A 64,192-nucleotide genomic window follows, 5' to 3' on the forward strand; every position below is an offset into this window, starting at 1 on the left:
CATTTGGTGTTATAAGGTAGTTTAATTCTAATATTAATATGTCTTCTGTACACCAATATACACTACGAGAATTAAACAAACATATCGATAGTCTCAAGTATCAATTACAAGAAAATACACGACTGCTGAATAGGTTAGCAATGAAAGATATCAGTTAAAATGATATATGAGATAAAAGATAATTCATGGTCACTTAAGAATTAGGTGGTTAACAAAGCAAGATATTAATAAACAGGATCTGTAACATAGCAGTTAGATGTTTAAAAATGATATATTACTAGCAAAAGCTGGATTAAGCACCAAGGAGAAGAAATCATATAGTCAATAAGTATCACACAGTTATGGTTAATAAACAGAGACATCATATAGTCAGTCAGTAACTAGATGGTTAACAAACAAAAAAGTCATAAAGTCACTTACTAAGTAAATGGCTAACAAACAGAGAAACCATACAGTAACTCAGTAAGAGATGGCTAATAAACAAAGAAAGCATACATTCACTTAGTCAGTAGAGAGTTGATAAACAATATTCACACAATCAGTAAAGAAATGGCAAATAAATAAAGAAATCATGCAGTCACTCACTGAGTAGATGGTTAACGCATAAAGAAATTAGCATAGTGAATAGCTAGACGGTCAAATGACAGGTATAAATAATGATATCAAGAAGAGATGTGTAAGAAAGAAGATGACTTTCAATCATTGAGCATCTAGACCAGGGGTTCCAAATCAGGGGTGTTGATACCCTCTGCGGGTGCGAAATGAGAATCCAGGGAGTTTGCAGAAGAGGTCTGTACAAGGTCCATTTTCCCTCAAATGTCGCAAATAGGAAATTCCTAATGCAAACTTTTTTAGGAGAGGATTGTGAGGTACACAAAAGGTTGAGAACCATTGATCTAAGTAATTACTACTTAAATATATTAAAAAGACTGAAGTGCAGCCTAGAATAAAACACACGCTCACTGAAACGGTAGACAGTTACCATATATAGATACTAAAAAGAATAAAATATAAACTCACCAGGAAAGTGGACAGTTACAATATAAAGATATTAAGTAGAGTGTAATACAAGTTAAAAGAGAATACTTTGTAACTCAGTAGTCACATGGTTAATAAAAGTATCAAAAAACTGAAATATTTACCAACTTTTGAAAGATACTATCTATATGAAGCAGAGAATGTTGAACGTTGACAAACTAAGGAAGAGACTAAATAAAATAACTGAATATATCATATATGCAGTACTTATTATTAATATTCTTAATACATTTTGGGTTTTAAAATCATTATTAGTGGAATCACAAAACAATTTTCTGTTCGTTATCAGAAATAACACTGTCGACGTTACTAAAAACACAAATATATCTTCTGTTTTCTAACTTTTACCACTCAGTGTCGTACTAAGTACATACCGCTGCAAAGTAAGCATTGCATGAATCATAGCTGTATGCTCATTTCCAAACACTTCAGCAATAGCAGTAGGAATGCACACAGGTTCAACAGGAAATGTAGCATTTAGTCCACAAATCCATATTATAAACATCACTTTTCCACCGTAAGATGTCATTACAAGCGTAAAAAACAGTATTGGCTTTAATCCCATTATTATCGCACTGGCTGACTACGTATATATAAAAACAGTTTTATGAAATCTAAAGTAAGTGCAACTTAAATTAAATGTATACAAACTAAAAAGCTATAGACTAAACAAAATTGCTAACACATACAGAGATGCCAACTATTTCAAATTACTGAGTGTAATGATTGTAGACAGAGCCCTTTATCATTTGCGGCTACTAGGCCTGACCAATTTCTTAAAGCTTTTTATTATTACATTATTATTATAACTATTATTATTTATTACTGTTATAGATTACCCATTTATGACTGTGTTTTACGTGTTTAGTAAATAAATTTTAAAAAATATTTTGAAATTCTTTTTCATATTCTGAATTCCTACTCATAAATGTCGTTATCTGCATCGTTTTTGTCTTCGCCTCAGCATTTTTAGGTGAGATGCCGATTTTGTATGTCTGGAACAATCGTTTATCCCGCCATGCGCCACAGAAAAATAGATGTGACAAACTGTACAAAACGCATGACTGTCACTGACTTTCAATGCAATGACCGGATATTTTGCACTATACTCTTTCGTAAATTTTGATTCACAGTTTTATTCCTTTTAGATTTGTTAAAAACAAGACAATTTTGTGAACGAGGCATCTTTTTTTCCATCTTGTGAACGATAGCATTGGTGTTTCTATGCCGCTGAGAAAACGAGAAATACCCATCTACACGAGCGCTGATTGGCTGACAAGCACTGATGACGTAACTATGGATTCCTCCACGTACCCAGTATGGAGAAGACGTCGGAGGTACAAATATTTTCTATTATTTGAAGCCCAAACATGATTATCGCAAGTAGTCATTTGGATTATGTCTGTTATTTATTATCAAAATTTAGTTGTATCTCACTAGAAATTTTCTTTTCACTCCTTTCAAGCCCTGGGGGAACAATTTATTGTATAGGCCTATATAATATATAATAATTTTGGAGTTGCAACAAGTCCTAATATTTGTCTGTATGAGCGTATAGTCGTAATGTATACACCAAAATCGTAATGATTACGCTCAAACCGTGATGGTTGACATTTCTGTACATACAAAGATTTCCAAAATATTACGTAATTGAAGATGTCAAAGATGTACAATATTACAATTTAGAATCATTTAGAGAAAGGCCATAATATTAGATTGTACTGTTATCTTTAGACACTTACTATTTATCATTTAAATGGGATATTTCTGAGACTTTTTATTTAAGTACCCGTCTTGCAGTATATCCATGTATTTATTCTCCAGTATTGAAGAAAGAAAGGAGTCATCAGAGAGCACGATCCACAGCTCAGTCCCTTCTATCAATATCTCTGTCATCCCAAAATAGATTATATTTATTTATGTCTCCCAGGTTAATGAGGTTATACAGTAACTGCTGTAAGGTCATCCAGGTCTGCTTGGCCAAAGCCTTCTCCTCGTGATAGGTAAAGGGAGTATAATGTGCTGACACAAGACACATTGGTAGTAGTGACCTCCAAAGATGTTGCAAGTGGTATATTCACTAAGGAAGAATGCTGGTCAGTTTGTAATGATATTTACCAATGAACACGTTCAAAATAACTTATCCTTTCTATATAATAAATATTGTCAAGTGGTGACAGTATCAAAAGGTGACAAGAAAGTCTCATGTAAGGAGACACACACAGAGAATATTATGAATAATTGAACGCTTTGATTCTGTCTACATTCTAAGGATACACACACAGAGAATATTATGAATAATTGAACGCTTTGATGCTGTCTAAATTCAAATGATAACTTGAACAGATCAATTGCACCAGTGTGGTTATTTTTGTTTTGTTACTAAGGTTAAGTTGTGAGTATCAGTGCAATGCAGCTGTGCTAAGATTTTGTGAAAACGAAACCCAAACAAAGACATCAAGCAAAATGCTTATTTGACCCATAAAATACATACAATACTAGTGGTTCCGGGCCCGGCACGGCCAAGCGTGCTAAGACGGGCTACTCGTAATCTAAGGGTCACGGGTTCGCATCCCTGTCGCGCCAAACATGCTCGCCCATTCAGTTGGGGGTTTTATAATGTAACGGTCAATCCCACTATTCGTTGGTAAAAGAGTAGTCCAAGAGTTGGCGGTGGGTGGTGATGACTAGCTACCTTCCCTCTGGTCTTACACTGCTAAATTAGGGACGGCTAGCACAGATAGCCCTCGAGTAGCTTTGTGCGAAATTCAAAAACAAACAAACAAGGAAAGTGCAATGAACACGTAGAATTTTCCCTGTCAAGTCCACACTTACCATCAAAAGAAGTAAACAACAAAATTGCTCAATAAACTAGCATTGTAAAACCTAAAATTAAAAACAAAAGCAAATGCTTAATTAAAATTATACCAGAAATACGTGGACAGATCTCCCTTACCTCAAGTATCTCTGACGGAGGTACCTGGTACAGAAATAGTCCAATGAGTAAAATACCTCGTTGTACAGCTCCTATTAACAGAAACAAGGTAGGGACACGATCCAAGATTCTAGAATCTGAAAAATATTTAAAAACAGTATGTTAACTAACCATTTTGTTAACTTACTGTTGATAGCAAGTAACACTCTTTACCAATACCTGTTATTTTATTTATTTTTATCCATTGTGTTTCATTAACTATGGAAATATTTAGAAATGTATTCATTACACTGCACAACAATTTTTTTGAAACGTTTTGCTTCCTGAAAAGTTTTTGCTGATTGTGACAGGTACCTGGTGGGTAAGCACAAATATAATTTTGGTTTTGCTTCACTTCGTAGGAACTCTGAGAAATAAATAGTTAACTGTTTACCGGCAATAAAGTTTTTAATTGCGTTTATGTTTCTAATATGCTATTAAGTTCAACATAATTAAAAGTGTTTTGCTCCTGATTTTTGTTTCTATTCAATGTCCGGTGCATCACGTTGCAGTGTCCAACAGTAGTCAGCAAGCACTGGCGGATTCCAGTTGCCCTGATATCGTTTTTCCATTGTAGCAAAGTCCTGGTGAAACTGACAATTTCGATGAAACGGTACGTGTTGGGCAAATTTGGATGTGATTTTTGTGATCAGCAGCCAAACATCTATAAGGAACATCTAACAGTGTTCAAGAAGCAAAAACTTTGTTGTGCAGTGTTATTGGCTGTATTAATATATCTTTTAATGGTTTTATTAATGTCTCCATAGTTCGATTTATTAATTTATCATTGTGGTACTCATTACTCTATCCATTACTGAATTATTTACTGTATCCATTACTGAATTCTTTATTGTATCCATTGTTGATTTTATTAATATATCCATAGTTTGATTTATTATTGTATCAATGGTTGAATTCATTACGGTATCCATGTTGGATTTATTAATGAATCTTTAGTTTCATTTATTATTCTATCCATAATTTGATTTATTATTGTATCCATTGTCGAATTCATTACTGCATCCAAAATGCTATTGTAATACTGATGTCGAATATTGCTATTATAATAGTGATATCTAGTAATACCATTTGATCAGAGGATTTTAAAACTATAAACTCTTCTTTCTTTCTTTTTTTCTCAATTCAAAAATAAGGCAAATAACCTTTATGTAGTTTCGTGCGAAACAAACAAACGAACCGCTAAACAAATTTACAATTACAGGAAAACTCATTAGATAAGTGATGTATAAGGACCAGTAACAACATTATTGTGGCTAATATTAATATTAAAGTTTCTTAACTTATATATTCATCATACACAGTCTCAAACGGTAATATTTTGTATCATCAGAGTTTTACCAGTACTCAAGGATACAATGTTTGGAATTCTTGATTATAAGAAACCCACTTGAAATAAAAATGAATCTCAGAACGGCTAGTATGGGTATTAACACTTTTATTGATAAGGAGCGACAACGTTTCGACCTTCCTAGGTCATATTCAGGATTTTGTTAACTTGAAGATGACCTAGGAAGGTCTAGACGTTGCTCTCTACTTATCAACAAAAGTTTTAATACACACACCAACCGTTCTGAAATACAGTGTTTGGAATTATGAAACTTTATATCAACTATTGTGGTTAAAGATTTCAAGCTAATTAACGAGCACTTATAGGTCAACAGATAATGCTATTCCTGCTACAAGGTCCTTCTTGATTAAATAACAAACTTACCCATCACCATCAGGTTGAAGGTTATCAGGGTTAATAAAAAAATGTATGTAGTTATTCGTTAGAACTGGAGTGTAGGCTAACACTGAAGACCCTATTCCTACCATGAGGCCCTTATTATGAGGGAACCACTGTAATCGAAAAAACGATTGATTATTAATATTTAAATTTCTTTTACCAACGTTAATATCGATATCTAACACAATATAAATGTTAGAAAGTAAAGTAATTACTTAGAAATTCCTATATACCTTCTTACAAATCAGATGTTTTGTTTTTCTGGTATAAAAAATTCAATAGTTTGACTTTTTCAGATCTTACTTTCTAACTTCTTTCTCCTTCTACATCATTACGTACGTTATAATAAGTAAATTTTGGGATCTCACTTAGTCTTCACATGTTCTCTCTCTTACGACAAAGTATCTGGGCAATATTTCTAGTGTAGTTTCCAAAGAACACTGTTCTCTCTGCATAATGTATCTAGTGTACGTGAACGATGGTTTCCGAACCCCTCTTTCAACAATCCTACTGGTAAGTTGATTGGTATTCTTCGTATGAAATAATTATGATAGCAGTTTTGTCACACATACTAATAAGAATTGATGAACACCTGAATATTATATAAATTATAATGCATTTCTCAACTGTTCTATCGTACCAGTGTGGCCATTTTCACCTCAGCGATTAAGAAGATAAAGATGGGAACTCTTGGGATGGGAACTATCAGTCATTTCATGTTTTCCTTCTTAGGTTAAACAATATCCATAACAAACTCGAAATAAAAACAAATTCAATACTCTCTGTCCAAAACCATCACAGAATTGTACAAATAACGTACTACACCGTAGAAAGATGATCAAGCTGAGAACAGTACAACAATGTGAAGGATTTGGGACACTATGGTAACAGATATATTAAAGACATTTAATACTGAAAGTTGGTTGTATAGAAATTAATGGCCAAAATCGTGTGCTGTAGTGATACAGGTACACAACACAGGCATAGCTCAACCTCCAGCTCAACCACTTAACTTCCTAAAATGCTCTTGTAGTCTCTCTTCACAAACAACACTCAATGCCTAAGTTATTCTCGTGTCTTTAATTCACAAACACCATTCAATACCTAGGATGTTATCTTATTCTCTCTTCATAGAAACCACTCAGTACTAAAAATATACTCGTGTTTTCTTTTCACAGACTTTTTCATATTTTTCTCCAATAGGAGTTGACTTGTTATCTATGTCACCTGTAAAGACAAATATATCCATGATATCCCCAGTAGAGGATTCTTTGTCAGCGATGTTTCTTACACAGACTGGTTTGTCAGTAATATCACCAGTAAAAAATGTTTCGGTTATAATGTCCCTAGTAGCGACTGAATTGTGTGTGATGTTCCCGTAGAGAACAATTTGCCTGTGATATGCCCAGTAACGAAAGAAATGTTTTTGATGTTTCCAGTAGATACTGAGTTGACTTGGATAGTACTGGTAAAAATAGATTATTCTGTAGCATCAGCAAGTGTACTTTCTAAGATAATGACTTTGTCAAGAATCTAGAAAAATTACATTCAAAAGTTGAAAGTGAAAAATGAACCGACATTTTCTGAAGATCAGTTGTACAGGCAGAGGTTACCTTACCACGTGTAGAAGTCCACATCAAGGAAGATGTCTAGACAACAAACTGGAAAGATCCAGTCTAGATACACAGTTGAGGAGAGAGCGATGCATGTACATAAACAGATATTTTAGTACACATGTTTATTCTTAAGTGCAGGCGCTCCTCAGTGGCACAGCAGTATGTCTCAGGACTTACAATGCTAGAAACCGTGTTTCAATACCCGTGATGGGCGGAGCACAGATAGCCTTATGTTGCTTTGTGGTTAACTTAAAAAAACAAATAATTTTTAAGAGTAGGCAAGGCACAGAGGGGTGATAAAGAATCTCCCCTGCAACTTGCGAGATGCATATTCTAGAATTCTGTCACCGAACAACATCGTCCTTTAGCTATGGGGGCGTTGCAGTGTGACGGTCAATCCAACTTTTCTTTCATGAATGAGTAACTAAAGAACTACTTTCTGTTTAGCCTGTAACTTTGAAATGAGGAACGACTTGTGCAAATGGCTTTTGAGTATTTCTGAACGAAATTCATCAAACAAACCTTAAACGTGGTCTTACACATGTTTTTTGTGACGAGGATTCGAACCTGCAACACTCGGATTATGAGTCCAACACCCTAACCACCTGAGCCTACTGGCTCGATAAGATATGTAACGTAAAAACAAATGTGCACAGGCGGTATAGCTTATAAGTGAGCAATCTTGTAACACTTACGTCTATACACATATCTCCTCTATGATACAAAACGTACATTAATTTAACGTGAAAAAGAAATATCGTTATAATTCAAACATTGGAACTCAAGAACGTTTGTTTGAAAGACAAGTGCTCTAATAATAACACAAGGTTCAGTATGAAGCTGCATGCGTTGTAAGACTTAAAATCATTAGATATACACCTATATAAGGTTCTGTTTGATTAGAATTATGGAAACGAAGGAAACCTGAAGCAGTAACAACAATTATCTTCGCTTATAAAACGATTAAGCTTACACAGTTGTAGGAACAATATTCTTTTATATGAAGAAGCTTTTTGATTATATGCGAGCCCAGATGTCGGTTACATATTTCGTGGTAAACATTGTTTACTGTCATAAAGATTAGCATACACTGTATCAGATGTTATGGTACAAGTTTTACAGCATTTGTTGCATCAGAGGTCAGTGTACAGGTTTTATGGTATCTGCTGCATTAGTTGTAAAAATGTAGGTTTTTACAGTATTTACTGCATCAGAGGTTAAGAGAGAGTTTGTACAGTATTTAATACCACACAGGTTAATGAGCAATTTCTGTGGCCTTTTACTGCAACACTTCTGATTCATTCTTTTATAAAATTTTTTTTTACCTGATTGACTAGAACATTTCAAAGCATAGCAAAGTTTATTTTTAAGAGTAAAGGTCATCCTTTAAATACTTGTCCACTGGTAATAATTGTATACAAAAACCAAATTATTGATCTATAAGTCGTGAGATCGACTTATTCTGAAGTATTTTGTGAAGAGCCACAAAACTGGTTGAGGCACCGAAGTATTTTTTTTTCTTGCAAGAGTATTGTTTGTCATAAAGATTCTACTTTTAAATATTTTCGGTGCGATTGTTCTGTTTGTTGGTCTCTGTTGAATTTCGTGCGAGGCTGTTTGTATTGGACTTCTTGAGTTTTAAAGGCAGCTAGCTACCCAACAACACCATTCCCAACTCTTGTGTTACTTTTGCCACACCGAATATAACCGGAACTATTATAACACATACGAAGGACATAAGATCCACAACCCGGGAATATGTCTAATGTCACATTGCTAAACGCCTTATTGTGAAGGGGGGAAGGGATGTATAAAAAGTGGAACCTTTAACAACAAATTTGTCAAAGAAAAAAATTGCTCAAAATACATTTTAGAATCAATTTTGAAGCTCAAACTGTAGCACGAAAAAAATATCCAGATATTTGTTACACCGCTAAGTTAAATCTAATTTTCTTTGTTAAAAGTGCAAGTTAAATCCAAATTCACTGCTTTCTTTGTTACAAGTACAAATATTGTATTGTTTTTTTTTTATAATTTCGCGCAAATCTACACAAGGGCTATCTCCGCTTGCCGTCCGTAATTTGGCAGTGTAAGATTAGAAGGAAAGCAACTGGTCATTACCAGCCACCGCCAACTCTTGGGCTACTCTTTTACCAAAGGATAGTGAGATTGATCGTGACATTATAACTCCTTACGACTGAAAGGGCGAACATTATTTTAACAAAATAAATAATCGGTATAAAAATAAAACAAATGTGTCATTCTTAGCCTAAAAAATGTGATTTGTAAATGACACTTATTATAAACCGAGGTAATAAAGACACGGGGAAAAAAGAAACAAAAAATACAATGTGGAAAAGTGAATCGGATAAAAGGACAAAGAAAATTATACAAACAGTTAAAAAAGTCAAAAAGAATTTTGGAAAGCAGTATCAATAGCTGCTAAGGTTAAGCCAGTTGTTAAAGCCATGTAAATCAACTGAGTTAATTAATACAGTTTCCGAATCTGTCATTTTGTGTCATTCCTGAAATATAGAACTTTTAAACTCTTTGTTTAATTTTCTTTGTCTTTTTACCGATCGACTTTTTTTCCACTGTTTTTCTTTTCTTTGTTTTTGTTTCCGTTGTCTTTACTACCACCACTGACAAATTATAAGGTGTCTGTTGCTCTTACTTTCACCAAAACCATGGTTTTACAGTTTGACATGCAAATTTATAGTTGACGTAAGAGCAATGCGTTTTCGGAATTCTGTTTTTAAATTTAAAGTAGTTACTTAGATGAACAGTAAACTTGAAAATAAATCTAAGTTGAATTTTTAGATAAACCTTAATATTCAACAGTTCTAACCAGTTGATACAATTCTATAAAATGTTTGTCTGTATATTATAAAATAGAATAAATTATCTCTTTAGTTTTACTGCATTTACTAATTTTAGAGGTAATCAATCTCTAAATACTTGATACCATCAATCAGTTGTGAAGAAAAACTGTTTATTATTTCTTTGTAGTGAAACACAAAGCTACAAAATGGGCTACTGAAACCCGGTTTGTAGCGTTATAAGCCCGCAAATATAAAGCTGTGTCACTGAGAGCTACTTCTTTGTGAAACCCAGAAACTGTTGGTTCATGGTAATAGTTACTTTTGAACCTTTTCCTAAATAATCTGTTATGGTGTCTAAAAATAGTGAGGAAATTGCTAAGTTTACTATTAATATGTTGACACTCTAAATCAGCGTTTTCCAAATTTTTCCAACAAGGGAAAGGTTTATTTTTGTAATTTTTCATAAGGCCCAGCCACCTCATATACCTAATTAGATAACCTGCTAAGACAAAGCTAAGTTTTAACATCAAGCTGGAAGCAATAGTTCTATCAATACATCATCTATTATAAAATATACTACGTAAAAAAATTATGCTTCATTGTTATTTAATCTTTACAATAACTGTATATTTATTAATGCTATTTAAAGAATAAACTTATCTAATGACAAGGATAATACTGTTTTTCATCACAGAGCAGCTCCAAATCAGGAAGAAAAGGAATCAGTTTGATCCTTAAATCTGGCTACATCTAATCTGATCCTGTAGTTGTTCTTTTTTAAATAAGAACAACGTTGAGAAGACTGATTCGCATTTATAAGTCGTAACAAAGACATACGAAATCTCACTGTTTTTAATGATAAATTTAAATAATCAGTACGACAGCTGAGCCAAAAGTTAATTAACGAGATTTGACAAAAACAGTCTTTCAATGCAGTTTCTGATTTACTGATTTGTAATCCCTCCTTACTTTCTGTGTCAACAGTAAAAGTGTTTCTGATCCACATTTTACTGGTGTCAGCTGAAGGAAAATATCATTTCAAGCATGAATTTCGACCCAAGAGATGCTCTTTGATTGATGAGAAAATCTCATCTGAAACACTACCTTCTATATCTTGGTTTTGTAATTCTGTTAAAATAGAGAAAGACTTATAATTTCTCTTCTTAACTCGATTTACCAACAAGTTATTTTTATAGCAGTTTCTATCTTTTCCTGGACATTAAGAATATTTATGTTAGCACCTTGTAAATTTAGATTTAATGCATTTAAGAAGCCAAAAATGTCTTATATATAGGTCACTTATTTAACCAATGCAAATTATGAAACCTGTCTCTAAATTTAAATATTGCACGATGGGGGATGTTGCTCCAAAAGAAAATAACTTCGTTCTTCATTTCGATAAGTCTTTTAAAGACACTTTCTCTGATAACCAGCTAACTTCGTAGTGTAATAAGAGATGCTCGAGTTCACTTTCTAATTATTTGCACAAAACAGTAAAGATTCTAGAATTTAGCGAACGAGATTTTATATAGTTTATAAATTTAACATTTTTTTATATAGTTGAATTCACAGATAACGCCTCTCTGTCAATGCTACAATGCACCCATTCACAGGCTGGTGTCACTGCTCGGATCCTTTTGAAAACTCCTGTCGAGGAACTTACCACTAAACGAGCACCATCGGTACTCAATCTAACACATTTTTTTCAATGAATACCACAATGAATTATAAAATTATTGATTACATTAAAAATTTTGTCAACCATTGTTCATGTTGTAAGTGGTTTACAAAACAATACATTTTCCTGAATTGTATCCTTGTAATCATATCTTATAAAATACGTTAAATTTCCATTATCTACTACATCCGTGCTTTCATTCACTTGTAATGAAAAACTGACTCCAGTAAACTCGACATATGAGAGTTTTTCAATATTTTTTTACCACAACCACAATGCTACATTTCACTGTATTTTTAGATAAGGACAGTAAATTCAACTGATTTTCTTATTTTTTATAAACATGAGATGCAATTATTTTTCCTGCAAGAGGTAGTATCTGCTTTTTTTTTCACCAATATTATGCAGATGACCTGTCTCAGCTATTAGTTTTGAAATTTCATATGAAGCTATAACAAAGTCTTCATTAGGAGATCTCGAGGAAAAGTGTGTGAAATTATTTTTTTAGCAAAAAGTTATTTCACTTTTCTTATCTGTAAAAAAAAATATATTAACTGACTCGAGTATTCTGGACGTCTGGTATCCAAATGGCGTTTCAATTCAGATGATTTCATGTTCTCATTTGATAATGTTGAACAACAGAGAACACATAGTGGCAAGTCATTATTGCTACCACCGCATATAAAACCATACTTCAAATATTCATCACAATGCAGTCAAGTCCAAAAGCTCTTTGCTTTCTTTTCTTGCTACCAAGCTGTACATCACTTAAATGTTTATAACTAGGCCTATTATTTTCACAAACTTCAGTTTCACTACAACTATACTGCATTTGCACATCACTTGAAGTTTTCGTAAGACAAACATGTTTCTTCAGCCATCTATCCACATTGGAGAAGGGTTTTCTTAAAAATGAATAATTACAAAAAATTTAGTTTGTACAAACTAAGTCACAAACAATTCGTTCTCTTCTCAGAAGAAAGTGACGGCTCTAGCACGGACTACTATCAACTTCTCTGCTGCCACCTGGCGCTACCAGACGTAAGACTCAGGTCTCGCATGCCTGTCAATTTCCATTAATAGAGTAAGCAAATTTAACACATTTCGAATAAAATTCCTAAAACGTTCGTGTCGTAGAACTGGTTAAATTAAATGAATAAATGGTCCTTTTATAGAAAGAAAATTCCTTCTTTGGTGTTACCTGCAGACAGGGAAAGATTGGCTTGGACTCAACAACGGAACGTGTCTAGCTAACATGTGGTTTAAATTTACGGCAGTTCACAAGAATCTCAAAGTTATCAACACCGTAAAACGTAATCTTAGTTTCTCTAAATTGCACTACGTGAGAGCACCTTAATTTCTGAGGGACTGAAGATATAAAAGCAGCCGTCAACTTGTTAATTCTATAGATTTGTAGCCTTAAGTACAAATTTCACTTTTCATTCCTGTTATATGACACAATGTTCTAAGAAAAGAAAAAAGCCCTGTCTCATCTCTATTAAACACCTGTTGAAGATCCTGTCCTTTTTTCTTAATAAATTCAAGGAACCACGACTGGAACAGTGAAGTTACATCACTATCGGCTGACCCAGCTTCACCTTGCACGTTGAAGCGTTGCTTATATTTGACAAGCCAGCCTTTACTGGCCTGAATCTCTCTAGCATCTGCAGCACTACCTCCCGCACTGGAGACTACACATTTATACAAACTTCCCGATTTCTCAGGTATAGTTATGCTATCAACAACAGAGCTTGTTCACTGATCTACACATTCAATAATTTCTACATTTTCTACCATGAATGGATTCCTCCTAAACACTTGAGAAACCTTAGCACTTATAGAAGCAACTGCTCTGAAACTTGAACGGATTTTCTCTTCAATCTTTCTAATCGTACGTGTGGAAGACTCATTCACTTCACATTCCCATCTTTTGTATGTTACACTCACCTTGCTTTGTAACTTATCAAGGATCTCAATTTTCTCAATTAATATCATAACTTTGCGGCTTTTCTTTACCCTGTTAAAACTTAAAGATACTTTACTTTTTTGATTCCACACTGCTATCTAAAGATAATTGTGAAAGACAGCAAAAAATGGCAAAAAAAATAAACTGATTACATGGCACATAACTTAGCCTTATCACTTAGACATGTGGTGGAGAGACTGGAAATATAACAATCTACTTTTGTGTATTGGGCATAATCGAATTTTCTTTGTTCGGCTGATAATTGTTTGCATTTATTTTTGCGTCTGTAATGGATTCCGTGTTGGTTGAACTCGCGTTGTTGGAGGGTCTGCTGTGCTACAGTTTACCCTAATAACGACATCTCACGGTATAAAAATGATATTTAATCTATATTTGTGGTCTATTTGCTGCGTTTCCTGTTGAGTTTGAATGCATTCCTACTGCTATTGCTGAAGTGTTTGGAAAGAAACACATAGCTATGATTTATGGAATGATCAACTTTGTAGCGGTAAGTAACCAATACTATATGTGTACCTTCAACTCATTGAGAAGCTACAGGTTTTGTATGTATTTTTTGGTGACGTCGAAAATATTTATTCAAGCAACGAGCACTATAACGTCTTTTGATTCCAACAATTGTTTAGTACCAAGCAATGCAATAATAATATTGAAATGAAATTCGTTCCACTCGGATATATCATTTAGTTTCTATATATGGTTATTTTCTCTACTTAATCTACATATTATCTCTTAAAATTACAGTTTATCATCTGACTGATTAGTAATCATATATTTTCGTTCAGCTGATACATCATTCTACTGTTTTCTTTATTTGTTAACCATTAAATGTTAAATGACCGCACTTTTTTTTTGGTTGATAAGTGAGTTTACTGGCACTTTTATTTGTTATCCATCTAACTATTAATTTACTGTGTGTGCGTTCATGCAGGGTACTTCTGTTATTATCTGACCTATAGTGTTTCCAGTAATTATTCTGTACTTTGGATAATTTGAAACATTTTTTTAATTAAAAGTATTTCATTCATTGATAAATTATGTGAATTTGTTTGAAATAAAGTACGAATAAATTGGATTCATTTTTACTATACTTAAAAATGCTTTCAATTATTTTATATCGCTACTTCTGTACTAATAAATATACTGAAACGTCAGGTTTCAAATATATAATAATGTAATAACATTAAAAAAGTAAAATTAAATTAAACCAACTATAGTTACATTTCAATTGAGTATCACGTTTCATTTTTTCAAGCCTATTATCAAAACGTTATCATGATTATAAAAGCTAAGTGTTGACCGACCGCTTGTCAGTTGGTGAATTGTCAGCAGTCTTGAATTTTCAACTAGAAGAAAAGCAGCTAATTTTTAACGAATATTGGAATTTTACTGTTCCTCTTACGGCAGATCCACTTTCCTAGAGTATAAAAGCATTTTTGTGACAATGGGACGCGAGCCATGAATCCTCGAGGTACGCTAATACCAGGACGTGCTCTCTCAGTGAACAAGGAAATAATAAAATTTGGGATCGAACTTTCGGTCTTGTATTAATAAACAAAAAAAGCACTTTAAGAAAGCGCGAGAACCCTCTGTTAGCCTTGAATTTTGGTCTACTGTGAATTCTAAATGTGCAGTGAAATTTTGAAAAGTATCTAACGTACGTAAAATGTAGTAATTTTCATTTATAAGTTGTTGTTTGATTTTTTATTCACTCTGTAAAATTAGTTACTTCTATAACATAAGTCTAAGGATTTAAAACCCTAAAATCAGGCGTTCTATTCCCCTCGATGGATTCAGCAGATAGCTCCCTGTTGCTTTACTGTAAGAAAGCAAACACACAAAGTCTTTGAATTAAACAGACATGTAAAATAAAAATAATGAAATATAAAATATATCCAAAAACAGACGCTTAATCGAATTTCATTTTGATAATTATACAAGTCATAAGTACGTTACATAAAATAAAATGCGCATTTGTGAAATATAATAGGAAGAGAATTTTGTTGAAAGTAAATAGAATACTTGATTATTTGAATAATATAATAATAATAATAATAATAAATAAATTTATTAAGCAATAAATTAGACACAAAAAATCAAATATCAATATAAAACCATCAACAAAGAGTTAACTCGTCCTGTGATGGTTAAACACATAATAAAGTAAAATCAAAACTTACAAAATCAATATAAAGTTCCCAGAATATTATCATCAGTATTTAAGATCCATTGTTTTAAGTATTTCTTTTGATTAACACGATTAATAGAAGATCTTATACTATAAGGAATAAAATTATGAATACGAGGTGCCAAATAAAGATATTGATGAAGTGTAACTGTTTTACGTGGTGTGGGTACATTAATTGGAAAAAAAGATTGAAGTCGTGTAAAATATGAAGTGACTTTAAAAGGCCTATTAAAAGAAACATGCAATGTAGATAAAGCTAAAAAATATAAATAAAGTTTATCATATGAAAGAGGGAGTTAAATTTACTGAAATCGGTATCAAGCCTATGAGTAAAAATAAGAGAGAAAACACTTTTTGCAACTTGTGAATAGGAATTAAAAAAGTCTTATATGTGCCACCCCAAATTGAAATACAATATTGTAAGAAAGATTGAAAGAGAGCATAATATACACTTAACAAAATATGATAAGGAGCACAATGACTAAGTTCAAAAATTAGCATAGAACTATATTTTAATTTATTAACTAAAGAATTAATATGAAATTGCCAATTTAATTTTCGATCTAAAATAATTCCTAAATATTTAACAGAGGAAACTTGAGTCAATTTGGGACATTTACAATTAGGGTAAGTATAACAATCACTAGAATGATAAAAAATAGAAGGAAAAGCTGGAATGACACCATAAAGGTTAAACTGAAGAAGAAAAGATTTAGATATATTTAAGGATAAGCCATTACAGAAAAGCCAATTTTAATTTTATTAAGATCACTAGAAATAATGGCTTCATTAATTAGATTTGGCTTACTATAAACAACAGCAATATCATCGGCATAGGCTTGGATATCTCCAAAAAACTGTTGGTAAAGAATATCATTTATATAAATGAGAAATAATAAAGGGCCCAGAACAGAACCTTGTGGTACTCCAACATTAATTGTAAGCCAATCACTATAATTATTATGGATACAAACCGATTGCTTTCTATTGTGAAAGTAAGAAAACCAATCAAAAACAATGCCTCTAAAACCATAATAAGATAATTTATTTAACAATATTTTATGATTAACAGAATCAAAAGCTTTGGCTAAGTCAAGAAAAACAGCAATTGGATGAAGATCAGAATCCAAAGCTTCTGTAATACTTCCCACAAGTTTAGAAACAGCAACCTCCGTTCCAAGCCCAGGCCGAAAGCCAAATTGAGAAGGAGACAAAACTGAATGTCTATCAAGAAATGATAAAATTCTAATCTTCATAGATTTTTCAAATAGTTTAGAGAAATGTATTAATAAGGAAATAGGTCTATAATTCGTAAAATCAGAAATATTACCAGATTTATAAATAGGAATGACCAATGATAACTTTAAAGCATTAGGAAACTTCCCTTGAGTAAAAGATAAATTAATTAAAAAAGTCAAAATTGGTGCAAAAGATTAGCATTAGCTTTCAAAATCTTAACCGAAACACCATCTACACCATTAGAAGCTGAATTTGATAAGGAGAAAATATTATTCATAGTTTCAGATACAGTAACAGGATATAGGTAACAAGAAGAAGAAGGAGCAGGAGGCATGCCCTGAGAACAAAATTTAGGATTGGAGCAAGTAGATTTAGCAACATTAACAAAAAAATAATTCAAATCAGATAAATCAGTAGTACCAAAATTACAGAATTTCTTTTTTTTTAACATCAATAATAGAGTTAACAATATTCCAATTCTGTTTAATAGTTTTAGCATTCTTAAACAGGTTATGATAATAAGTCCATTTAGTCTTACGGGTCAAACTAACAACATAATTCCTTAAACACTTAAATCTAATCTTTAGATAAATATCATCAGGAAATTGATGTACTTTCTTTTTTAACTTATCTCTTTTAATCATTAACAAAACCAATTCACTGGTAATCCATGGCTTAATTTTTTCTAAACTTTCGTGACACAGAAACAGTAGTAGTACAACTTTGAATACAATCAGTTAACACTTCAGCAAAATTATCATAAGCAACATTAACATCAGAACAATTCATAACACAGGACCAATCTGAAAAATTCAAACAAGAACTCAATTCATTAAACTTAATCTTTTGAACATTTGAGACATGTTCTAGATCTGATAAAATGTCTATACATAAAACAATTGGAAAATGATCGGTCAAAAAACTCTCAACAATATAAGAATAACAATTTTTAACAGTATTTCTACTAATTAAAAAATGATCAATACAAGGATTAGTAACATTGGTTATCCGTGTAGGAGAAGAAATAATAATACGAAGATTGTTCTCAGACAAAAACTTAAAATATGCATTCTTATAACAAACATCATCAAATGCCAAAACATCTATATTAAAATCACCAACAAGTATATTAATATCATATTTGTATAAATTCAATTCTAATGAAAGCTCATCAATAAATTTCAATACAGGCAATCTAGGAGATCGATAAACAACAAAGAGATTAAATTTCTTATTTTGAATCATACAAAATAAAATTAAAGCATCAGACTTAATGTACTGTACTTCTTTATCATAGTCAGTATCTCAAATTTAACAAAAACTGCCACTCCACTAGCCTTATTTAGACCAGAAGATGAAGAATAAAAGGAGTAACCTGGAATCGAAAAGGAAACAAATCCATCCTCAACAAACCAAGTTTCAGAAAAAGCTATTATATGAAATTTAACAACGCTTGATTGTAAAAAAACAAGAAATTGGTCAAAATTTTGAGTAAGACTTCGAATATTAACATGTATTAAATTTAAATGACCAACAGAAAAACATTTGGTAAATCAGAAAGAGAAGACAAAGTTGGTGTAACACCAACAATATCATCAAAATCATCAGCCATTGCAGTATTCATAAATTATTAAGATCAATCAAGCAACGTAAAACAATGGGCTGAGTAGTTTCTGATTTCTAATAAGAATATTACCATTCGATACCCAAAGAAATTTATAGCCAAGATCTTTCTGTTTTCGTTTTGCTTGCATGAAAATATCACGATAATATGGGGAGAGATGTTCGTTAACATAAACTGGATAAGATTCATTACAGACCTTAATATCATTAGTATTAAGAGAGCGAAATTTAGTTTTCTTAAGTTTAAGCAGATCAAATTTAATTTGCTTACGACAAAACTTAACAACAATCTGTCTCGGACTCTTATTTTCAGTTGTTTTCTTTCCTATACGATGAACAGTGTCAATATCTGTAGGAGCACAGTCAACCCCAAAAGTAGTTGTAATCTTCTCAACAACTTCTTGCAAATTCTCATTAGGCTTCTCTGGAATACCTCCAATCAAAACATTATAGTTATAAGAATATTGTTCCGCTTCACACATCTTCCTCCGAAAACTTGCCATCTCCTTCCACAATTCTTCATTTTCATGCTTTAATGTTTTATTTTCCTGTTTACACTCCTTAACTTCAGCTCTCAAAGTTGTGATATCCTCACTCATAGTTTCTACCTTCTCTGAATAAAATTGAAAGGAAGTCACTAATTCTTCGACCTTTACTTTAATTAAGTGAAAGTCATCAAGTCTTGATAAAATTTCAGTAACTTTTGTCTTAAGCCACTTCATATCTGCCTCCCCATATTTAAATCAAGCTCACTATTCTCAACAAGATTCACTGTCTCCCCTCTAACGAAATGGACACAGTCCTTCTTAATGGAGTTTCACTATTTAGGCTTAACTTTCTTTTCTCATACAAAAATCACATTCATAACTTTTCCCAATTTCATTTAAATATTCCAAATCCTGTTCAGTTAAGTTCTTACATCTTAAATGATACCATTTTTGACACTCACCAGAGCAATGAAGGGCTTTATCACCAACTTTAATATAAACTTTACATTGAGCACAAAATCTACGTGGCATTTAGCACTTTTGAAGCTGTACGTTTTAGCTATAAGACTACAGGGAAGGCAGCTAGTCATCACCACCCACCGCCAACTCTCGGGCTACTCTTTTACCAACGAATAGTGGGATTGACCGTCACATTATACACCCCCACGGCTGAGAGGGCGAGCATGTTTAGCGCGACGCGGGCGCGAACCCGCGACCCTCGGATTACGAGTCGCACGCCTTACGCGCTTGGCCATGCCAGGCCTTATTCTTTTCAAAAGCATTTTATTTACTGCCTGACGAAAGGCGTCAGCTCGAAACCTCGTACAAAATAGAGTAGAGAAAGTTTTGATTCACAGAAAGTCACAAAAAAACTTTGTTATAATTTATCTATGTTTTCCTTCTCAGATCTCATGTAATAACGAAAATTAATTTAATAATTATAATGGCTTGATACTGATGTCCGACGTTAAATATAACTCTACGAGTATTTGTTACCTGATTACGCTTCACAACAGTGGCAAGGCATTTTTTAAAATATTGTTCCACAGTAAGTTCTAAGTGAGTTTTTCAACACTGACTTTATTAAAAATGTATTTTAGCAACGTTAATATAAGAAAAAAAGTTTTGGAAAATCTGGTTAATGTTTCGTCTGTGATTTAGTATTCTAAGACTAATCGCCAACTCTTTGGATCCTCTTTTGCCAACGAATAATAGAATTGACCGTCACTTTATAACACCTCCACGGTTGAAAGGGTGAGCATGTTTGACGGGGATTCGAAACTGCGACCCTAACCACCGGGCCACGTTGAGCCAATCAATACATTAAATTTTAACAATTTTAAGAAACATCCTCCATTTTGATAATAAACATTTTGTATTTACAACAACGAACTAGGTAATTCACTCTTTTAAAAGATTTCTCATTTATATTTAAGTAACTATGTCACTTTCTTACTTTAAACCATGGGTCCGGCATGGCCAAGCGTGTTAAGGCATACCACTCGTAATCTGAGGGGCGCGGGCTCGCGCCCGAGTCGCGCCAAACATGCTCGTTCTTTCAGCCGTGGGGGCATTATAATGTGATGGTCAATCCCATTATTCGTTGGTAAAAGAGTAGACCAAGAGTTGGCGGTGGGTGGTGATGACTAGCTGCCTTCCCTCTAGTCTTACACTGCTAAATTAGGGACGGTTAGCACAGATAGCCCTCGAGTAGCTTTGTGCGAAATTCCAAAAACAAATTGAAAAGAATAATACTAAGAGCGAAACATGAGTACAACAATATCAACAATATAAAGCCGTTTAAAGAGAAATGAATTACTATAAGTATACTAAATACAAAAATCAAACTATTAGTTACAAATAAAATAAATAATAAAATCAGTACTTGGCTGCATCATAAAATAATGAGTCTGTTTTATGATATGACAATATAAATGGAACAACGTAAATAAAGCTGTCAATATCCAATAAAGTATTTCTACTTTAAAATGTTTATAGGAAGTAAGTAATAAGAAAATAGATCAAACAATATTTCTCACTTGAAAAGTCGTCCAACTATTATCTGTGGGTAATAATATTAAACTGGAATGATAATTTTCAGTATCTGATGTATTCCTTTACTCAACATTAAAAACTTAAAATAATTTAGATATTTCAACAGCAAGAAACCATATAATCATAATAGTTGTAGTGAACTAATTGTGAAGTTATCTCCTCCTCACTAAAGAGTTTTAATTCAATGAAGGGAGAATGTACAAAAGCCTTACATACCTAATCACACGCAGCAATGATGAGCAGTACATTCGGTGAAAATAACAAGGTTTGGGAATTTAAACTTTATAAATGTTTGAACTCTATTTAAGAAATGTGAGAGATTACACAATTGAAATTTGAGATTTTTGAACAAAGTACTTTTTTTTAACTCTGTATTTATGAGTAGGAATGCAACATTAAAAGTCAGTTGGTTTAAAAGCTAGATTTAGTGATGATGGAAGTGAGATACTGTCCTGGATCCGACAGCGGCACTAGTGAGAAAGGTTACTGGGACCTAAGACTTACACATATAATCCAAAACATTCAGTACACTATTCCTAACGATATACAGATCAGCATATGATCAGAAGTGAGCTATAGTTGAACTTGTCATTATTAATGAGAATTTTAATTAACCATACAAACACTTCAACCAGCATTAAGTTCAAAATAGAAGTCGGATGTACAATGTCGCTTCCACAGTTGTAACTTAGGAACTTGTAGTATGTGTGTGTGTTTATGTGTATTCACACACACCAATCATTTCGTGAGTCCTAATTTATTTTGTTCTGTATAAATATAGTTCCATAGGATAAAGTCATGTATACTGTAAGTATCTATCCATCATTCTATTCATAAAGTATTACTTGTGCAAAATTTCCACAGTAACACATTGAGTGTTAGAGACATCCATTTGCAGTGATCTAGTTGATAACTCAAGAATATTATAATTATTGATCATTATGTCAATTAGAATATCTTCAACGTCATTATAGTCACCGAAGTCAATGTAATGTATGATAATAACAAAAGTAAAATATAATGTATATAATGTGTAATATGTACTTTTTATCAAAAAAAATATTTTCTACTAGAGAATCATTGCTACAGGCACCTATAACGTATGATAATAAAGTTATTTTCAGGACGGTTGATATGGATATTAACACTTTTACTAATAAAGCAAAGAACAACGTTTCGACCTTCTTATTTAGGTCATTTTCAGGTCAACAAAGAGAGTTTGCAACTGACCGTTGCAGGACACATGTCTCAGAGACGAGAGTGTAAACGGGTACGGGATTATAAGGGACACTGCAGCTAGGTGTTAGTGTATTAATTACTATAGGTATAAAGATGTTCCTTTATATTGGTTTAATCTTGGTTTTAATTATTGTATAATAGTAGGGCTTCTTTGATTTTGTATTTGTTTATATTTGTTTCTCTACTTAGTATCTGGGTGTTTTATATGGTTATGTTGTGTTTATTTCATTTGCAGTGTTCAAAAAACGTGTGAAGATATTTTTTGTGTTCCACTTCTTTTATTTTTCTGCTTGTTTCTCCGATACAGAAGTCGTGGCAGTTGTTAGGTTGTATTTTATAAATAATGTTGGCGTTGTGTTTGTCAGTGTAGTTTTTACACACTATAGACTTTAGTTTTCTACCTGGTTTTTGTTGTGTTTTGTTATAAGGTTTTCCAAATTTTGGTTACTTTTTTGCTAATGTCAGCAACATACGGTACGCAACAGTAAAGGTTTTCCTTGATGACGAGAAACCCATTTGAAATAAAATGTATCTCAGAACGGCTGGTATAGGTATTAACACTTTTATTGATAAAAAGAAAAGAACGTTTCGACCTTACTAGGTTATCTTCATGTTTTCTTTAACCTGAATATGACCTATGAAGGTCGAAACGCTGTTCTCTCCTTGTCAATAAAAGTGTTAATACCCATACCAGCCGTTCTGAAATACAGTGTAAGGTTTTGTAGTTTGTTGTATCTTGGGATTTATTACTGTTTATTTGTTGTTGATCTAGGTGTGTGCGTATACGTTTTTCAATGGTTTTTGGAGGAAAATTGTTGATGTTGACGAAGTGTTGTTTTATTTTGTTGATTTCATTGTTAATTTTTATCAGATGAGTATAGTCTTGTAACTGTGTTTATTTGGTTTCTTAATATATTGAGTTTTTGTTTTGTATCATGTGCTGAGTCCCAGGGGAATGCAAGATTTTTCTGTGGATCTGTTTTGAATTGTGTAACGGTTCTTGTGATCTCGAGGTTGAGAAATACTATTTGGTTAGTTTATTTCCTGTTCACAGGTGAACTTAAGGTTTGTAGCCATAGCTAGCTCAATTTCATTTTTTGAATCTAAACCGTAACTGAGTTTTACGTCTTTCAAAACAAATCCGGATTGGAAAACGATCCAGAAACCCAATCACACACATGTTCATCCCCATAGACATTTAGTTCTCTTATGCACATGAAAATTGATATTTACCCTAGAGATAGCGCATGCATTTGTATGTTTAAGTGGTTTGTTATATTGCTTTCTTACATGTTAGATGTCTTCGCAATTTTTTATGTCATGATTATACCATCATTGTCAACCAAGCTTGTAAGAATACCTGACTAAGAATACCTATAAATAGATTCACTCTGAGGTTATCGTAACCACGGTCCGTTTAGTTTCAGTTTTCGTTTTACTTTCCACGACTAGCCCCTGAAGTGTTCAGACGTGAGAAGTCATCTCTGCCATGTTGCCTTCATCGCACAAGCTTCCTTCGACGCCAAGATCATCAGTATCCCTGGTAATTCTTAACGGATTACCGTTGGATTTCTCCCCTTGTCAAATTATTACCTTCATCGACTAGTTTAAGCCTAACGTCTCTGTTGACCCCAGAGAAACTGGAATCCTTCGCCGAAAAAGCATATTACTGCAGTCTTCAACGCTCCAGTACCATGAGTATCCATGTAAACCGTGGAATGCAAATATCAACATTTAGTGCTCTCCTACCAAAAGTATCAGTAGCTAAAACTCGGTGTTTATTAAGAACGTCCATTTGTTTATAACTCTAGGTGAAATTCAACATTCTCCGGAAACAACTTCCGCGTAATACAGTCCACATAATTCATTCCAAGACCACAGGACTGCCAATTAACTTTGTTAAAGTCGTAACCGAGCATAAACAGGTAGCTGATAATATACTTAACCACGGATGTACCCTACAATATTTTCATTTCAGTGCCAAACGCCCTAGACGTCGGGCAACTAATCTTCAAAATGTCAAGTCTGTCAATCAGAGTACCCCTCGTCCAGTAAGCTTTTCATCTTCATGTATACCAATTATTTCTGCTGCAAGCAGCAATACTTTAATTAATGCTAAGACTAAAGACAAGGATATTCCGACCAACGTTGACGTTACCCTTCAGCAGCGACCCAAACCAAAGAAGACAGCTTCATGCCAGACTCAACGCACGCTCGTTAAGATTGATATTTTAATCAATCGCAAACTTAACACGTCTTTTATTGTTGTATATTCTTTGAGTGTTTTTGTTATAAGCTTTACTAACCCTGATTTTCTTTCTAGCAACTTCCGGGTACGGTCAGGGTAGATTTTTCGGCGCGGACCACCATTGGACCTTTGCCATCCGATTGCATTACAAATTCGTTAACTTCACAGTCTTGTCGGTTTAGCTATTAATAATCAATCAGTAACGCAGTTAAATTTTACTTTACGAGTAGGGCGAAGAGAAAGTCTCTTCTGAGCGCCCTCGATTGCTTTGCATCTCTTCTTGAGATGCTAAGTGTTAATCGGAACAACTGCCACGAATTTTATTTTTATTTATTTTATCGTGGTCACGGGTTTCGTTTGTTTTTTTGCAGTTTTTTCCTTGACTTGCAACTGAAGTGTTCAGACGAATGAATTCATAGCTACCATGTTGCCTTTATCATACAAGCTTCCTTCAACGCCAACATCAACAGTACCCCGGTAATTCTTGACAGATTACCGATGGATTTCTTCCTTCGCCAGATTATTACCTTCATCGACTAGTACAAACCGAACGTTTCAGTTGATCCTAGAAAACAAGAATCCTTTGTCGATGAGGTATATTACTTCAGCCTTCAACATTTCAAGACCACGCTTACCTATGTAAACCGTGAAATGCAAATATTAACGTCCAGTGCTCTTCCACCAAAAGTTCTAGTAGCCTATACTCATTATTCATTAAGAACGTTCATCTTTCTATAACACTAGTCAAAATACAGCATTCTCTGGAAACAACCACTTCTTCGAAACGCCATGCAGCCCACAAAATCCACTCCAAGACCACAAGCTTACCAACTCATTTTGTAAAAATTGTGACTCAGCATGAACAGTTAGCTGATTATATACTAAACCACATATTCACCCTACAGTATCTTTATTTTAGTGCCGAACGTCCCCGGCGACGACCAACTACCCATCGACATGTCAAATCTGTCAATCAGAGTACCCCTCGTCCAGTCAGCTTTTCAACTCCATTTATACCTATTATCTTTGCTGCCAGCATCATATCTACAATCAAGTATAAGAATAAAGACAAGGATACTTTGACCAACGTTGACATTAATCTTCAACAGCGGCCCAATCCAAAGAATACAGCCACAAGCCAGACTCAACTCATGCAAGTTAAGACCACAGACGCGTCAGTCTCAACAGACGTCAATATCACGTTCAGTAAGAAGACAAAAACCAGATTCGCAAGAAAACACAAATCGTCTCAAAGAGAAAGAGAACGACTCATCGACACAGACAGAATTGCTCACTCAGTTTTATATCCACGAACAGCCTATCTATATCCTCCTGTATCTATATCCTCCTGGTGCCTTAGATCAGTCTTATGACCCATCACTACTTTAATTCATACGTTTTGCCGTTATGTGTGTGAATGTTTTTCTGTTTTTTCCTTAAAGCTTTACTAACCATGATTTCCTTTTCAGCAACTTCTGGACACGGTCACGGTAGATTATTTGGCGCCCTGATCGTGAAAGCGGGTTTTCTCGGGCTACTTCCCCACAGCAAATTCTGAGGCTTTTGGATTTACAGATCCCTGTCCTCTTGTTTTTTCTTTAGAGTCAATATTTAACCTCTCGTAGACCACCAACAGACCCTTGTCACCAGCCTGATGGCATAATATTATATACTTAAAATTCTTTCGGTTTAGTTATTAAACATTGGTCCAGTAAATGAGTAGGACGAAGAAAAGGTCCCTTCTGAGCACCCTTGATTGCTTTACGTTTCTTTCTGAAGCGCAAAATGTTAAATCGGAATGCCTGCCACGACTTTTGATTTTTTTTAGCGTGGTCACAAGATAAAGAGAAAGAAGAGGAGAAAGGAGAGCTACAGTATTTACATTTACAAGATTTTCAAGCACGAGAGAATGGATGCTGCAGCTTCTCGCCTGACTCACCACAAGCTTTCCGGCTCGCTAAGCTCTTTTCACAGCTTCAACCGCCTCGTATCAAAGAGAACATAAACCTGTCAACGACAACCAAGGTAATTTTAACATCAGCACTCCAGTTTAGTTAAGAAGTTTCAAATTATGTGCTTAACTAACTTCAGCCGCGTGTGGGATGAAAAGCAACAAGAGTTTCTGATCGCTTCCGTTTATTTTTCGTCCTCCTTCAAGGGAACGAAATAATAATTTAACCGGAATGCCTACCAAAGAATTGACAGACAATGAAATGGTCACAACAACGTGGGATTTCTTACAATAAACACTGGAGGCTTTGGAATTTGAATTAGGGACTCCCCATGCAGCTGTTGGTCGAACGAAGTATTGATCTGTTTATCTTTTGGAAACTTTCAAAGATTGTCTTGATTTTGATAACGTTATCAGTCGGTATGTATAAGATATTTAGCATAGGTCTTAATTCGATATTTCTATCTTGCCACGATCCCGTGTTGAATTGATATGTCTGTTAAGCTGTAACTTTGTGGTCGTACCAGTAACAATATGGCTTTTGTGTACAGTCAGTTGTCTTCTATGGGCCTGTAATTGTAATATTTGTGTGTTTGCTTATATGAACTTTGGCAATGTTGCTAAATTTGTTAATTCGTGATTGTTGCAGTTTCATGGTGTGGATAATATGAATGTTGTTTTTCACATTAAATTTTATATAAACATCAGTGATCGTCGCGTGGGCTCATATGGGGCAACAATGTTGGGAAATATGGAGTTAACGTGGTTGAAAAACTAAGTGTGTGTTCTGAAGATGTGAAACCAGCAATTGTAGTAACACAACATACAAATATATATGTCAAAGAAATAATGGTAGAAGATGAACATTGAAAGTAGTATATAATTACACTACTGTGCAAAAATGTTAAAACAAGAGAATGTTTTGTCATTCTTTCCATTACATGTGGTTAATTCTTACAAAATGTAAATTTCAACACTATAGTAATACTTCACTGATTCCGATTGAAAATTGAATGAGCCAGGGTAAGAATACTTATCATTCCTTATAATTGTCATATACGTGTACCAAGGGCATGTCATAAGGGTTTTGCTTGAATGAGCATACTGGTCAGATTTAGAGTCTGAAATAACTATCATGGTACCCTATGCAATGTCATAACTATATATAAAAAAAGCTAACATATGGTATCGGTATGTACTAGAAGAAATCAATTTAAAACACTCCACAAATAAACCTTGATAACAATAGTGTTTAACACTATATATTTAATTTTGTTATCATGCCACGACCCAAAAAGCATAGAGAATTGTCAATGAAGTAGAGAGTTTGCGGGAAAGCTTCACGTGATGCTAGTGAATGCAGACGAATTTCACGAAAATCAGCTTCACGTGATGCAGACGAATTTCTGCAGACTTAAAATGTTCCCAAACACTGTCAATTATACTCTAGATCGTGAAACTGAGATAAGTAAATGTGAAAATAGTAAAGGAAGAGGCAGAACACCCAAACTCAATGATACCAATGTTCCATATTTTCTGTCATGCAACCTTCGGGACAGAAGGAAAACTGCCACTGATCTCAAGTATGAGATAAACGATTATGTACTAAATAATATAAAAGTGTCCAGATCTACAGTATGAAGAAGACTCAAAATGGAATATTTTGTCATGTGGCAATTAAAAAAAACGTTAACTTCGATATCCAAATATTGTTAAAAGACTGGAATTTTCTAAACAGTACAAAAACTGGACTGTTGACGATTGAAAATGGATGTTACAAATGGATGAGTGCAAGCTCGAAAAATTAGGTTCAAAGCATAGATTGTACGTTCGGCGGAAGAAAGGGAAAGAAACTAACCTCAAGGCATAGAAACTACCGTGAAGAACAACAAACAAACCATATTTAATTAAAACTAAAACGGAAAATAAATCCAAACATCCATGTTTAGAAAGTAATCTTGAAACACTCGCGTGAGTTTTATGCTTTTCCTCGTATTCATAATTTGCGTTTAACACCATACTCCATAACTTGTGTTTTCCATTTTCTTTTTCAACTTTTGGATACGATTATATTTTACGTTGTGTGGGATGACAAACAAATGTAACAGAATAGAAATGAAGTGGGAAATGAAACAAAGATCTATTAAAAGTCATGTTTCCAAAGGAATCTGAAATCTTAAATTTCAATTTATGGGAATTTTACTCAACGTATTATTAATTTATGTATTAACAACATACCTCTTTATTTCTCTTCAATACATCCCCATTAATTTAATTTCTTAATGTAGTTTAACTTACACATACTAAATGACAATATATACTGTACACAATAACAACAACAAATATAATACAATCCACGATGACGAGAAAACCCATTTGTAGAGAAAATTATATATGTAAAAAACGGCTCCACATAGTGCTTTCTTTACTCATACCAACGGTTTTTTTACATATATAAATATAATATCAATTAATAGGGTTCAAAATGAATCAAAGACAACACGATAATCTTAAATGCTGAAGTGCAATTGATGTAAATATGTTTCGCAATATCAACCAATCTTCAAAACAATATCATTTTAAAAAAAGCACTCGATTATAAAACAGAACAGTCTATATGTTGCTGGTTCTATTCTTTTGTTTGCTTTGTTTGTTATTGAGCATAAAGCTACACACTGAGTTGCCCAGACTCTTCTTACTGCAGGTATCGAAAACTAAATTTTAACATCAAAAATTGTGAAGTTTATTGCTTAATCACTAGGAGAACGCTTTTGTGACTGCAGGTTTTACTTTAAAATGTTTCTTATTCAACTTAAAGCGACAGAATGTGTTATTTAATTTGTGATTAATTTATTAAAAGTTATTTTATAAATGTTGGTTAATTGAAAAATCGTAAAATAATTTTTCATTTTTTCTGGTTAATCGTTCATAAATTTTCAGGACTAGCTTTTGACCTCGATATTCAACATTTGTGAGTCCCGAATTCAGTCATAAGAAATTTACTGATTTTAATATAATCATCAGTGTCACATGTTAAAGGACGGGATTTGATACCTAAACCACTGAAATGGGGTTCACTATATACTCTTCAATGGTTATAATGGGTTAAAATTTGGAGTGCTGCTACCTCCAAGGTACGGCTTGTTTATTAAACATTTTCATATTAATGTCAAACAGACAATGTTATTTTTCTGAAGATGACACGATGTGTAAATCAGGATTATGTCTCATTTGGAGCAAATACAGTAAAATAAAAAAAATCACTACATGGGGTGATTGCAGCCCTAGTTGAGGTCCCGAAAGCCAATGATACAGATTTTTCTCATTAAATTGTTTGTTTTATTTGCTAAAGGAAGCAATAATATTTTAAGTTGTGCCAATATAATGAGGAAACAAGAGAAATAAACAATATGAAAATACCCTTTAAAATTAATTTGTCGAGTACTGAACTGATAATGGGGAATTGGGAATAAGTAGCCAGCTTCTGTTTTATTATATATTAGATATAGCTTACGACTGGTTATAGGTTTAAAATACTGTAAATGCTAAATTATCTAAATATACAATGGAAAAATGACAACGTTCTTCCATCCGTTTAGAAGTTCTTGAGTATCCAAATACAGAACAGTTATTTGTAATCCCAGTTGGCTAAATTTGGTAAAGAGCAACTACATAACAGCAAACTTACGAGTTTGAACTCAAAATTCAGTTGGTTTTTGCCCAACGTTACATTAAACTCACACAATTTATCGACGTGAAACAAATAGAAAGGTCTGAATATAAATAATCTTAACCATGATATAACAATAGTTGAAATGAATTTAAAAACGATGAAAAGAGAATTACAATTAAAAGAAGAACGTCAAACAATAATGATGCAAAATTGGTGATAACATTATGGTGGAATAAGGTTGCGAGATACACGAACTGTGGCATTACGTTTTTGTATGTGCATAATTTATTGCATTCAGATTTTTGCGTTATTTAATTTCGAAATAGTTTTTATTTTAACAGTTTTAAAAATATATTTTGAATATATTGTTTTTTCTAAAAATTACTATCGAATGTTACCTAACAGTAATTAGTGGCCTGGCATGGCCAGGTAAGTTAAGGCATTTGACTCACAATCTAAGGGTCGAGGGATCGAAACCCGTCTCATCAAACATGCTCGCCCTTTCAGCCGTGGGGCGTTATAAGTAACAATCAATCCCACTATTTGTTGGTATAAGAGTAGCCCAAGAGTTGGCGGTGGGTGGTGATGACTAGCAGCCTTCCCTCTAGTCTTACACTGCTAAATTAAGAACGACTAGCGCAGATAGCCCTCGTGTAGCTTTGCGCGAAATAAAAAAAAAAAACAGTAATTACTAATGTTATGTGTATGAACCTGTAAACGACAGCAACCTCTAACAAACCTCTTACTAGTGTTAGGCGCAAAAGATAAAATTATTTCTTGAACTTGGAAACTATTCGACTGATGTACTGAGCTCTACGAAATACCAGTGTAAAACTGTCTTAAAACAAAACAAAGAAAATGCCAATGAATTTAAAGGTAAAATTTAAATCAGCAAGAAACTTGTGTAAGTTGTGGCCATAGCACAAAAACCTATACTATTCTAACTTCCTTCTTCCAAACAATAACTTTGTCCCGTTGAAATCAACTAGAACCAGTTTTAGCTCACTGAGTTCAAGTGAGACTAGAAAAGTCCAGTTAAAAATAATAATGGGACAAAATGAGAATTATCTCCTCGGAATGCTTTTAAAAAGGCATGTAACAGATTCTATGATTGTTTGTTTGTCCGTTTTTGTCGAGTCGCAATCTGAGGGTCGCGGCTTCGAATCCTCGTCACACCAGACCTGCTTACCCTTTCAGCTCTGGGGTAAAAGAGTAGCCCAAGAGTTGTGGCTGAGTGGTAATGACTAGCTCTTCTCTCTAGTCTTACACTGCTAAATTAGAGATGGTTAGCGCAAATAGCCCTTGTGTATCTTTGCTCGATATTCAATCCATGACAATCTTCATCCCTTTTTGAATATCGCGCGAAACTACATGAGGGCTATCTGCACTAGCCTTCCCTGATTTAGCAGTGTAAGATTAGAGAAAAGGCAGTTAGTCATTACCCCTACTGCCAACTCTTTGTCTACTCTTTTATCAAAGAATAGTGGGATTAACCGTAACTTATAATGTTCCCATGGCTGAAAGGACAAGCAGGTTTGGATTGATGGGGATTCGAACCCGCGACCCTCAGATTTCGAGTTTAGCTCCTTAACCACCTGGCCATGCCGGGCCTAACAAATACTATGAGGGACATGACAGGTGGGGTTTAATGTGTGGATTTTCTTCTAGTAAACAGCTGTGTTCACCTAGATGAATCGAACCCTGATTTTAGCATTGTAAATCCGTAGACTTGCCGCTATCCCAGCAGGGAACGAGGAACGTAGCATTTGTAATATGTGAAATTTAAAAATTCAACATGAAATAACAGTTAATTAATTTATGTTATCTAGCATTCTCTCGAGCAATATGCAAATAAAATTACGCCTGATCAGAGTAGATTGTCAACATGTCGTTGAATAAAATATTCTTTTTTGTAATTTAAGTATTGTGCCTTTCCCGCCCCTCTTCCCCGTTTTATCTTTCAAAGTAATACGAATTCCATTCCTTCTGAAAACGTTTCGTTTGCTAGCTTGTATTTTGGAAATTCCAATTCAAAACGGCGTGGTATTACCAGAGCTGATTGCCATCGTTAAATTTTGAAATGTACCCTAACCGCATTATATATCGTACCCTTGTGGTTTGAAATACACGTGGTTAGGGTTACAGTTGCGCTTAAATATTTTAATTTTCTCTTTGAAAACAGATGAAATTAAACATTTGTTTCTCAAGGTACTTTCGTAATTAACAAAGTTTACTAGTTACACTTAGAGCAGAAATTTTTTTATTGTGTTAATGGTACTGACTTTGAGCTATAAGTTAAAGTTTACTATTAAAAGTATTATTAGGTACCACTACTTAGATACGAGTAACAGTGACAATTACTAGTTATAAATTAGTAAAAATTACTATTTTTGTGAAGCTACTCTTCAAATTTAGATTTTACTGTTTTAGTCTAATTTTATATATTTTCTCCCAACTTTTCACTTTCAGAGTTTTGATAACACTTGTAAGTTTAAAAGGTAGTGTAAATATTTGCATCTTAACGTATTGTTTACTGCGGTCTATACTCGTAGCATAAAGCATTCACTCAGCCAGAACATAATTGAAAAGCTTTTTCACAGTATTCGTATAAATATATTTTTATAAATAGGTTAAGTGACATACCAGGTTTAGATAATGCAGAAACCATTGGAAGTTCAAAAGCTTCAATTAGAAAAAATCAATTATGAAGGGAATTCGTAAGTTCTGATTCAGTGTTAAGAATTGCAAGATTGTAGACTTGTTCTTGGACCATTAATGAGCATATAGCATTTGATTAGCTTCATATGAATTAATAATCTCTCATATGAACAATTTGGCACCCAATACAAGGGTTAGATAAATGATAAAGATGATTTTAAGTTGCTTTTCTGAACATGAACACTTTGAAAGTTCTTAACAGGAGACTCACTGTATCCGTTCACAAACAGTTTCTTCATTAAAGTTTCACTAATAAAATGTAACTATGTTTTTGTGTTTTTTTCAAAGATTTTTATAGTAAAGATGCCATGGTCATCACCTCTTGGGAATAGAAAGTGGGTGTCAATTTCATGGTATGTAATTAAGCTTACCAATGATAGAGTGAGTAACCATTTAGAAAGTGTCAATTTAAAATTTTTTTTACCAGTTGTCACACAACCTGTTTCATCACTGAAAATTGCCACACTTTTTAGACATAGTATTTATTGAAATTGTTCAACACAACACCTGCTTCCAGAGAGTGACAGCTATACCCATCTTGACTGTATTTGATGAAAGAAGTTTGGTTGTTTTATTTACTCTTTTTAAAATGGTATTCCAAAACACTGTTATGAAGAAAAAGAGTTTCCAGGATGTCCATCAGTTTGACAGATGATTTTGCTGTTTCTTCAATGTCTCTTGTGCAAAGTGTTATCAACCTTAATTTTTGGAACATACAGGCATAGTTAATAGTGTTGTGGAAAGTTCTGATATGTATATGACCAGGCTGACCACCTTGTTTTTTTTAGCCATTATAGCAACAGTATTTATTCATTAATGATACTTTATGATGGAGAGCATCTCTCAGAACACCATTATGTTGAACCAGAAGCAAAATGTATATCATACATTTGACCAAGTCCAAGGAATGAATGAAAATTAGTACATAACTGTGCTGAAAAGCTCAACAAAAGTCCCATGTACTTTTTGATTGTTCACTTTGAGTACCTGAGCCCTCGCGTTAAGTTTTTTGATGGTACTATTACATGTCGGACCCTTACTGTCATACAGGTTAACCTGAAGATGACAAAAGAAGTTTGAAACATTGTACTGTACTTTATTTTAATTAAAATGCCAATGCCCATCCCAGGCTTCTTGAGAATACGTTATGTGATATTATTGCTGATAACCACAAAACATTCGACATGTTCCAAACATAGGAAAGAGTAAATGTAAGTGGGTTATTTGTGGATAACAGTGGTTTTGAATTAGTGCTAATGAAAAAGTATTTTTCTGACCACAGTTCACTCACAGTTACTTGATGATGACATGCTGTGATTTATGTTGTCAACATATTTTTCAATTTGTTGAGTGAGAGAAATGAGTAAAGGTAAAAAATATACTTCAGTGAAAGCAAATTGGCTTTCTTCAACACACACAAAAGAGCATTTCATCCAAAATGTAAAAGGTTCCCATAAGTTATATTGTACTGGTGCCATTGGATCAGTTGTTATCATCTTCTAATCTAACCCTACACATGGCTGGTTCTTTCAACTTTATAAATTTATTTTGTGCACATGAAAAGAACGTAATGCAGAAAGCATTCCTGATCACTTCAGTTAAATTACCATTTATGTATAACATTAATTGTTTTGATTTCAGCAAAAGAGTAACTATTGATACTGTACATGTTTTATGAGTCTGTGTGTTACATAGCAAGATAACCAGATATATATATTTTTTAAGCATTCATATTTGGATCATAAGCTATGTATAAGGACTGTTGTAAGATTAAGGCCAGATAAAAAATGTGTAGCATATGGAGTTTTGAAAAAATGGAAGGAGTTGGTCCTTTTATCTTTATTTTAAGTGACCTCTTTGAAAGAAAGTTAATACCCTTCTTTCATAGTTATTGCTTGTTTTTGAAAGGTTTGTCATTTTTACATTGAAAAGCCACAAAATTTATGACAGAAATAAAGGTAAAATGAATTAACCTTGTTCATCTCATTTCTTATTCAAAAGTCTTCTAAGTATGACTGAAAAAATTATAACTCCTCTGAAAAAAAAAAAAATGTGAGAAAGATGCCAGGGAGGCTAAATATATATAGTTGATTTTACTTCTCCAGATATTCCCACAATAACTTGGAGGACTCATTATTAGCAGCCTTTGACAGTTTGGGGTAAAATAACAGTGTGCTTTATAATGCAGTTACCAACTTCTTTTCTCTTGTCTTGTGTGAATGTCAGCGTGTGGACAAAGAATACATAATTTCAAAGTAAAAGTAACTTTATTTTATGGAGAAAATAGAAGTGTCCTATCCTTAATGTAAGTGTGATTATTTTAATGTATTTTGTTGGAAATAGTGTGGTTTAGGAATTATGGAGGGGACATCTTAGTGTTTCAGGAAGATAATCAGCAAAAAAAGTAACATGGGGAATTGTGGAAAGGAAGAGGCATAATTCCCCACACTACTTATAAGGTCACTATACCTCTTTACGTTCTTATTTTAAAAAGTTTCGGGCCAAGCTGTTGTCAGTAGCAACTCATAAACTAATTACTGCTACTGTTAGAGAAATAAAACTATCTTTAACTGCCTTTTCCAAATCTTAAACATCCTCTCATATTTTTGTCTTTAGAGTATAGTAGAAATGAATCAAAATGCCTTTACTGTATCAGTCTCCTAGATAATTTTGTGAACATACTGTAAAATTGCCTTTCCCCTTCTTTCCTTGAGAAAAAACAGATCTTAACCTATCTGTGTAAGGTTACCCATCATTTCACATAATCATCCTAGAAGTAATTGTATCAGCCTTCTTTTAAATGCTTTTCACTAAGTTGTTATTCTTTCTTTGGAAAAGAGTAGAACTGTAAACAGTGTTTTAAATGAAGCCTAACTAGTGCTTTGTTTAGAGAAATAAAACTGGTAAGTTATAGTCCAGATGTTTGTAAATACACTGAAATTCTATTAGCTTTGCTACTAGGAAAAGAACATAATCTAGAATTTGAGTAACTTGTTGTACACCACTGTGTTAAGATTTTTTCTACAAGTCACACTTGAGTAGGTTCACATCTATATTAAATGTACTTTCCAATATTTCAAGTGCTTTCCAGTAATTTGAGGCTGTTTGCTGAATATTTCTCTAGTTTACCAATAGATCACTGTAGTTGTGTAGTTTATCATTGTTCTAACACAGTTAGATATACACACAAGTTTAACATCATCAGCACCTTTATTGATTATGTACCCTATAAATATCATTAATGTTTATAATAAAGATCAAATGTTTAAGTACTGACCTATGAAGCACCTTACTACTAAGTGTTCTGGTTTGACTGGTCTTCTAACAACCTCTTGTTCTCTCACGTCCAGTTAATTTAAAATTCATATACTGGTCTTGCTGTAACTCCTGTTATATGATTTTCTTAGCCAATCTTCTTTGCAACATCTTATCTAGAAGGTTTTGAAAATGTGGGTATGGCTTAAAGTTGTAAACCAAGAACTACCATCTGCTGTTCCAAGCAAGTGGCCAGGAAAATTTTTAATCTGGATATATACAAGTATTTATTACAGAGACAATGAGTTGTTTATTGGTAATCAACCATGATTACAGATTATTTTGATAACAAATGTAGTAGCCATGACTACCTTGTGTCATCACACAAATTCTCAGAACTTTTTCATATTGATTGGACAGCAGACAGAAACATTTGTAACTATCTATCAAACTAATCAGATCTTGACCTATTAATAATTTATGATAGATTTTTTTCCATTCAGTGTCCATGAAGAATTTGTTATTCTAGCATGTTATAAAACTGACAGTAATGCTGATACAACTAATAGATGAGCAAGACATCTGGAAAATGGGAGTAAGCTACAACATAATGTGCTTAATGGGTGGTGTCACCATACAAATTTCAATATAAGACATTAACAGTGTTACCATTGTTCATTTTCTTGAAATTATTTAAAGGCGTTTTGGATATTTCCTACTTGAAAAACCACTAGTATCAAGATTACCACATGAACATTAGTTGTATTTGTTTTAAAAATATGCATTAATTTCCTGTTGCTTTTGTTCAAATTGAATAAAATTATACTTATATGATGAAAATATGTTTTTCTGTTATGGATAATAGTAGTAGTATTTTTATGTGAAGTATCTGTTTGTAATTAAAGATAATTATGTAACCAGTTGTTTAACTTGTTTATTTTCATTGTATGAGTATGATAAACTGTTATTCAATGAAGATTTGAGTCATTCCAACATTTTTTCCCTTAGTCTGATGTGCCCCCTGAACCATACCTGAGGTGATTTGATATTTTGTTGATAATAAACATTTTTGTTGGTTTCATATAGATGTAATTTAGTACATAAACATTATTTTGGTAAGACTCATAATATAGGTAAATTAACATGTAGAATTATATTCAGACTTTCCTCTATGTTGAAATACTATTGCAAATATTTGGCTCTATTGGGCAACAGTATACCGAGCATTAAAAATTTGTTTAACTTTGGTTTAACACTGCTTTAAATTAAGCATTTGGAGCAACAGTTATAACAAAAATGTACATCTAGTGTTTTCATTGTGTGTCATTACACACCTTGGGGCATGTTAAAATTGTGTTTTCCTACAGATGCTAAAACAAAGATGGGTGCTGATGCCACTGTTTACAGTTCGGGTTGCCAGTGTGTTTTTGGTACAGACTGCTTTTGTTCCAGATGAATATTGGCAGTCACTTGAAGTTGCTCACAACATGGCATTTGGGTAAATATACATTTTTCTGTGTGGGTATTTGTAAAAATGAAATTAAAAAATCATTGATATTTGTTTAGAAAATTAAAAAAAAGTATTCTTTTTCTGTACAAGTAGTCACATTTATTACAATTGTGCAAATTTTCCTGTAAATTGTCATAAACACAGGTTACAGCACAGTACTAATAGGCCATATATGCAAATATTTACTGACGATCTGTATCATATGTTATGTGCTGGGAAATACAAGTTTAATATGTTTCATTAATGTCATTGATTAAGCGCTTAAACAGCTAACAATTTTTTATTTTAATCAAAGAAACACCTGTTCTCTACAAGCGGATGATTCTATTGCTAATTTCATAAACAGACGGTAGAGTCTGGATTGAAAAGTATTTATTCCTTGGTTAGAAACAGTGAGCATCAGTGCAAGTTTAATGAGAGGGCTATAAGAAGCCCTTATAAAACTTGTATTATAGGCACATTTCAGCATCACTGTAATAATACCTATCAAACATGGAACATTGATGAAAAGACTTAAATGATATAATATGGGTTGTTTGTCAGAGATAGCCCAATTGTTTTGTGCCAACAAATGCCAACAAACTCTAAATGGCTTTTGATGAGAGTTGAAGTTCAACTATTTTAATAGCTCAGTCAGTTAACAGTTGCATGACCCTTCAATCTGACTTGTATACAATTCTAGTAAATAAATTTTTGTCATTGAAAGAGGAAAAAAAGATAAGTAAAAACATTACTAGTTTTGAGTTCAAGTGTTTTTGTTGTTTTTTTTGTCCAAAATATTTTGAATAGAATGCTATGATTTTCAATATGCACTTGGAAAAATTTAATTCCTCTACAACAAGTAATTCTTAAGAGGTTATTATTTAAAACAAAGTAGGCTTAAGTAGAATATTTACCTTCATTATGTTTATACTAAGTTGCTTCATTAAATTTATCCTGATTATACAAATACTTGAGTATAATAGAGTATATTTGGTAAAATTGTGCAAATAATATAAAAGTAGCTTTGAACAGTGTGCTCAGTTTTTAAAGAAAATTGACTCATCAACTCACTTTTTTTGCTCATATAAACTAAATTCTTATAAATGTGAAGCTTGAAAAGATAATCGATTTAATGTTTAATTATCATCTAGAAAGTCACAAAATTAAGCTGCTTTCCTGTTTACATCTAATTTGTTTTTTGTGTTGAAGAGTTTGTCTAATTATCAACAATATATAATGTTTAAAGTTACAAGAATTGTCATTTTGTTTACTTCATTCAGTTTTATTTTCTAGACAGATTAATTAGTTTCTTAAATTAGTAAAAATTACTGTTAGTTTCTTGTTTCAGTATCTGCTCCTAATAATTCATCTACTTTTTTTCAATGTGTGTTGAATATGTAATAATATTTATTTATTTTAAGGATAGTTTAAGTTTATAAAACTATTACCTTCTCCAACTGTAGTTATAAGTTGATTTTATTATGTTCAATCCATAAAGACTTTAATATTAAATATCTTTTAAGTTCATTGTTAGGCCACAAAATATTCCATGTGAGAAAATAAGTAAGACCAGAAGTTAAATTGATTTATAAATGTTCACACAGAAGTTCAACTGTACTTCTTTATCAGTGTTGGAATTGACTATAACCTGAGATATTGAATAATCTCATTTAAACCTTAGAGAAAGTTGAAGACAAAAATATTCAGAGTATGTTTTTGAAAAAGTCATTTTTGCATTGGAACAAAATTAATATAAGTCAATAGCAAGAAACCAGGATTTTTTTGTAATAATAAGTATGTTCCCCTAATTATTTACTATTTCCTTATATAGTTTTTTTTTTTACTTTTGTACAAATTTTAACCAAAGACTTGAACATATACATATAATATCAAAGTCTTTTTTATTTATTCACTCATTAGTTATTGTATTTGTATTGAATGATGTATTGCAACAGTTGGCTAAAACAACATTCAGATAATGAAATGTGTTATAAACTCCAAATCACAGTTATGTTCATTTAGACTCATCTAACATAAGTTTAGTGTTCAAAAAATTAGTATCATAAAATTATTTATGTTTGATGTTTATTCTGTTTCCAGGTCTTAGTAATATGTTATGTAAAATTTTCTGTTATTTATTAATTCAAGTTAATATTAATCTATTTTACTGTATGCATGAATTACTTGTAAACAGAGATAATATTATCTTAACTTTATTCTGTGTGATTAACTAGTTTATATCATTAGTGGGTCATATGTCTTTTTAGGTATGGCTACTTAACATGGGAATGGAGAAAAGGAATACGCAGTGCTTTCTATCCTTCTCTTGTTGCACTTCAATATATTATGCTCAAGATCTTTGGACTGGATACGGTGCAAATGTTGGTATGTATGATCATTAAGGCTTATTTTTAGACATGAACTGTGATTACAAACAAAATTATCAGAATTAAGGTAGAACTGTATGGTATATAAGGTAGGTAGAAATGCATTACACTTAAATGAAGAATATTGCATTGGCTACATCAAATAAAATACAAATATTCTCGTAATGTACACAGAAAGTACTAAAAAATGGAGAAAAACACAAACAAACAAACTAAATAAAATTAAGATGTAGAGGAAAGTTTAGCATAGGAAATCAGTTTGAAATTAGTTATAAGAATAGACTTAATTGTTACTATTGTAATGCTAGAGGTATAAGAAATAAAATAGATGACTTCAGATCATTGGTAGGAATAGTAGATTTTCATATAATGGGAATATGGTTAAATGTAGATGATTTTGATGACAGCAATTTTTCTGAAATATAGGGTTTTAGGTTATTTAATATGGACATAGTAATAAAGTGAGGAAGAAGAGTGACTATGTATGTAAGGTGCGAGTTACATCTTGTTGAAATTGAGAATATTAAGTATAACAGCAAATAGATTTAATTCATTTGGTATTCTCTTAGTGTATATCAAGGGAGAAAGCTCTTGGTAAGAATTTGTTATAGACCACCACGTGAAACTGATAAAATTATGGAGAAATTTGGCAATGAGATTAAGAGTTCAGCTGCTAATGAAGTCATAATTATGGATTATTTAAATTTCAGACATATTGATAGAATCAAACTATGAAGGAGAAGGGTTTCTGGTAACTATTCAAGATAAATGTCTTCACCAATTGGTCAAGGAACCAACTAGAAGTAATTCCATTTTAAAATTTATTGTTAACTTGTAATATAGAAATGGTTGAGAGAGTAGAAATTGAGGAACACCTAGGTACGAGTGATTGTCGCTGTATTAGTTTAATTGTTTGGCTGCATATGGAAATCAGGAATAATGATATTTTCATTCAAAATTTTGAAGGTATGCAACAAAGTTATTTGTTGTGAGTTGTGCAGCTGAATTATTTGGAGACACTGGGCAAATGTTGAAATTTTTTCTTTTTTTTTAATTCAAAACAAATATATTTTTACAGCAAGAAATTGGTAGCTGTAAGTATAAAACCATGTTGGCTCAAAAAGAGTATAAGAGATATTAAATAAAAACATCACAAATTTAAGAAGTTTAAATTGGCTAGTATTATAGAAGATTATAAAAGTTAGTCAAAGAGGAAATAAAGGACATCATAAAGGATGTATAAAAATAATTTTGCTGAGTACATAAATATTAGCAGTAAAATTTTTTTAAAAGTACATTAGGGGTAAACAAAATGTTAAGATGGGGATAGGACTCTCAAGGATTTACAAAGGAAGGTTTATATTTGATTATTATGAAATGGCTAAATTATTAAATTCTGCTTTTTTCTTCAGTTTTTCCCATTGAAGACTAAAGCTGTATTCCTCATCTTGAACAATTGACAGATGGAAACAAAGTTGAACAAGACAACTACATAAATTCTAATCTTGTTATAATGAAATTGGGAAGTTTAGAGAATGTTGAAGCTCCTGGGCCAGATAACATTTTGCTGAGGGTTTTATAGGAGGTAAAGGACTGGATATGTGAGCCGAGCCACTTGCTACAATTTGTTTTGCAAATCCTTGATTAGTGTTACAAGTGCCAGTAGATTGGAAATTAGCCAATGCCATTCCTATCTTCAAGAGAAATAATAGAAGTTGTCCCAGTCTGATTAGTCATATATCAGTTGGGGAGAAAAGTTGTAAAAAGTCTGATAAAAGATAATTTGCTAGGTTATTAAAAATGTTAGAAGTTTATTGGATGGTTCATTAAGGGAAAATCTTATTTTAGAAATCTTTTAACATGTTTTCAAAATGTTACTCGTAAATTTTGTGTGTTTAGATTTTCAGAAAGCATTTGACAAAGTGTCACATAACATTTGTAAAGAACCTTACCTCTAGGTGTGGGGGATAAAATAACTACTTGGATAGAAGAATGGCTTGACAGAAGAAAGCAGAGTGTTGTTATAAATGGAGTTTAATTGAACTGGAGTAATGTTGCAAGTCATGTAGCTCAGGGCTTGATCTTAGGATCATTACTCTTATTTTATTTACTTCAATAACTTGGCTGAAAGAATGGTTAATAAATTACTGAAATTTACTGATGATATTGAGGTCTTGGATGTTAACTGTGAAGAGGATGCTGGTGCTTTATAAAAAGGATTTAGGTCATTTTGTGAGTTGGACAAAGAAATGGCAAATGAGTTTTAATTATCATAATTGCAAGTTAAGGCATGTGAGTTGTTATAGTTTAAATTATAAGTATAATTTGGATGACAATAACTGTAAGAGTGTCATGACAGTAAAGGATCTTGGTGTAATGATTGATTAGTCTTTTAAGCCCTCCAAACAATGAGCTGTTGCTAGTGGAAGTGCAAATGTGATTTTAGGTTGTATCTGTGGAAATAACGAATACAAGTCTGAAGAGGTTATAATTTAATTGCATAGGTCACTGCATAGACAGCATTTGAAGTATTGTACATAGTCATTGTTCCTTACATTCAGAAATACATTAAAATTTTGGAAATGGTTCAGGAGTTATTAAAATGGTATCTGGGATGGAGGGGCTGTTATAAGAGGAAAGATTAAGATGATATCAATTGTTTTCTCTTGAAAAAAGGAATTGATAATGTTTATGTCAACAATTTTCATACTTAACAGTGATAATTATAGAAATAGGGGAAACAAATAGATTTAAGCAAGGTACAAATTTTTCAAATAGGGTGGGAGGTCTATGGAATAAGTTGCCTTCAGATGTTGTGGACAGAGTAAATTTGAGTAAATTTAAAAGAAAGCTTAATAGATATATGAATCATAAGGACAGGCTTTCATTTTTTATAATTTTTTTTAGTTTGTTTTAGAGAATGAGGCAGTCAAGATGGACCAACAGGTCCTTTATTGTCCCTGAACATTATGTTATATTAAAATGTCTTAATTTTCAGAAATAGCTTAGTGTTCTTCCTCCCCCCCTCACCTCATCATTTTATTTATTTTTTTATGTTTTATGATGGTGAAATGTTTTAGAATGCCAGGAAAAAATTTGATAGTTTGTTATCAAGTGATTTATATTTTCTCTATTTTTACTGGGTGAACCAGTTGTTTCTACTTTTAATTTTAAAGTATCCATAAGTATATATTTCTCTTATATTACCAGTGATTTTAGATGTCTAGTTTTTTTTTATTTTCTTAAGAGTAAATGCACTAAAAAATTAATCTGTTGCTGCAAAATTTCCTGGGGTATTATCAGTGTTAAGTTGATAATGTTATTCTCTATGGCTATCATGTGACAAACCTTGCCCACTAAGGCATAAACATAAAATAAATGTTAAAATTGTTTTGAGTTTTTAAAAACTGTTATATGCTCTTGATTTCTGTAATAATTTTTGTTTATTTAAAAATAATAAATAAAATAAACAAAAGGTACCAACTATACAACATTAATCAGCCAATGAATGGTGGTGACTAAATTGACAACTACTCCATGTACTTTTTGAAGCTTTTTTGTTTAAGTCTACCATGTTGTTTTCAGTTTAAGAACTTGGTATCAGGAAATTTAAAATATGGAAATTATGTATTTTTATTGTTATTTCTAACATGTAATTTCAGTACAGATATGTAGAGTAAAATGTATTTCTGAAAAATGAGCATACATCCATACTTATTCAGATACACAAGTGTGCCAAGTTTGTATATGCACATATATATATGTACTATATTTAAGAATTAAATTTAAATTATTCTTTACAAGTATTCTGTTCTGGTAACTAGTCATGCTCTGTTCTTAGCCACCAAACATGTTTTATGAGTATTCATGCAAGAGTGATTTTTCATACACCCTTTATTAATGATATGCTTAATATTTGATGTGATATCAGATGATGCTTCATTACATACAACATTGTGAATGTGTCTTAAGAAATTCCATACATCTTTCATGGAACTGCATATTGCATACTTAATATGTATGGTATGGGGCTTTCTCTTGAATGATAGCAAAAGGAAAAAAAAAACACAGTGGCTCAAATCAGAATGCATGGTAGATCAGGATAGCTTGCATTCAAATGTGCCAGCAAACGTGTTTGAAGGGCCATTACATCTGAAAGTTTCATGAAGAAAATCCTACTAACTATTTTATTATACTACCATTTGTATGGTGCAATTTCTAGAAATTTGAATTTTCCATCACTTTTTACATATTTTTCATTTTCTCCCAGGATTGTTCATTTTATTTGCAATAATATGAGATTTATGAGGAAAAATTGTTACTTTATTTTCTACCTCATTATTCTGATAACACTTAAAACATGCTAAAAGTTGAGTTTTTGTAACCAAGAGCTGCCATATTTCAGTACTGTAAAAACAAACAAACAAAATTTGGTAGGATTTGTTATTATACATACAACTACCACAATTTTCTGCCATTGGAACCTTGTTAGTACAGAATGGCATGTTAACAGTGGAGGTTTTTAACATCAGGAGTTCATAGAAAACTTCTATGTTATTTTAACCCTTTTGCAGTGTGCTTGGTATAATGTACACAAATTCATCTACACTTTTGCAGATGTTAAGCATTTGCACTATAACTTTTGATACAGCATGTTTATTGTCACAAAATTTGGTAGATTTTTGGCAATGATTACAAGTATTTTATAAACAAAAAATCAGATTTTTTAATGAAATTGTTTTACTAAAGATTTGTTTGTAAAATTGAGTCTTTTTTTTTTTGTTACTTGTCTGAGTGCAAAGTGATTTCATGTTATGATTAAAACAAACTATTCTTTCTTCAAAAAATCTCAAATATTATTTCAAATTTCAAATGTTTGCATTGAGTAAGACTATATTTTATGTTCTTTTTTATACTCTAAGTGTATGGTATGTCACTTGAGCAACCTTATAACCATCATAAATAAAATTAGGAAATAAATATAAATTATGTTTTTTCATGCAAGAATGAAAATACAGATGTTTGTTTAAGCATCCTGAGTCTCATAATGTTATATATTTACATATATATATTTATTATTTTTTATTATATTGACTTTCAAGTCATAGCTAGGTAGCATTACCTAACTTGCATTGATGCAGTGCATGTGCACTTGTTGTGTATCCAGTAATGTAAAACTGGCCTGTAGTCATGGCTGTGTTTTGGTGGACTAGTATTTTGTAATATACAGTAACATTTCACTTATTATACATTATACATATGTGTATATAAGTTATTACTATTTAGAAATAAATTATTAAACTTATTTTTCTTAACATATAGAACAATGAATCAAGAAGTAAAGCAAACAATTATCTCTCTACAATCTTTGTACTCAGTTGCTTCTGGACTAGGTTGCTAAGCCTTTCAAATTTTCACATGTGGAGAATATTAAACAAAATTTTGTTTAGGTTTTATATATGCAGTTGAATAATAAAAAAAATCATAAATAACTGCACTGATACCACTATAATTTATTAAGCTTAGTATCTAAGGTGTATTTAGATTTTTTAAAAATATTAAACATTGAGCAGATTCAAGATACACCTTACCTCGTTGAAATATTGAATCAAAAGAACATGGTAATCTTTTCAAAGATTAAAATGGCTTAGAAAATCATTCTGGGAACATTCTAAACTGTTGATTGATCATTCATGTGTCATGTACTGCAGTAAGAGTATATTAGGGACCATTTTATAAAATGGATAGAGTTAAACAAGGTAGCCATATTTGATTCAGTACATAAGCCATATCTCAGAAAAATAAAAAGATATGAGTCTCTTATTTTCAGTTCTAGCTTGTCAGTAAGAGTAATTTGAGTTTCTAATTTGTATTATTTTGACATCCCAAACATCTAATTGTAAACAGTGCTGCATTCAACATACTATGTGACTCACTAAAATCTATATTTAGATGTGTTTTTTTAATATTTACTTTTAAATTAAGAAATTAACTCATATAAAACATTAAAGTTTGAATTATGATCTACAATTTGATTCCAAACTTATTGACATAAACTTATAAAATAATAGTTCAACAACATTTTGAATGCAAACATGATGATATGGCCTTTGACCCATGACCCATAGTGAAAGGGTTAATTTAAAGATGTATTGGATTTACAAAATGAGAAAAGTTATTCATGGTGTGATAAATCGAGGGCAAGAAAGGTTGATAGTTTAGCTAAAAGCAAATTCAAGTGTGAGTATTTGGAGGAAGAACTAGAAGTTATGTTTTTGTTGGGAGTAAATCACAAATGGTGAAATTAAAACTGAGATAATTTATTAAAATATGATTTATAGGGACCATGCTGGACTAAAGATTTGGAGAAAATGACTCTTCTATAATCCCAATACAAAGTGGGAGAGATAATGTGAAACAGTACAGTGCAAAATTCTCAATTATGAGTTTATGACTGAATAAATTCGAAAATAAATGAAAATATTTTTTTCTTTGGTTTACATGGAAAACATAAAATGTCTAGTCAAATGAAGACAGAGTTATTTTGTAAACCATTTTTTTCCAAATCTGAAATTTTATTATTGTCAAATTTCTCATAGAACTCTCATGGGATTTCCATGTGACTATAAATTAATTGTTTCACCTGATAATGAATTTTAGAGAAAGTATTGCTGTTATGTGTTTTGTTTAGTCATACAAAGTATCCAGGTAAGATGACTGAGCAAGCCTTGTCATATTTTCTTTAAGTTTAGTTAAGGTATATTTCTTTCACACCCTGTTCAGTAACGTTATACTGGATATTCTTTTTAATGTGCCACTTTGAACTTGGATAAGGCAAGCATCAATGCTTGATAGTTGTTATATCTCTTATCTGGAAGGCTACTTGATATTGTCAGAAGTGGTTCTTCTTCATTATTCCATTCATTCACAATAGAAACTATTCCAAACTGAATCTGATACACCTTCTATCGAACCTTTCTACCATAGTCCATTAGTTGAACTGGCCTTCAAAATACTGAAATGAAGTCTTAGTGATGTGTCTGGAGTTGTCCAGGAAAGTTTTGCAATCACAGTAGGCACAGCAGAAGTTGAAACAGTTGTAAACCAAATAGGTTCACTTGTTTCACATTTTATATCAAATAATGTTTGATATAGTTGGAATTATTGGCCAGATACAGAAAAAGATGTAGCTAGTTATATATTTACATTAGGAATTATTTTTCAAAAAGTGTTATTTTCTAATTTATTTTCTACCTCATTGATCTCACTGTTAGGATTATTCTGTATGTTATAGATGTGTTATTATGACTTTTAACTCATATCAGTTTGCCATTTATGTCTTTCTGCACATCATAGATGGTGATTTTTACTTTATTTTTGAGTTCCTTGACCTTTCTTGTTTTTCCTCAATTCTGTTGCTTTCTTCTCATCTCCAATATCTTCATTAATCTTGTCTATAATAACATGCTTTTGTTTTTAATTCTTCTTCAAATATTATGTTATTCTTTTAACTTTTATCTCAAGCTCCCATCTTTTATCTCCTTTATGTTTCTATAAACTTCTTGGTGATATTATTTTCTACCTTTTCTTGTAATTTTTTTTAATTTTCTGTCTTATTCTACTTAAACTTTCTTCTAACATCTTGTATCTCTTGTTTTCCTCTGTATTGTTTTAGTTTTTGCTCTCTTTTTTGTTGTTGTTGTTGTTGCTCTTCCTACAGTTTCAGTATTTTCAGCAAATTTTACATCCTTGTTTTATGTTGTCATTATTTTAAAGTTTAAAGTGTTATTTTATTCTCCCCAACTGTTATTTTGTTCTCTCCAACAAATTCACACGTTAGACAGAAGGGTTATAAATTTGTTCTATCATTGGACGAGTTTCTTTGCATTGTTTAGTAAAAATATTAAATTCAATTCACACAATAGTAACAAGTTAATTGGTTATTTTTTTAATGATGTTTACTTTAGGCTTTATCCACTTTGACACGAGCTGTTAACTTACGTTCCTGAACAATATTTCAGCAGAAATTCTGAGACTCATGGCACATAAACCTAATTTACTTATAAACTTAATAGTAGAATTCCTTAGCTAACTAATTAATCAAATAGGCATAACTCTTACTATTAGTACAGTACTGGATTACTCTGTAATTTCTCAATAACAGTGTTGTATTTTATAATGTACCCTATTTTCTAGATACTACATGAAATTTCAAGATCATTAGGTTATAGTGAAATTTTTAGATATTGCATCATGAGTCCTCTAGAAAAAAACATTTAAATAAAAATAGAAAAAAATATAACTTTACTACAATATTTTGTACACTTATGAGTGATTAATTACAATTTTATTTTACACATAACTACTTGTTTGTTTACTATGGCATAATATGTGTAAAAACTTTTGAATAGCAGCATTTGCTACACAAAATATATTTTAATAGCAGCTGGAAAAAACTACAAAGCACTGCATCAGCACATGGCTAAGATGCAGTCAGTTTCTCTGATTGAAATTGCTTTTGAATCTTGAGGAAAACATTCAGTTGAAAAGCTGTTTTCTGTTAAACAGTATTTCACTGATACATTTAACATTTATGTAAATTCTTGTACTGGAAAATGACCTTGTACAGTGTTATTCTTCACTAGGTCTACACACATAATAAATTTTTTATACAAAATGTAAGTAGTGAGAAAACTAAAGAATAAGATAATTTACATTTCAGTATGTTTGCTGCATTCAAAAGATAGTGATACCACACAAAAACCATACATAGGGTGGATAAATATATATCGACATTTCTCCTATCAATAACCATCTAAACATTACACAGACTGTAACAAAGCCTTTTTTACTACAAGTATCAATGAAATATGAATAATTTCAATGAAAAACTTCAGATTTATGAATTTATGAACCTGTGCTTGGCAAGGTATGATTCAACATCCTTGGAACTGATTTAGATTTTGTCATTTTGTTCTTTTCCATGTTTTACAAAGACTAGGCACTCATGCTGTAAGAAATATAAAACATTACAATATATAAATTATAACAAAATATTTTATACAGTTTAGATATCGTTTCTGTAGAACAAAGTTATTCAAGATGGACATGTTTAGAACTAAGCCTATGTAGAGGCCATACATCACTTAACTTACAAAGTGAAATTTTTCTGTTTTGTGCATTTGACTATAGGTCAGTTTTTGGTTGTGAAGGCAATACTTTTCAACAATTCATACACTCCAACTGCATTCAGGTCTCTGGATTTACCATTCAAAGGTTTATGCATAATATATCACACATGTGAACAACACTTCATAGGGTTATTGTACAGTTGTTAACATGTGGATTTACTAGAACACCAAATTTCGATAAGGAAATTTTAAACATATTGTTTCTGTCAGTATATAATAAAAACACACAATAGAATGCACCAGAAAGCTTCTAATTTTTGGTGTCTGGCATTAGACTTAAAATATGTGAGGCTTTTCCTTTTCCCATTCTTATCTCTAAATATTACCACGTTTCATGCTTTTCAAGTGGTATATGACAGGGTTATTACAAAATACAGGGTGTTTGGAAAGTCACTGTGCACTTATATATTTATTATCAGACAAAACTGCACAGTGACTTTCCGAACACCCTGTATAATGCTGTATATATCCTATAGTTTTTCTTCATAGAAATCATATAAGTGCAGCTACTATGATATTATTAAACGTGTAGTAAAACTAAGAAGAGTGTGGAGGCAAAAAGCTATTTCATTTTCTTTCATGTTTTATCTCTTACAGGAGTAGCATGATTACATAAACACACACAATTAAAGGTGTGGTCAATACTAAATGGTAATAAGACAAATTGGTGCAAATTTATCCAAATTACAGAAGTAGTGGATAAATATCAGTGAAAATTAAAACACCAAGTCTATTCTTTTAAAATATTATTTACCAAAATAATGTTTTTCTTTACTACCTATGTAAGTTTAGAGTGAATTGAACTACAAGCATGTTTCGAGCTGATGATTGACATACATTTCTATCTTCCATTTATGTTTTTTTTATAGTAGTGTACTAATAACTATGTATCTGAATGACAATACGTAAATTTCTTTCTAACTTACAGACTATGATACCAAGGTTGACACAGGCTTTTATGTGTGTAGCCAGCGATTACTATGTCATCAAGTTCTCTTCTCGTCTTCTTGGTAACAAGGCTGGAATGTGGACAGCATTCTGTCTTGAAACTAGTTGGTTTCTTTTTTCTGTGGTTCTCGTACACTTGGTAATACCACAGAAATGGCATTTAATATGTTTGGCTTGTACCTTTACCCATGGTCAAGATATTCAGTTTCAAGGTAAATGTTTGCAATTGTACAATAATTGTATACCTACAAACATGCTGTTGTGAACTCTTTAAAGATTGCAGGTGTAGATCTAGTAACTGTTGAGGGGGTCTTCCATGTGTTAAACATTACATATAAATGTATAAAAAATAAAGACTATCTGATGGAATTTTTTTCTGAAGAGATGGATTCATTTGGAAAAGAAAACATGACACTTCTTTTCTAAACCAAGCTTAAATGTACTGAATTAATATTATCCCAAATAAAGGTTAGACTGTTTCAACAGTTAAAATGTTAGTGAAACACTTCATTTATTCTAGAAGTATGTTAATATTACATGTTTTAATAAGACTCACTCACTCTAGAAGGTAAAAATAGTTTGTTTTAACTACATTAGTAATCACTCACTGCAGAAGGTAAAGTAGTTTGGCTTAAATAATTTAAGACTCATCAATTGTAGAAGTTAAAAATAGCTGGTATTAAATTTTCTACTGCTACATTTAAAACATTTTAAAAGTTTTATTGGGAATTTCACATATGTTTTACCAAACTATTTGTAAAATTATGTGTAACTTAGTGGTAATTTGTAGGAAGTTTAAGCAAGAATAAACTACATTATATGCCTTGTATCTGTGCAGCATCTCTGTTTAACTGAGTAACTTCTGAAATAATTTCTAGTTTCACTAGAAACATTTTTCAATGTAAAAATTTGTTCTTAAAAATTAAGATGTTGACAAATAATTTTCAGTATATGTGTGTATGCAACACTTTACATTATGGCTAAGAAATATCCAATATAAGATTGAGGGTGATAATTTATTTGAATATTTTCATTTGAAATTAAGATAGTAAAACTTGCATAATATGAAAAATTGTAAACCACATTTTGATGGCAAGTTTATTAACATATATTGATAAACCTTGTTTAGTTAAATTTTGAATGAGGAATAAAAAATTGTTCACACTAAGCTGAACAATGGAAACTACAAAAATACAAAACTACAAAAGTATTCATCCTCTCCTCCCTCTTGCTCATTTTGTTGTTGTCTGAGCTTGTAGTCTTGAAACTTTCAAATGGAACTTTTTAGTTAGAAGCTGCACAATCTACTTTGAACTGAGAAAACTAAAAAAACTTATATTATGTAAGTAAGTTAGATTTAAAAAAACATTATAATATTTTCAATTGCATAAGTATTCAACCTCTTTGCACTGACAACCCTAAATCAGTTAAGGAGCAAAAGATTAGATTTAAAGATCACACAGTTTTTGTAATGATCTCTGTATATGTGTAATTAAAGTGATTTAATTTCAGAGTAAATGCATCTGTTGAAGCCACAACTCGTATAGTGATAAAACAAACCAATCATGAAGACCAAGGAACATTTCAAACAAGTCAGGGATAAAGCGTTAGAGAAACATAGATTAAGAAAAGTTACAAGAAAATTTCAAAGTTAGTGATTGTTCATTTGAGTATGGTGAAGTCCATCATTAAGAAGTGGATTGAGCTTCATACAACCAATTAAGTACCCTGATCAGGCTGCCCTTCCAAAATAAGCAGCTGGGCAAACAGGAAGCTAGTTGGGAATACTATCATGAAGCAACAGTGACTTTGAAAGATTTGCAATGTTTCATGTCTGAGATGGAAGTCTGTATTCAATATCCTTGTCCCTACATAAAGTTGGCCTATATGAGTGAGTGGCAAGAAAGAAGCCATTACTGAAAAAGAATCATCTTAAATCTCGTGGAGTTTGCAGCAAAGCATGTATTTGATGCTGCAGACATGTGGCTGAACGTTTTGCAGTCAGATGAGACAAATATTGAGAGTTTTGGTCTCAGTTCAAAGGTTACGTCTGGCTCAAACCCAAAAAAGCATATCATCCAGTCACCATCATCTCAGGTGTCAAGCATGATAGTGGTAACATCATGCTATGGTAGGGGTTCCCAACCTTTTGGCACTCGCAACTTGAAAATGTAATTGATGAAATAAAATTAATGTTATCCCAAGCTACTTCTAACAAGGCTACGCGACTCCCCTACCAAGGCTTCCCTACTGGTTGGGAACCCCTGTGCTATGGGGATGCTTGTCAGTTTTGAAGGGAAGATGGATGGTGCAAAGTATAGGCATATTCTAAAGGCAAACCTGCTCAAGTCAACCAAGAATCTAAAACTGGGTTAAAAGTTCATGTTTCAGTTGGACAGTGACCCAAATCCACACTGTAGTGGCTTAAAATGAAGAAAGTGGATGTCCTGGAATAGCTATATCAAAATCCTGACTTGAATAATAATAAAAATATTTTGGTGAGACTTGAAGATTCTAGCCCATCAGCTATCCCCAATGAACTTGTCAGAATTGGAGCTATTTAGCCTGGAAGAATGGGCAAAAATTACATCATCCTACTGTGCAAAGCTGGCAGACATCTATTTAAGAAGGCTCAGAGCAATAAATACTGCTGGAGGTGCTTCCCGTGTCATTGACATACACAGAATACTTATGTAATTGTCAAATTTCAATTTATATATATGTTTTTTCACAAGTGTTGCTGACATTCAACTTCCTTCACTTATAACAATGTCAAGTATGATCATTAGAGTTCTGAATAAAAACAAGTTAATTTAGGAAACTGTTTACATTATTTGTATTTCATCACAATCTGATATTATTGTGAATAATTTTGCAAAGCACAGTGTGTAACAGTAAATTTGTATTTAGGAACTTTTTATCATAACAGGTTTCATTAATGTTAAACATTGTAAGATTTGATTTTTTTGTGTGTTTAAATAGTTTTAATTAGTTTTTTCTCAAGACTGATATTTGTTTTGTTTTGTTTTTTTTTTTGCTATCTTGTAATTAATACTAAGGACAGCTCAGAATGGAAATATCTGTTGTTTGTTGGACTTGCCTGTTTGATACGTCCAACAGCTGCCATCTTTTGGTTTCCTCTTTGTTTAAAACATTGGTGCCATAGAAGTCTTCACTACTGGCCAAGATTACTTGCAAGTTATGTTTTGGTTGGGTAAGAACTAAGAACTAACAGTTTATGTGATTGGAAATAAATAAATAATAGTTTGGTGTTTTAAGGTCCAAATATTTTGAAAGATCAGTCTTTGCAATTTTATAATATATTTTTAGTGGGCTTGCTAGAATTTTCAGTCCTGTTCCAAATCTTAGTTAGAAAATAAAGAGAATTACATGTTGTTTATGAAATTGTCTTAACCTATCGAAACCTGTGTTTTATCTTAATGATGAGGCAAGATTATTGAGCTACAATATAATAGTCTAAAAATTGTAATAAATCCTCTATTTTGACATTGTGGGTTTCATATGGAAAATTTCACTTTAGTTCTAGAAGACCTCTAAAGAATAGCTACATTAAATAACAGTTTACATGTTTTGATTTTTTTGTAATTAAAAAACACTGTTATAATGCTAACTCTTAAAAGAAATAAAGAAGATATTGCATGTCATTTTTTTATCAATATTTTAAAATATTTTACTGTTTAATATGTTGGTGAAAAAAATAATAAATGATCCATGATTAATGAGGTTATCATTCTTGTAATGTGTTTACTGGTGTTATATTGCAACAACATGATCAGCATTTTAATATCAAAATGGAAGTCAGAGGATACTTCGTTATACATTAAACTATTATAAGTTTCACACACTAGGTTCTTTAATTTTTTTACAGAAAGCTGATAATATTGGAAAAGTTGATAACAGGTTTCTTGTAATTTAATTCAATGTTTCTTTGTTTTTTTAACTTTTCTTTTTCAATCACAAGGTATGCCAAGTTGATACACTTGAAGCTCATAGTTAAATTTGAAGACTACCACTAATTAAACAAAATTGTAAGTTGAATATATCAGACTGGGTGTGGCCTAGTAGTTATCTTGTTAAGCTGCTTATCAGAAGATCCACATCTCTAGCTATGATATAACCTTCTTTAAGATGTTGACCAGTTACCTTCTCTGTGGTCGACATTTCTGAACCTTTTAGATAAATGATCATTCATTTAGGTTGTGTGTCACATAAGTTGCATTTGTGATTTAAAATATAAACTTCTTTGTTGTTTTGTTTCTTTTTTGTTAGATAACTTTGTTTTTTTTAATATATGGGTTTAAACATAAATTGTTCTCATCATACAAGCTCTGAAATTATCTTATTTATTCTGCATCTATTCCTGTTACTTTCTCTCTCCATGTTTGTTTAAGGTTAATGTTGTATCCTATGTCTGTGGTGGTGTTACATCATGGCATTGAGTTGTGACACAGTTTGGTTTTTGTGTATTGACAAATAAAGGTCTCAAGTATTTACTTGATGTCCAACCCTTATTTTTCAGTATTGGTGTGACTTTAACTGGCTTCTCAGGTGAAAGAAGGTTTTCTTTAAATTTCTGCACTAAACAAAGACAAAAAAGAATCTTGAATTATCACTCTTATTGAAACAAAAGTGTTAGTGCAGTAATATAAAAATCCACTGCTGCATACATCACTGACTGTTCCAAGTAACATTTATGGGAAAAAAAGAAATTAAGTTATAGCAATTTGTACAAATGTCTTTGTCAACCCTTGAAATGAGCTTGTTCCTTCATAGAGGGTTACACACCGCCAGAGTGATATCGTGGTTCCTAGCAGTTCTTAAAAAAAACTTAAATTGATCTTTGTTTTTTATAAGATCTTAATAATTCTTAAATTCACAGGTTTTGGTTTTTTAGGTCTTAAATTTAATTTCTATGCTTATTGATGCTGTATCATTTTTGTAACTTAGGTTTGTTTCATTCTTAACTTGTGCTTAACAGCACTTTATATTTATTCTGTCTAGGCTTACATGAAACTAGAAGCACTATATTGAGGTTGGCTTGTTTGATAGACATGCACAATGCTGCTAATGCAAATGTTTGGACTAGGCCTGCCATGGTTACAGCCTGTTTGCATTAAACCTGAGACTTTAAGCACTTTAACCAGTGTGTGAATCACTGTTCGTATTGAAATAGTAATATAATCATGGGAAGATGTGTTAAATGATAAATGGCTGGAAGACACTCGATATAGCTATTGGTTGGTCTGGCATGGCAAGTACAATGCTTACTGCAAAATGTGTGCACTAGTTCAGTGCAAACAATTGTGGTTAATACATGTTAAACTCAATGATATTTTTTTTTAGTTTTGAAATTTCACTGGATTTTTTAAAGTGAAATTCAATGTATTAAATGAGTGTATTCTCAGTGATGAGGTATTTTTCATTGACATTCTTTTGTAGTATTACGTGAACCAGTAAATAGCATATAAATACACGTCTATAGGTCTTAAATTTGTTTTTAGCTTTGTCTTAAAAAAAGGTTTGAAATTTAGTAAGTTGATAAGGTGAGGAACTCTGGATACAAGTTATTGCTATTGGCCTTATACATCCTTTATCTGAATAAAAACGTTATTATGTGTTTATGACTGTTTGTCACTTTAGATATGTTCTAAACGTTAATGAAGGATTAAATGCATCTTTCTTACTATTGAGACATCACATTATTCCTCAGTGTAGTCATGTTAAGATATTAAAACTGTTGCAGGTGTATTAAAGTTTTAGTAGTTCATTACATATGTTATCCTGATCTATGTTTCTCTCCCATATTTCATTGGACAAGGACATGGATTTCTTTGCCCATTAATTAACTATTTAGATAACTTTCTTGGACTCCCTGATAACTAAACTGCTTAATATTTTGAGTAATGTATTTAAATACTGAATGAATCACAGACTTTAATTCAGATTACCATTCACTTTAGTGCTTCATGAGTAGTTTTAGTAAAACATGAAGAAGGTCATTTTAACCTCCATGAACCACATTATTGCCACTGTTGAATTATTTTGTATGCTTGGATGTTTTTCACATTTAATTTTTGAATCACATATATCCATAAATACAATCTGTGTTAGAGCCTAATGACTGTGGGCTAAGAGCAAAGATAGTAAGGCAGTATGTGGTGATGTTTTACACTTTTTATTTCATAATCACTTGACTTATTTGTGGGTTATATGTCTGACAGTATCTTCTTATTTTTCAGGACAGTCAGTCTATTCCTCTTAATAATTGCTGACTTCACCTTCTACAAAGACTGGACTTTTTCTCCATATAACTTTCTGCTGTTTAACTGGACTCAAGACATTGGTGCTATGTATGGGTCTCATCCATGGCACTGGTACTTCACGCATGGGTTTTTTGTGGTAATGACTACTCATCTTATTCCATTTATACAAGGGCTTAAGCTTCCCCAAGTGCGTCCTCTAATAATAACTATATTTTGGTTTGTAGCTGTGTTCAGGTAAGTTAATTTCATGTACTTTGTTTTGTCTGTGACAGTCTTTCTACACATGTTCAAGGTACACTATATGTTGTAAAATAGTCAATTTTATTTTTCAAAAACATATATTTTATAGAATCTTTGCAGGTTATATACTATTAGAAAAGTATGATGAGTTATTGTTTTAAAGCATGTGAATTTTGTAATAAACATTTATTTTAAAATGAATTTCTTACCAACTTTTCAGTTTCCTAAGTCATAAAGAATTCCGTTTCCTGTTACCAGTGCTGCCTCTGGCTATGTGTGTTTGTGGAGCTGGTATACAACAATACAATAGTCATTTTGCTTCCACTGTAATAGCTGTCATCATATTGCTTATTAACATACCATTAGCTCTTTACACTGGTATCTACCACCAGAGGGGGACATTAGATGTAATGAATTTCCTTGGACAAGAGATAAAGTCAACCAATGATACAATAGATATTCTTTTTCTAATGCCTTGTCATTCTACACCGTTTTATAGGTAAGCTCTGAATTAAGTATTAGAAATGTCTTTTTTTTTGTAATTTATTTTGACTTACAAGTCAATGTAACCTTGTGTTTAATATTAGGTTATCCAAAAATAAATGTCATTTTTGAGCTGCAAAGTTTGGAAAAGTATAAACCAGTGTTGTAAAACATGCTTTAATCAAAGTAAGCACCATTTGCTTCAACACACTTTTGCCAATGTGTAATGATGCTGTTTATGCCCCTACTATAGAAATCAGAATTTCCATAGTCAGTAAACTTCTAAAAGTTTCTTCTGCAGCTGCCTGGTTTTGAAAGCATTTATTATTCAAAAAGTTGTCAAAGTACTTGCAAAAATGAAAATTTGTAGGGGAAAGGTCTGGGGAATAAGGTGGATGAAGCAGAACCTCAATATCCAATTCATTCAATTTTTAGAGTGTCATCCTTGACATGTCTCATAACATAAATTTTGTTGATCTTCAGTCAGCTCATGCAGAACTTACTTATCCAACTTTTCAGTCTTTCTAATCACACTATGGTGGTTGGCAATGCTTGATTTGCTTGTGCCTAGCTTTTCTGTATAATATGTATAATAAAGTTATGGTTTAGACAAAATGTAATTTTCATTGCCTTCAATCTTGTTATGTTATAGAGCCATCAAATAGAAAATTGGAACTCTCTTACCTCACCCACATGTCACATCCTCACTTTCAGGATTTGACAGTGTTACTTAATATGTTTAGCACTATTATTTATGACCAATAAAAATCCAAGGTTTTCATCAATCAAATGATCTACTACATTACAACATTCCTGTACAGAGAATTTGTAATAGTTCTTCTTGCGTAGTTAGAAAACCAGAAACATTATAATAATTTTTGAACATTTTCTCCTTTTTGCATGTTATTACTTTGTTCTTTAGTGCATTATTTAATTAAATAAAAATGATTACGTGTACTGCTGCCTTTGATATAAAAGAATATAAAGTGTCATTGACAACCAAAAAAAAATACCAATGTAAGTATTTTATTTCTTTTTTATGTTTATTTAATTAAATAAAAATTTTGTAGTGTACTACTAACTTTAGTATTAGAAATGTAGTGATAAGTGTCAGCAGATTAAAAGAATATCTATTTCTTGTTTTTTTATGTGCATTCTGTATTTGTTATAATAAAATTAAAGTGCAAAAATAGGAAACCTTTTAGATTAGTCAAAGTTAGGTTGGGTAAAATAAATAATAATATCATGATTTTACAAGGCATGCATGTGAGCAGCTTAATGTAGCTCGTCGGAAATGTAGTTGAAGAGCATAAAAATGATCATTTAAATTGAATTTATTATTATTATGAGGTTGTTTAATTTGACCAACCTTGTATAGAATTAGGGCAAAGAAAATAACAGATAAAATATAAAGTTTTACTGTAAAAAAAACATTTGAAATATATTTAGGATATTTTAAATGTTACATAAATTAAATTTGAGTGTAATAAAGTACTTTTAGTCTTAACATGAAAATCCTTTTGCTTTCAGACTAGTCAAAAAAAAAGACTAGACATATTCACTATCAAATTTGCTTTTTTTTATATGTGAAAGACTTAATTACTGAAAGTCTTCCACATTTTATGAAGGTATGCCAAGTGCATTAAAAGTTATTGTATGGAAACTAACAGGTACACAATATTAGTCAATTTGACTGACCTCATAAAAAGAGAGTTAACCTGTGATGGACTAGCACCTTTAACTACTTATGTCAAAAGAAATGAGCTTACAATTGACATTAGGTGCACTGAAGGCACAGAAAATATTTAACTTTAATTTATTGTTACCTTCAGTAAAGAAATGGAATCATTGAGTCTAATATCCATAATAAAATTTAAACTGTTATCATTAAACTTTTTAGCTATGTCTTGCCTGTAGTTGTGGTTGGTTTTGCACAGAAACTTTATGAAATTAAAATATTCAGAACTTAAAATAAACTTTATAATAAATTATGGTTACCATTACAAGTTCTGAGCAATATTTCAACGTAACTTATGAATTATTTGTCCATGTATATGTTGTTTATCTTGTTATTTTTGTTGTTGTTGAACATATGAAATATTTTCATTGTTTTTACTTTGCAGTGTGTTTAATAGATGACCATTACATATTATTTTGTTTCAGTCATATACATCGAAATGTATCCATGCGATTTCTTACATGCGAACCAAACTTTGAAGAAATATCATATTACAAGGATGAAGCAGACATTTTTTTCTGCAACCCAACTGCATGGCTTGAGGAGAATATCAAACCAGTTATCGTCAACAGTAATGTCTCTTCACAGCCTTCTCATCTTGTCTTATTTGACTCCTTACATTCACAGATAAGCAGCTTTCTTGAAGCTTACAACTATGATTTGTGTTTTCAGACATTTCACACTCATTTTCCTGAAACAAGGACAGGTAGAAATGTCTTTGTCTTTTCTAAGAGAAATGATTGGAATGATGTATTTTCCAGAAGTTGAAGTAATAGTTTTGTCTTCAAGATTGTGAAAACATAACATGAGTTTCTTGTTAAAAGTTACTAGAAAAATTTCACGTACATCTCTTAACAGTGTGGATATCATTACAAACTTTGGATGAACCAGCACTTTAAGTGGATTAAAAGTTAAAATGCTGTGTTTCGTATTTATAGATAATGGATATATTGATATCTTTCTAAATATGTGGTTTATGAAGATAAATTAAGTTTATGTGGCATAGCTGATAAGACATTTCATCTTGGTTTAGTACTCTATCCAACAAAATCTCTCTTAGTGTATCTTGTAATTCCTTAAAATTTCTACAAATAATTTACCATTTTCCTACTGTTTATGTAGCATAGATCAAGAGGATGTAATGCATCCAGACACAATTTTTATCATTGTAAATTCTCAACTTTATTGCTGTGATATTAAACTAAACAGTGAAGAAAAGAAGGTTTAGTCTTTATATATAAAAACGATATAAACATGTTTAGTCAGTATATCACATCATGATTTCAGTATTACAGTAGATAAAACTACCCAACAGATCAATGTCAGTTAGTTAAAATATATCAAAATTAAATTACATTAAACAGGAGAATGTAATGCTAAGAACTGTTGCTACATAACAAAGTACAATCCCTATGTGGAGGTCATGAATGATGAATTTAGGAGCCCTCCAATCATAGTCCAGTGGCTAGCACATTGTATAGGTGATGGTCAAATTCCACTCTTTGATTAGAATAGTCCATGAGTTAGAGGTCAGATTTTGAGAGACATTGATAAGCTGTATTCTCTTATATCTGTTATTTCATACTTAAAGCATATACTCTTCACACAGCTTTGAACCAAAGTTCAAACAAACAAGCCTTAAAGTACATAGTTATGTTTTTTGTTTCTTATTTGCAAATAATAGTTTTTGGTTGGCTCAATACAGAGCTTTTGAAACCTTTTATTTGACAGTAACATTTCTAATAACTCAACAGAGGGCACAGTCTGTTCTTCCTGCTTAGATCTAGTGATAAACAAAGCTCTCAGTAATATAACTATATGCATGATCATACTTTATAAATTGGAACTATTACAATAATTGCTCTAAATCAGAAGACTGAAACTGTGATATAGAATCCAAAAAAGTTAAAATATTATTCTTTACTTTCCTCAATATGTACATGAACAACAGAAGTTTTAAGTTTATATTCTATGGGACTTAAATAAATGTTGTATCCTGAAAAACTATACAGCAAAGTTGTGCTGCCTGTGGTCCCTGAGACAAAGTTCTTGGGGCTTATCTTTGAATGTAAGTTGACCTTTATACCACACATCAAGCAGCTACAGATCAAATGTACAAGAGCATTGAACATCCTCCGTGTCCTCTCTTCCACCACCTGGGGAGCAGATCGATGTTCTGTGCTAAAGATATATCAAGATCTTATTTGTTCGAAACTCCACTGTGGCTCTGCCAGAACTTCGGCCCTAAAGATGCTGGACCCTATTTATCATCAAGGACTTCAGCTCTGCACTGGGGCTTTCTGCACTTCCTCAGTTCAGAGCTTATATGTAGAATCTCATGAACCTTCTTTGCACCTCTGTCATTTGCGACTGTCTTTACTTTATGCTTCAAAACTTTGTTCCTTACCAAAATATCCCACCTAGGATTGTGTTTTTTTCCTTGATGGGCCATACTTTTTCAGAATAGACACTCTACCATTGCTTCTTTTGGCCTTTGTATCCAGGCACAGTTGGATGACAGTTGGTTTGTCTTTGAAAACAGCTCTTACTCATATTCTTCAAATTCATAGTATTTGCTTTGTTGCATGGTAAGGACATCAGCTGAGAAAAATTCCATTAACCAAAGATGCACAGTTATTGGTATGTTGATTAGCCATCTCTGTGACTGCTTTCACTACATCTAATTTCTCATGTACTTGAAAGTTTTAAAGCATCAAAATGGCACTAAAAACTCCTCTGAAAGCTGGATATTCTAATTTGAAGATATCCTCAGTAACGAGTACACTTCTGAGATCATCGTGGAGAGAAGTGAAAAATTCCTCAAGATTGGTGGTGCATAACTTTGCTAGAAATTGTCTTGGCATTAAGATAGCTATGAGGTAAAGGCTAAAAGCATCAGTAAGAGGAATAGGTATCCTGACATATACACTAAAGCCAGAGCATTCAAAACAAGGCATGCTCATTCATTTGTAACGTTGTCATGGCAGCTGAGAAAGCTGGAGAAATCATCTAAGTGGCAATGTATAATAGCAGATTACTTTGAGAGAAAGCACAAAAATGTGCATCTTTCAGGAGATAAAAATGTGGGCCTAGGTTTACTTTTATGACGATTTGAAAATCTTTATAATAGTTTCATGGCTTTTGGATATTGTCTGGCCCAGAAAGGTTAAGTGCACAGAAAATAGTGGCTGTAAGTACAGGATCCTTTCTTTGGTAAGTCTTTACATCTAAAAAGAAGCCATTGAATATATTTTCCATTCTCATTTCATCCTCTATACTGTTGATCACTTTAGATATACAATGCTAGAATTTCAATTTGGCATGGCTATCAGAAAAGATTCCAGCATCATTCTCACAGTTAAAGCTAACGACAAAGGCAGCAGACACACCTTATTGTTACGTAATAGTTATATGCACATACGTGGCTTTGTGCAGTTTATCAGCTTTATGACCAGAAACCACTCTTAGGAGTTTAAAATCAAGTGCAATACCATCTGCAGCATTTGCTGTGGTTTCTGAAGTCACTAATAGTATAGGAAGAGACACAAATTCGTCAATGTTAATATGCAGACCTGCTGGAACAAATGTATCTACAACTTTTCTAATAGTGGAATTTGTAGGAAGAGTAATGGTTTCATCCAAATTTTGGGCCTTCATAACTCTTCCACCCATAAACTTATGGAAATGTGAACTTATATTTTTTCGATATCTGATGAATTCTACCTTTTTTTTAATCATAGTATCACAGTCAAACTCTTTTATACCAATGTCTTCATCCTGTGAGGCTTCAGTTTTTTCTTTATGGAACATGTCTAATTCTGTTGGCAGCCAGACATGGTATTCTCCACAACCATAATAACAAATTGGCAATTCCAGTTTGAAAATCCACAATCATCAAATGATTTGTTATAATATGATGTGCCTGACCTGCAGTAATAAAGGGTCATCATCATCTTTTATGGGACAGAGTCAGTGAAGAATGATACACTCAAAGCCATAGGTTAGGAGCATGTCACTGTGTGAGGAATCTCTTTTTGCTATACAGTTTATATATTTCGCTCACTTTCTTAGTGAGGTAGGAAATTTGCTTTCATCTTGAAGACTCAAAATCAGTGTCATACATTTACAGATATCAGTTCAGTGTACTAATCTGAGTCATTATTGCTGTCATCAGGGAAGGTTCTGTTCTTTCAGTTTACCTCCTCTGGGATCTAAACATCTGCCCACGTGTTTGCATATGTGGTAACCCATGAAGGCGAGGAGAGGATCCTGGTGGTTGAGGGATCCAGCTCTAACACACCATTTTGGTCTTGAATTCCTGTAGATCGATGGCATTGGGGTGGCCCCCTAGGATCAATCAGCTGGTCCACTTAGGTTAAGGTGAACCAAGTACCAGTGTTGGATGTTCTTAGCAGGTGTGCACATTATATCTGATGCTGATGTTTGGGTGTAGTGCTCACAAAACCCTGGCATTGCTGCAGTGTCCTTGTATGGTATTGTTGTGCTTCTCCTTCTAGGGCTCCATGGTAGGTGGGGTCAGTGGACACCAAAATATTGTTTTATTATGGATCTTCCAAGTAAAAACATAAATAAATTAGTGAAAAAAACAGTCCACAAGTAAACGACTACGTCTTGAAGATTCTGAGCAGCAGTCTTCAACATCAGTAACACCTGTACTTCGTTTTCTTATACTACATTCTCTTTCAGACACACCTTTAGGACCGATGTCTCTTTTTTTCATTCAGAAGGGACTAGAGGGACTTGCTGGCTCTCAAAAGTCAGTAAAGAAGCTTTGCTCTGGTGACATATTGATGAAAACATCCACATCTCAACACAGTGGACTCCTCTTGCATTAAAAAGGGATTAGGGATATACTTATTAAGGTTACTCTTC

The 64,192-nt window shown here is 32.3% G+C and overlaps 1 protein-coding gene across 9 annotated transcripts; it reads left to right on the forward strand.

Moving 5' to 3' along the window:
- The first annotated feature begins 32,453 nt into the window (after positions 1–32,453).
- On the forward strand, positions 32,454–60,517 carry PIG-B (phosphatidylinositol glycan anchor biosynthesis class B). Of its 9 annotated transcripts, none has more exons than XM_076515054.1 (9): positions 32,454–32,771; positions 33,570–33,634; positions 37,904–38,034; positions 40,296–40,413; positions 50,535–50,766; positions 53,614–53,768; positions 56,815–57,072; positions 57,299–57,577; positions 59,725–60,517. In XM_076515054.1, exons 5-9 carry the CDS (start codon positions 50,743–50,745, stop codon positions 60,065–60,067), a joined length of 1,059 nt encoding a protein of 352 aa, XP_076371169.1. In that variant the 5' UTR covers positions 32,454–32,771; positions 33,570–33,634; positions 37,904–38,034; positions 40,296–40,413; positions 50,535–50,742; the 3' UTR covers positions 60,068–60,517. The 9 variants fall into 9 exon arrangements, with proteins under 9 accessions (XP_076371169.1, XP_076371160.1, XP_076371163.1 ...); XM_076515048.1 differs by lacking the exon at positions 50,535–50,766 and adding an exon at positions 37,545–37,573 and having other exon boundaries at positions 32,455–32,771; XM_076515051.1 differs by having other exon boundaries at positions 32,455–32,771; positions 53,619–53,768.
- Positions 60,518–64,192: the final 3,675 nt, after the last annotated feature.

The sequence above is a fragment of the Tachypleus tridentatus genome, chromosome 7 (assembly GCF_004210375.1).
Source record: "Tachypleus tridentatus isolate NWPU-2018 chromosome 7, ASM421037v1, whole genome shotgun sequence".
Lineage (NCBI taxonomy): Eukaryota > Metazoa > Arthropoda > Merostomata > Xiphosura > Limulidae > Tachypleus > Tachypleus tridentatus.

Excerpts from the sequence above, each read along its gene's own strand:
- PIG-B (XM_076515045.1), top strand. The coding sequence starts at position 35,501 with ATGTCAGCGTGTGGACAAAGAATACATAATTTCAAA. Across the intron at positions 57,073-57,298 it reads TGGTTTGTAGCTGTGTTCAG|TTTCCTAAGTCATAAAGAAT; the intron begins GTAAGTTAATTT and ends CCAACTTTTCAG. Across the intron at positions 57,578-59,724 it reads CATTCTACACCGTTTTATAG|TCATATACATCGAAATGTAT; the intron begins GTAAGCTCTGAA and ends ATTTTGTTTCAG.